Genomic DNA, 72089 nt, shown 5'->3' on the forward strand with positions numbered 1-72089 from the left:
GCTATGCCTCGTGTTTTGCAGTGCAGGCGTGTTGTTGAGTTGCACAGTCGCTGCTAATATTGCCAAAGTGTACATACGCAAGATGAACAAGCTCAGAGAGAGGAAGGGCTATGTCTCCTTTGCCGGGATTGGGAACTTTGAAGTGGCTTAGGAAAACAACTCTCTGCAACAGATGCTTTAGACCCTGAGCTATCATCGGGACCATCATGGCACGCAGCTCATCAACATTCATTTCAAATGTGGTTAATGCACATGATTAATAGATTTCCCTCAAAAAGGCGAAATTGTGACATCCCCTCTGCTCTGATGAACACACACACGATATGTGATAAAGGGAATACACTCAGACCTTTATTTATAACTAAAGGTCAGATGGCATACTCAGGGCCTCAGCAGCATGGTATACAATAGCATAATGTGTTGTTCATTTTTGTAAGACAATGTGCACTGGCTTCTTTGTATCAGGCAACCAACTAGATGGAGGTTCCCGGCTCCATTCCAATGTGTTAAGTGTACTTACGTATCATGACAACACAGCCAGTATTCCAGTTAACTCGTGAACAGGGCAGCCTCCCACCCAACACCCTTCTCCTCTCCTGTATTTAATGTGCAGATTGGGCCCTGGGGAACAGAGGGTGGGCATTGTCCCAAAACTGCAATCTGTGTATGCCCCTGAGAAATGTTTTCTTGATTTCCGTTTATGAATAAGGGAGACCTACGTGTGGCAAAATATTAATTTATTGTTTCCCCTTAACTGTAAAGTTTCATGATACAGGTTTCTATACAATTTATGTTATATAACTTCCTCCTGTATGGCCTGTGCCTGGGCGTACCTGTCTTGCAATATAATTCTTGTACTGCTTCCTTTTTATTTGGATAACAATATATGTCCCCACTGTACTCATTTTTTCATATGACATTGGGCTTACGAGTATTATGACAATATTTCCCGCTCTTCCATTATCTATTATGTGACATACTTTCCTCAATACCATCCTGCCAATCAGATTGAACTATTGTCCATCCAACTAGCATGAGGTTTAAATTGACTTCTTTAACTTTCAGCTGTTGCGGCTTCATTTTGTGTGGAGTGCATTAAAATTAGTTAGCCTTTCTGGCATTCAAAGCAAAGTATTTTACAATACTAATAATGTATCATCTTCTTCTAATAGGCAGGAAGCCATCCAACAGGATCTTTGCAACCTGTTACTGAGCAAGTTCCCACCATGGAGAGAAGAAGGGGAAATAAATTAGGCCAGATGTAGTTCATCACACGTACATTTAATTAAGGATGACTATAACGTCACAGGTATGGATACATTGCTAGATGGAAATAGCAAGAATATGCCACTTATACATAATAACTCACTATAAACTGTAATAGAAAATTAAATTCAAATTCTTGAGACAGGGATATCCTTTTCTCCTGAGCAACCATGTGATACCACATATACTCATTGAAATTATACATTAGAACTGAACAAATCATTCACAGTCATAAAGATAGATATGTCCGCCACATCCATATATAAACAATATCTGATGTTACAATCTATTATTGGGAAAATATTCAGTTTAACCCTGAACTCACAGCTGCATACCGAAAATAATCCTGCACTGTGCTGCTGAAACAGAATAGCGTGGCGTATGCCTGCAGTCCAGTGAACAATACAAAATGCACCTTGTATATACTGCTTTTGCCATAGACATGCACAGAGAACAATTGAATATATACAATTAGTATTTCCAATCTGAAACAACAACCATAGAAGGATGAAAGGCTGAGTTGGCCTTGCCAGGAATCAAACCTGTGACCTGCAGATTGTGCATAGATTGAAAAAGTTAGTGCTTAACTCACTGAACTATCGTTCCAGTGCTATATCATGTACAGCTTTGCTAAGGCAGTACAATTTGATTTTCATGAGATTTTGTATTCTTACTAGTATCCTATTAACAGAACCTCTAACAATCAAAAAAGAAAATGCAACATGTAATCGTCTGAATGCAAAGATCTGCATATGTCACAGACACGTGTGTACCTCATGGGGCTTCACCCTAAGTTAATACAGGTAATCCAGAGGTGGACCCCCTCCTCACTGTGCCCTGGAGAGGCTCATTTTCACCTTATATTGACCTCCTGCTCGGCTTTAATCACTTACTATAGAAAGGGATATGGCAGGTTTGTTAGTACATTGGTAAATATTAGTGGGGATGAATTTTGGGACACATTAATCAGGGCGCACTCAGTTGTGATTAATGCAGCAGCTTATTCTATTTGGAAACTGGTTTTGAATTTAGATCAAGCACAAGACACACTTTAGTTGAACTGTCCTGGTGACGTTACTATATCATGTCCCTGTGATGTTATAAGAGTATGGTAGGAATTTTATACATTTTATATTGTCATCATTTTTTCTCCTTAGGGTAAAAGGGATTTTGGATGTTAAAAGTTAGGATTATACATTGTTAGTGGTTTTATTGTATCATATTAATGTGTGATGATTAGAAAACTGATTTGCATTTTATGAATGTGTGATGTTTATTGATATTGTGTGATATTTGCTTTTTAAATGCTGAAAGTTTAAATGTAACTAATGCACAATAAATACATAAATACATTCGACTTACTAATGAAGACTAACACGGTTGAAAGACGTGTCTGGGGTTGCTGATGGTGCTCTTGTTTTGGCTAATATTTTGGTCGTGGCCTGCCCTTGTCAGTGCGACCAAACTCATATGCAATGGGAATTTCTCCTCTGTAATGGGAACAGTGAGCTGCAAAGGAGTTTCAGAACCACCTCAGTGGGATGCATCCCAGTGAACCTGCTACTTGAGCCATGTTCAGTCCCAGCGAAGGAGCTCCCAAACCTGTGTAAAAAATGCAAAGAAGAACCACTTAATTAATCTTTAATAATGCACTTAAGTCCAGGGACTAGTATCTGAGAACGGAACCTGGATTCGAACCTGTGTTACAAGAAAGCGTGTTGCCCTTGAGCCTAGTCCCGCTTATCAGAATTAAAGAGGCAGATAACAGAGTGAGCATAGTAGTTAGGAACCAGAGAAATTAAATACAATTTGACACTGAAAACCGTATAACCCTACCTAAGAAAACCACAATAAACATAACACTTGCCTAAGAAAAGATTGACTAAATCAAGACATACACCACCTCTATGCGTCCTATCTTTTATTCTCTCTGTATATTTTGTAGCAAAAATACATACAACAAGGTCAAAATGTCTACCTTGTCAAACTATAATTAACAGTAGAGTTTCTTTAATGGAACGTATATGAGAATGATGTTTACTATCAACTGAACCTGACGTTTTACACTGGACACCACTAACATACTAGCTGAGATTACTAGCATTCCCTAGGGAGATAAATACATGTTGGTCACAACTGTTAGGGTGACATTATACACTTTTACATCACATGACTTGGAACAGTGCATTACTTTCTTAAATACAAGTCAATCCATTATTGTGCGAGCAATAAAATGTTACTGGAAATGTATTAGTTTACTCTTATTGAAAGCCTTTTTCTGCCAACAATGACATGACTTCCCACTTTTGAAATACGGCCATGGGAGGCACATATTTCCCTAAGTTTTCAACATGTGTATGGATGGAGGTGAGAATTGGAACTCATGCAGGCATGAAATAATGTATCAAATCACCTTAAACAACACACATTTTTTGGACAGGACACATATCCTTTTGACTTATTTCGGTAATGGCATGAACAAGAATGTCAGTTTGTTTAAATATATATGCTATGGTTGCATTTTCTTTAGAACATGAACATTAGAACATAATTTGTTGTAAGAACACACACCACAGTAAATGTTACATTGAATGCCCACAGCCGACATTAAAAAGCTACTATTAGCAACAGCCCATGGGGTGGCTTATAAAGCAACACAATTGCAGTGAAAACTGAATATTCGAGGAGGAAACTAAAGTGGCGCACTACATGAATCCGTGATCATGCATATACATCAAGCCAATGCTATAGAAACTATACATTTACGAATAACTTATAGTTTAGAAAAATGCATAAAACATAACCATCTGTAAAGCTATAGTTCTCTCTCGCTCTCTCTCTCACACACACACACAGACACACACAACCGGTTTATACCTGACCACTGCTTCCTTATCTTTGGCACATCACTTTCTGAGCTCACATATCTAGCTCTAATCTCAAAATGAAATATGAAAAATAGACACAAATCTAAGACGCAAAAAAGAAGGGACTCCAGAAGGAAGAAAAGGCAAGGTACTTTAACCAGCTGCTTGCTCAAGGATGCACCCCTGGCCCAACAGCAGGGATCGGAGGCAGCCCCATTGCCTATTCCCAACTCATCATTCTGTTGGAGCCTGTGGACTACAAGTCTGTAGTGGTTGGGGGACACTAAATGTAAATGCTACTGGTATCCAAGAAAGTACCATGGGTCTGTTAATGCTGCTGGGTCTGTGTATGAAACAACGGAGTGGATCCAAAAATATTGACCATTGGATATTCCCACGTGTTACCTATAATGAAATGCCTAAATCACACTGCTGTTATGAGGCTGCTGGCTAGAGTCCCTACTCTACGAATTTTAAATACAACAGATTTTGACTTTGTTGAGCAGATGGACCAAAACGGGGGAAATGTGACACATTTTCACTATGGTTCTGGCTGAAACAGCGGCCTTGATACGCACCTAGCAACATACGCTGGCCTCACTTGTTTTTTATTGCATATTGAAGTTCCTAAAGCCATCTTACCAACCTGCTGTGCAGAATGTTCGAAGGAGCAAAACCTGGGTCAGAAGGAAGTTCAAATTGTCAACGGCTCTTCTCTTCCACCTTCATTGCATTTCCAAGGTTGGGAATGGTTAGAAAGTGTCCTGCCCCAACAACAGGAGGACGCAATATGCGGCCTAAAGTTGGCGAGCTGGAACACAAATAGAAACCATGACTTGTTGATTCTGACTCTGTCAATGTCATTGGATGCATCTAAGGAGAGAGACATAAAGTGTCTGTTCGCTATTCACGGAGGTCATCGTATTCAGTGGTCACCAGCCAATTTAGATAAAGTTGTATCTGCTATGAATGATCTTGTCTTGCTTTGTGGGGTCTTGTTTTCTGGGTACACAGCTACTGAAATACAGCTGGGGAAACTGACATCCAAATTAACAATAGTAGGAGGTGACCGGTTGCTAGTTAACGGACTGCAAAATACCAAACCCTTTGATACTGCAATGCAAAATTCTAAGCTTAATATGTGTAGGGAAGTCAGAAGGCTGAAAAACTCTCCGCTTCTGGATCACGTGAAGCAGAACGAGAATAATAAGAACAAGAACCACTATAGAGCTTGGCTCAAAAACTGGACATATTCTGCTAAGAATATTCAGTGGCAGAGGATGATCGGGGCACTTAGAGGGAAAAACAAGAGAACTATATGGCATCTACTAACTCTGTCTAAAGGCTTAAGGGCAACTCACATTATGAATCCAATAAGTGAAACGATTTGGCTCAGTTTTATTGAGGATACGAAGAAGAAAGGCGATATGATTTATTTGCAAGGTGCTGATAAAGGGAAAGTCTGCCATTCAATATCTCCTTTGATGTGATAATCACAGCTATTAACAATCTAAAAAGCTCTAAAACTCCTGGCCCTTATGGGCGTGCAAATGTAGTTTAAAAAAAGACCCTGTAGGATAGCTTGGTTTACTTGAAGTTTTGTTTGCTAAGTATATATTGCACACAGAAAACCTGACACATGGTGGCAGTCTCTGCTGATTCCTGTATATCAAAAAGGAGACAGACATCTTCCTTAAAATGCTGTCCTTGCTTGATGTGACCAGGAAAATATTGGCACACCTTGTGCTGAAAGGGCTACAGACCTGGGGGGAGGAACATAAGATACTTTACAGATTTCAAACCCGTTTCCGACCAGGTTCTTCAACGGTCCATAATATCAGATTGTTGGACTGTTTGATGTATGAATCTGTTCAAAAAGGAGCACCAGAGCTGTATGTCACATTTGTTAATTTTAGGTCAGCATTTGACCTTGTGGACCAGGACATTTTGTGGGATAAACTGGACATGTGAGGTTGTCCCGGTTGAATATTGCAAATATTACAAATGTTGCACAGAGAGACTAGTGCTAGAGTGCGATTGGATGATAACAAAATGGTAACATCACCTTTTTAAATCAACAGGGGAGTCAAGCAAGGTTGTGTGCTGGCTCCCCTGTTTTTTAATCTTTATTTGTCAGACCTGCCTGAGTGGATGATGGCCAGTTCGAATTGTCCTAAAATCAGGAAGGAGAGTGTCGCCAGCTTTTATGCTGATGAACTAGTCCTTCTCGATCATACTTATTCTGGCGCTCAATCCAAGCTGGCAGAATTGATAATTTATGACAAAAATCATGTTAATTCACTGATGGAAAATAAATATGACTGCATTCATCACCTAGTTAGGACCTATAGTCTGTGGAGCACTACCTGTATTTGGGTTTAGAGTTGAGCACAGTCTTGGACTATAAGAATATTATATACATAAAGAAAAGAAAAGCCAATTGCTCACCCATTTATTCTGTAAATTTGCACTCTAGACGGCAGGGTACTCTCTCTCTCTCTCTTTCTCTCTCTCTCTCTCTCTCTCTCTCTCTCTCTCTTTGTTTCTCTCTCTCTCTCTCTCTGCAATGCTTACTCTATGTAAACAATACTTCTGCCCAGCGTTTTTATACAGCCTTGAAGCATTGGTTATTCATGATTTGAGTTGGTTAAATTGAATAGAGTCAGCTTTTTGGAGGAGAATTTTGAAGCTTAGACCCTCCGTGTCTATGAAATATCTGTGTTTGGAGTTAGGGCTTATTTTTTTGGGTGGAGCGCAAACATGGATAACTTTATTTAAAACATGAGGTTGTTCCTAGTTGCCCCTTATTAAAGGTCTTGAAAGCTAACTGTGGCAGAGAGTGTCTGAGAAGAGACATTCGATTTGACGATCTTAACATGACAACCTTCGAGGCAATCAACTGGTTTCGGAACTGGATTACTTGAGGAGGGTTCAAAAACTTTAGAAGACTCCTTCATGAGGAAATATGATATGTGGGATTGGAATACAAACTACAACAACGTTTAGACTCTAAAGAGCGACCGACTGGTGTTGAACATAGTCCATATATACAAGAGAACAAAACTTTACATCATCCATACCCTGGACCCTGCAATTTGGTTGTTGCTTTTGCAATTACACATTAATCAGCTGCCACTGCTCACCGTTCTTGGTTCCCAGTTAAAGCTTCCTTCTGAGAAACGATTTTGTCTAGTTTGTATATTGCAGCGAATCACTGAGACAGCAAAAGATCTTTTCACGGAGTGCCTGAAATTTGGTTTCTAACACATGTGCACTTAGAAGGGTCTGGTGAACGAGTTTGCATTGCTCTCTGTAGGGTATGGTTGCAAATTGAAAAAGAAATAGCCTTATGAGTAATTAACCTATTTTAAATGGCTTGTTTTGGTCCTGGGGTCAGGTTGATGTATTCATTTTGCGAATGTGCATATTGTATTCCTGCACAATTAGGAGAAGATAGTATTATAATGCTCTAACTGTATTTTAATGCTCTAACTGTATTGGCTGTCTAAAAGAAACATTAAGCTTTGGGTGATAAGCACTGACTTGTGCATTGATATCTATTAGGGTTATTTAACTCTTTTAATTATGATGGCCTTTTAGTGTAAAAGCAAATGAACAAATACAGTTTAGAGATCTTATCTATTGTATGTGATATTGTTGTATTTGTGTTGTATTGTCTGTGAATATGTATTATAGTATTATGTAATATAATAATTTGTAAATAAAAGTCTTATGACTATATACAATAAATGAATAACAGAATATAGAACCTCTGACCCCTTCAAGAAGTCTGTAACCCTTTCACTACTTTAAGGGTGTAGACATAGGCCTAATTTCAATATGGAAGCATTTACGTGCCAGCAAGAACATGATTACACTGTCTTGACTTTTAGATTCTTATATGTGGGAAACAAGAAGTAGAAAGACAATGGGCCTCATTACGAGTCAGGCGGAATGGGTTAACGGGGTCCGCTAATGAATGCGGACCCATTATTCCCATTCCGTGTGATTATGAGGTCCCCTCACGGGACCCGGTAAGGATGCCTGGTAAAACCAGGCGTCGTTACTGGGTCCCGCGAGGGGACCAGGGAGCTAACAATGGGCCGGTCGTAATCGGCCCGTTGTTAGCTCCCTGCACCCATTCCCATTGAGCACTATGGTGGCTCGAATGGGAATGGGGAAGGTCCGGGCCCGGGTTCCCTGAGGGAGGAATTACCGGGCCCTCCTAACTCAGAATGGCCCGGTTATTCCCCATTCAGGGAACCCGGACCCGGTTTTGGAGGCAGCCATGCCGCCAATAGCGGCATGGCTACCGACAAAGCCGTGATGAGGGCCAATGTTTCAAGGAATATGCCCCTATAGTTGCAAAAGGATGCTTTGTACAGAATGGGATTCCATTTCGGTGCCTGGTGAAAGTAGCCCAGGGAGGAGCCATGAGTCTGAAATTGTTATACAGGAAACATTCCAATTTTGGAGTAAGCTAATCCTTGCAAAATATTCAGAAGTAAACACCCCGAAACCATGGCACAATTTGAGTTGGAGATTTCAACAGTTTCATACAATCAAGTGTATGCAGGGGAACCGAATCCTTTATAAAAGTGGCATATTGCATTGCTATGGGGTTTTCCCCAACCATTGGCAGGGTCACTTGGACTTTAGGAGAATGGCATGTGGTTACAAAAAGGAAAAACAGAATAGCTCCTTTTGGCCTAAAATCTTGTAGAGCCCGGTACATTTCCCCAGACTATGAGCGGACCTGGAGCTGGAACTCGGATCCAATGCTGGGTCTGCCTTAGCCTCACAGGGTGGTCAGCCCTAAGCCAGTTTTGTACCAAGCTGCTAAGTGCCTGCAGAGCTGGCTTTGGACCTGAAGCTTGGTTTGCGATTTCCCTGTGTTGGCCCACTGACCGAGCTCGAGGTCCATGGGCACAAACTGGCTCGGAACTGGCTCTTGCAGCCCGAATAACTCAGTTCAGACTCTGAAATCCTCAGTTGGGTCAGAACTGTGGACCCAGATAAGGGCTTCCAATCCAAAGCCAGGTCTGAGCCAGCTCCTCAAGGGCTGTAGACCGAGCATGGTCTCAGTGGAACTTTTGGCAAAGGGCCACTGGTCATATCTGCAGTCCATGAAAGGTGGGCTCTGTGGGTATATGAGTGAACATTGTTAAAACAACTTCGAAAAATCTCTCTTAGGTACAGTTTTGGTTAACTTACTGAAATAGAAAATATGGAAATTTGAAGTAATGTAATATAATTTAATGCAACGTGTTATTAAATAATGGCCTACTGCTATGTATTTGGCCCTGCTGCACAGAAAAATCTTAAGTTGAAGGGAAGTTATAGTTAGACACGAAAACATGAAAATGTCATGAACTCACTAGTTTTGATTCCTCAAGCAACAATAAATCAGTCACCACCTTGCAATGCTCATGATGGCATACATGACGTCACACATTCGATTTTTGTTCATCCAGCTTCTACTGACATAAGATGAGGAACACAGACAGCTAAGGAAAAATAGCAGTATCCCAGATTGGTTGTGTTGAGTTTTATTTTTGATTGTACGGGACACAAAAGGCCATAATGACTGTAATAACTTTTTACAAGGGGCTATTTTCCATTTAAGCGAGTTTGCTTTAGGAATACAAATTAGCATGTTTTGTTGTTGTTATTATGTTTAGTGCTGCAACCATAACAATATTTATCGTCCATGAAAATTAACCAAATTTGTCAATGTTCGATGAACCTTATATTCCCAAAACCATTGCTGAAAAATACATGTTTTTTGCATTGATATGTCCATGGAGCCAGCCTCAAAAATCATGCTTTGAGACCGATTTTTCGATTTTTGGCACATGCATAGCCGATATGTTAAAGTTCTTCGTGTTGAACATGTTTTGACAAACGGATCTGTCAAATATGAGCTATTCCGTTTTTAAGAAAATAACATGTATCTTTATATCCCCATATATGCACAGTAGCGTTGAAGGAGAAAAATGAGGAATAAGCATTTTTAACAGGAAACATACAAAATTATCGGTAGACTCAAAGATTATAGCAAATTGAAAATGATAGCATGACATCACAAAACAAACAATATGATAGGAATTGATGGAGGAACTAATTAAATTGAAAATATACCACAAAATTAATTACATACCACAAAATGCACAAAATGATTGGCCACACCCAACATACAGTAGGACTGGAGGAACAGCAAGAAATGTAAACATACAATGAAATGAAAAACAAACTGTGTCACACACAAAATAAACATCTACACAATCACACACCACATACACTCCACCCACATACCTTCTTCACCCTTACTGAAACAACAGGCCAAAACACAAACACATTCAGAATAATACACTCGCAATAGCAAGCACAGAAAAGAGTTCAGCACAAACGTCACACTTGAGAGACAATCCACCCATGCCGCGGGCACACCATAATGGAAACAATATGCTGAAATCAGCATGCTGAAAGCAATACACTCAAAACAATGCCCTCAGAACAACATGCTTGGAATACAAATACACGAGAGTCATATGCTACAGCAACAATACATTCTAAACAATATGTTCAAAACAATCCACACAAAATACTCTTCCAAAATGCTGTGCTCAAATAATACATTTGAAAAGTGACTGCATATAAGCTCACATCATGAGCACACCTTCACAAATACAATAATGAAAAAAATACACTGAAAACAATATACTCATCAAAACAATCCACTAAAAACAAAAGACTGAACAATACATATGCAAAAAAATAAACTGAGAATAATACTCTCAAACAACTCACTAAAAACAGCACACTTGGAATTATAAACTCGGAATAACATATGCAGAATCATTTAGAACATTAAACATACAAAGAAAGTCAACAAATGTTTTGAAGAATGCCAACATTATCGGACAGACATTCAATATGAATAAAGTGTTTCCCCAATCCAAGCAAAGTACATAACACTATTAATTACACTTCACAACACTCACTTTAAGTATCGGGCTGCATGACATATTACCTGGTGTGTCTCAAAGTGTTTTATGTGTGACTTTGATATATTGGCTTCTAAGAAAAAAACAGAGGTGGAGAACAAGTGTACGCCGCTCGCATTCAATAATCATGTATGTGTTTTATTTTTCAGAGCTCCACATCTGCCTCACCAAGATAATGTTGCAAGCCTATTGGAAGTTCCAGCATATATGTGTGTATTCAAGGTATTTAAGTTAAAAGAGCCATTGTCTCAAATCAGACACATTTCTAATTGTGCCTGTTATTCTCGTATTAAACTTGAATTAACGTCCATCTTCTTAACATCTAAGCAATTATCCCTATAGTTGTTGGTTGCTTGATTCATTCCTGCTGCTTCAGTAACAATTATTTTCTGATCTCCTTAGTTAGATTGGAGTAACTTCATTGTTCATGTTTTCCCAGTATCAACTCCTGTCAGAATTAACTTAGGTCCCTTATAGGTATTTATTTTATTATATATAATGTATATAATACTTTCACCACAGTTCTGTGCAGTGGTTAAAATGGAGAACATAGGACGAAAAGATAATGAAAGCAGATACACATGAACATCCAGCAAAAAGGAAAGGAAATCAATACCAGTTGTGGTGGTCGATAAAGGTCCCAATGGGAAAGAGGGGTTTGCTTTGCAAACACCATATTAGTGACTGGGGTGACGGCGATGTTGGCACAATGTGATTTAGCATGTATCTAGTGTAGTTCATGAGAAAGGGATAAGTGTCACTATTAGTGTTATTTTGTGTTTCATTGATACATTTTAGATTCACACACGCACACACCAAAATATGTCAAATCTGCTGATACAATATAACACCAATGTAAATGTGTGGCATGCCACATAGCTCCTAAATGTGAGAAGCACAGAATTTCATATGCACATGCAAGATAGGAGATTTGTGAAAGGAGAAACCACTGTGAGGGGAAGCAGTGGTCTTGAACACACATACACAGACATACATACACAGGGTACATGACAAATGCATTAATCTGTATGCTGCGAGTCCTTTCATAGCTATGGATTGTGCAGCCCCTGAAACCTGGGGTGTGCGAGATATGCTGTTTGTTACCAGGAGAGATGGTTCAGCAAGGTTGAAGGTTGAGGAAAGGCAACTGGCAGCTGCAATAACATCAGATGGTCAGTGCCATGCTTGGATTATTATTACTTGGTACTTGGTACTATTGTGGAGAGTAGATGCAATATTTGTAAGTACATGGGAGCCTGCTATTCATTGTCCAGGGAAGTCCAGCCATCTGGTAGAGACTGTTTGGAACCCAGTAATAAACCAAGTAATAAGACCATTGCAAGGCTTAAGGAAGCATTAAATGGTTTTTGGGTTTTGATCAAGTTCTCAGGATGTGCCCAGAGGCCATGTGTGCTGAACTGGTAGCCGTATAACTTAGTGTGAAATAAGAACACCAGAAAGTCTGGGCAGATAAGATATTTTTCACCAGTTCAAAGGGAACTTGTTTGTTCCTCCCTGTCCTCATATTGTTGAAGTGTCCTTGCTTAGAGTTAGAGGTCCCCAGCCATCTGTTACTTGCAATGAATCATTTTTGTTGTGTGAATGTGTAAGTATAGAACAGCATCATGACCTATCAGAGAAGGATCCCAAAAGGGGGTGGGCTGTAAATATGAGGTGATTAAAACATCTGTTGAAAGGGGATGGTAGTTTAATAAATGTGGGCGGACAGTGTGGAACTGAAGTGAAGTTCAATCAATAAGGCGTGAGCCTGAGGTGTGAGCCAGTCTGCAGCATCAGTCCACATCGTTGTGTGGAAGCGCCAGGAAGTGCCTATTTGCGCTGTGAAACACTGCGGAGCGGAGCTGTGAGCCTGAGGTGTGAGCCAGTCTGCAGCAGTCCGCTGCAGACGCGAAGCCAAAGCCGAATGGAGCCCGAGGTACGTCCCCCGAAAGCTTTGAAAAGTCCTAAAACTTTCCCGAAGGACTTTTATTCGAAAAAAACATCACATTCGGGAGGGAAACCAAGCCCGGGAAAAAGGAGGAGTAAGTCCGACTCGGCTCCCAGACCGAGGACCACCCCGATGGCGTCCCCCTCTATCCTAGAGTTGTTACAAACAGCTCAGTTATCCCCTAAACAGGCCACAAGCTTGGCTGCGACAAACATTCAAGCACCGGGGGAGGAGCCTCTGACGAACATCAAACCGGGAAACGCTAACGTACCTGACTCGCGAGGGCAAGCGGAGGAGCCCGGAGGGGCGGCGGCAGCCCAGTCGGTGTCGCTGTCGGGGAAGACCGGGGAAGAACGAGCGGAGAAGCAACTCCCGAACGCGCAAGTGCTCGAGCCGGCGCCCGAGTCTGGGTCCGTCCCTGTTTGGAGGCTATCGACCCGCGGCGGCGAAAAAGACATGGAACCCGAACCCGATCAACCTGATTGGGATCGCCTTGGAGTGCTCTCCCCACCCATACGAGACCCTGTTACAGACGAGACGCAGACAGAAGCCAGAAATCCCTCTGCTGGCCACATAGATGCAAGTGGGGGAACGGTGACAGGGTTTGAAGAAATGACAACGGACGAACCCAAAAAAAAAGAAATCCAAACTCAGCTAAATACTTCCAAGGGGGAGAGAAAAGCTGCCGTGGTGGAAGGAAAAAGGGCGGCCAATCTGCTAGCTGGAACAGTAAGAACCGACCCCATGCCTAATGCGATATCCATTCAAGCTATGATGCATGAGACTGATCGTGATAGTGAGAAAACCGTGCAAGGCCGGGGTAACAATAGGGCAAGGTTACCCAACCTTGCTAGAGAACTCAGAGACACTGTGATAATCGTCGATCCAGATAAAGACACAGATTCGGTTGAAGAGGACTCGGACAGTGAAAAACAAACAGAGGGTGAATCAGAAGATTCTAATAAAGAAACAGACGGTGAACAACTGAAAACCGGAGCTCATCCTAAAAGGAAAAAAAGAGGTACATCGAATACCCCAGCATCAACCAGACCGCAAGGAGGGAAAAAAAAAACTGGCAAATATAAGATTGCCAAAAAACACCATGCTGGGGGATCAAAAAGTAAGAAAACTTAACAAAAAAGGACTGCCAAATCCTCTGCTATCACGCCCATTAAAAGCTTTCTTTACACAGCAACATAAAAGAAAACAAAGCATTGATACGGAAGTATCAGACGCGGAGATGCTGGAAATAGCAATGCAATCCCAGCCCGCACAAAAACAGAGGAAAACTGACCCTTCCAAAGTGGCGAGAGACTGGTCAAACGGTTTTCAGCAGGAAAAAGCCACGATGCCCATACATGATCCACATATTGACAGTGGAAAAGCAAAGGGCCTAGAGACTCCGGAACCGGTCCCTTCGAGCACAATTGACAACCTGAGAGGGAGGAGCGGAACTCCCCAAACTCAAAACGCCCTTAATGGGGTTCCCCAAACTATAGAGGAGAGCCTCGTCTCGGATGATGACCAGGAAGAAGAGGGCTCAAAGGGGGCACTATCCAATGGGGGATTCAATCGTACGGACCGGGCCCAACAAGACAGAGAGGATCGTTTGGCCTGGACAAAGCCACATCTGTCCAGGAGGCTATCCCCGGTTTCACCCCTGTCATCAACGAAATTTGGATCACCAAGATACCCCACAAACACCGATAGAAATCCAAGATTCACAGGGGAAGGTCCGGACATAAACTCATCTGTAAATCTGAAAAAACCGGATAACATCCAAGCCTCACCGAAAAAGAGATGACTTAGTGAAATTGCAGTGGCTCTACAAAATGAATCGTCAAATAAGAAACCAGAAAGGATTGCCATCATGTCGGCCATGACCATTGTTCTAGCTCCCTTCTGTAAGCTGTATGAAACAATTAAAGAAAATGTACAAGACAATACAGCAATTCTTTCCAACATAATGGCAAAATTAGCCCAGATGGACTCCCGTCTACCAACAAACGCTGAAAATCCATTCAATCAGAAACCTCACTGGGAAAGGAAAATTGCAGCGCTGGAGAAAAAGATGGAGAACATGGAAAACCTGATCGGAATTAACCCAGTAAGACCGATAGAGGGACCACAGATTTTGCCATATCGGAAAACAATGTGGGAAACCAAAATTGAAGCGCTCGAAAAAAAGATCGAGAGCTTGGAACTCTTGAATAAAAGGTCCTTAACAAGCCCATTGGCCTCCGAAGATGTGGCAGATGAACCCGTGACACAGACAAATGAAAAAAAGAAAACTGTGCTGATATTGACTCAAGAAAAAACAGAAGGGAGGCCACTGGCCAAATTATAAAAAACGCAGCCACTGAAAAGTGATTTGATCGTAAGGAAATTAAATCCAAAAAAGGATGTCAGCACGTCGGTCAAAGAAGACCTGAGGGTGCAGGGCCTTGGCGAGACCCTAGCGAGCAAGAATCGACAAGATTCAAGATCTAACGCAGAGGAGACCGGCCCCACGAGATCTCCAAGAACAATAGAGGAATTTCTAGGTTGTACCGACCTAATGAACATCTCTACTCACTCAGAAAAGGAGCTACTGGAACAAAAGGAATCCACCACAGTGGTGGGGGTGAAAAAACCCTCAGATCGATCAGAATGTCACACAGCCAAGCCCAAAAAGGGATAGGGAGAGACCAAGCCAGAGGGAAAAGAGCGTACCAAGCCTGCCAGCTACACAAGGAGCGGGCAACCAAGCAACTCCGGAAAATGAGAAGCTTCATACCTATGTGTCAAGAATAAGAAGAAGCCCTCCTCAGTCGAGAGATCACCATGAAAGAGCAGATACTCAAAGAAGCCCGCAGAAGTACCGACCAGAAAAAAATGAATTGGAAAGTAGAAAAGAATCCAAAGAAGAGATATGAGTTTTTAAGCTGGAACAAAAGAAAGTGGAGAAAAATTTCCGCATTCTAAATAGACCAACAATACTTCAAATAACAAAGAGAATGAGAACCTTGAAAAAGATCAGAACAGAGGACCTCCTGCTTGTTGAACCCTATCATAGGGAAAAGAAGGTGAAAGCATATCTACATTTAAAAGCAGTTGCCATCAAATATATCAACGAGTCAGTCTACGAAGAATTCGATCAACTGGGCTATTCCCTGATGGAACATAAAAGTAATACGGACAGTCAAGCCCCTCAAGAGGTAAAGATGGAAAAGCCTAAACGCCAATACCACTACAGATCTAAAACAGAGGATTTATACCAGCAAATCCGAGGGTATAAGACTCAGGAAAGGCAGGAGATGTATAGACGTCCATACCATCAAGGCAGGAACATAAAAGGGCCCATTGACCGGACGGAGAGAGATCACACAAATCAAAGGCATTACCAACGCACTAAAGATCAGTCCGAATGTACGGGGAATTCTACAAGCCACAACAAAGAAGAACAGAGATACATCGGATCCCACACCAGGTCAGATCGTGAACGTTTAGAGGACGCGACAAATAGAGAGGTCCTGCATCAGGAAAAAATGGCAGACGAAAGACATCCGAAAGGCCCATGGAAGTGGCTAATGACAAACTGGTTGAAAAGGCATGGTAAATAGCAACGACCAGGGTTAGCTTGCCTCAGCGAATCCAGCGAAAATTTCCGCGATAATAGCAGCGAGCAACCCGTAAAGGAATCCTATATTTTGGGCTCATGGAACACAAGAGGCCATATGCACCTCACGATACCCGGAGATGTCGATCTGGGTTCTTACGACATCCTGTGCCTACAGGAAACCTGGCTCGTCTACCAACCAGTTCTCGATGGGTTCTCAGTGATGATCTCCCCCGCTGTCAAAGGCCTTTTAGGTAGACCGTCATCTTCTAACTGCCATAAAACAGGTACGGGACTGAGCGAACCAAAAAAGTGGAAACAGTCCTACGAAATGCCAGTCATCTTGACCTCGCAAATCCAGGGAAAAGCCGAGAGGGAAAATGGCTTTAAGAAGACAGTGGCCATAATAAACTGTTACTGGAATCCCCAGAGAATGTCAACCAAAACCTTCTGCGATAACATCTCTGAAACGATAGACCAGCTCTACGCAGAATTTGACAGAATCGAGCTCATCATATGCGGAGATCTGAACGCTAAATGTACCGAGGCTTTGGGTGACAAACAATGCGCTGAAGCGCAGCGGGGATGTCTCCATTCAACCATTGAAAGAGGTGAAACCTGGAATGAAGCAATGAGCCAAAGAAATGTGCAAAATGTTGCCTCTTTGTTCCCCAATCAAATGAACAGTCAGACATGGGAAAGAACGGATCCAAAGCAACTTTGGAGTACATCTTCATTTCCAATGGCCTCATTCACGGGCTAACAGGCTTCAAGGTCCAAAAGACCATCCATAGTGACCACAATCTACTCCGCTGTACCTGGCGTACTACAATCATGAGATCGAAAACGTATGACTGGACGATCGAGACAAACCTGCAACAGACCCGCCTTCGTCTAACGAAACAAGACATCGGGAAAATCAATCAGAGCTGGGAGAAGAGAGTCAGCGATCATGCCCGGAATAACAGGAAAGAAAGACCAAACTACTTACCCTTACTTCTTTCCTTCCAGGTGAAAGGCTCAAAGAAATCGAAAAACTGCCTAGACAACAAACATACGTATGACAAAGCCTTAGTGGAAAAAAGAAAAGTCGGCCGTCGACTGCTAAGAATAGCAAAGAAATCTAACGCTGAGTCCGATTGGAAGAACTGGCGCATGGAAATCAAAAGCTATAACAACTGGCGTAAACAACACAGAAACATACAATACCAAAACGACGCTGAAGCAATGATGCAGAAATTACAAACCAAAAAATCGAGTGAATTCTGGAGGTTGATAAAAGAGATGAACGACACCCAGTCCGCCTCTATGTCTAACGCAGTAGCAGAAGCAAATTGGATCCAATACTTTACTGCGGAATTTGAAGGTCCGACCACCGACACACTAATGACACAGCAAAACCCGGAGACATCGTGGGTCGACTTGTCAAATATTGAAGACATAGAAGCATCGATACGGAAGTTGAAAACATCTAGAGCCCCGGGTGCAGATGGACTAACGAATATGGACTTAAAAATGTTTCCAGAAAAATGGGCGGAAATGATCAGCAAAATCTTCTCGGAATGTGGCAGAACGAACATGGTGCCGGAATCATGGCAAAAAGCGGTGATAGTCCCGATTTATAAAAAGGGTCCGAGACAAGAACCGGCGAGTTATTGGGCCTCATTACACGGATGGCGGAAGGGATTTACCCCTACCGGTAAAATACTGGTACCGGTAAATCCTTACCGCCTTACTACGAGGTCCCTTTGCGGGTTGGGGGATTTAACGCCTGCTTTTTGCAGGCGTTAAAATCCAACCTTGCTAAGGGACCTCGGAGCTAATTACGGCACCGCAAAATTGCGGTGCCGTAATTAGCGCCTTCCCCATTCCCATAGAGCCCGATGGGGCAGAAATGGGAATGGGGAAGGGCAATGGTGGAAGGGGGATTTACCGCCCCTCCAACCTTGGAATGGGGCAGTAAATCCCCTTTCCGCCAAGGCGGTGCCGGTATTTTACCGCCTACCGTGTAATGAGGCCCATAGACCTATTGCCCTCCTGGACATTCTAGGCAAGCTTTATGCTACCCGCCTCCTTGTTCATTTTCGAACATGGGAAAAAGACAGTCAGGCTAAAGATCGACTCCAAACAGGCTTTCAAAAAAATGGTTGCACCTCCATCAATCTCATGCTACTCAGCATCTTGAAAGCAAAAGTCAAAGAGGGAGCGCCCAAGGTATACCTAGCTTTCGTGGACCTCTCCAAGGCGTTTGATAAGATTGACAGACAAACTCTTTGGGCTAAGCTTCAAGGTTGGAACTGTCCTGCAAGTATACTGACCCCATAAAAGCCCTCCATTCGAACACTAAAATAAGAGTCAAACTAAACCAACAGGGCGCGCTCAAAGAGGAGATAAATGTGAACCGAGGAGTTAAGCAGGGGTGCCCTCTGGTGCCGGCTCTGTTTACAGCATTCTTAGGTGATTACCAACTCTCCGAAGAAAAAATTAGATCTTTTCCCCCTAAAATCGGGAAAACTGAGATCCCTCGGCTGCTTTACGCGGACGATATTATCGTGATCGATCAGACGAAAGTGGGCCTTCAAAGAAAACTTTCCAATCTGGAGTCCTATATTGTGGAAAACAACCTTGAACTCAACATTCTATAACGCAAAAGTGGTCCCAGCGTTGACGTATGGAACGGAGGCAGCGTTATACCTCCGGCGGAAGACTTGGAACAAACTTGAAGGCGACCTGTGGAAAGCGGTCTTAGGTCTACCCAAATCCACTGCTATGCCAGCGATAAGGAGAGACTTGGGCCTCATATCATTAGTGTCAACGGTCGATCAAAGTGCTATGCGCTTGTACAGATGGATCATCATGTCAGACACGGTACCGATATGCAACATCATTCGAGAAGAAACTGAATTAGGTAAATGTGAGGCCCTGAACAAATGAGTGAATGCCAGAAAGAATGACCTGGCTAAAATCGAATGTACGGAGGAAGACCTGAAAGAAAATCCGACCGAATTAAAAGAAAAATTGTAAACATGGACTGGATTTTGACAACAGAGAAAGCGGTGGGGAATAAACTTTTAAAACATCTACCCCCGACTTTCAACAAGGGAGAAAAACCCTTGCAAAGTGCCCTAACAAGAAGCTGAGAAACTTGATTATGAGAGCCAGACTTAATCTCCTGCCTACAAGAGAGATTATAACAATCAGAGGAGATGGTGTCGAGAAGTGCTGTCGATTATGTAAAGATGATCTAGTCATCGAGACTTTGAAGCAACTGGTGATAGAGTGCCCCAGCACGACAGAAAGTAGAAAGTTATACCTTCCCTCATTGGCTGAAAACCTGTGGATTTTTCAAACAGATGAACTATGGAACAGACTAATCTCTGGTGAGAACACTAGATGGAGCCAAGCCCTGGCCAAACTGATCGAACTCGTGTTTGATCAGATAACCAGTCTACAGCCTGAGGGTGGCCCGGTCTTGGGTTCTGATCCAGCGGAAATATGACCTAAATCCTCCATGTCAGCTGTTTCTCTCCTGCGACAGAGGCCTGGCCAGCCCCCCCAGGGGAGGTTTTTGCATGACCCTCCTTTTCCTGTCGCTACTATCGGAACCTAGAAGGTTTTGACAAAACCTAGTGATAACTGAGTAAAGTTCAAATAATAAATAAATAAATAAATAAATACATGTGACCAATGAGAGTGTGGGAATTAAAGAAGGTTACATTTCTTTGCATTAGTTCGACCAATCATGTGTGGGGGGATGATTTTTAGGAACATATGTGGGAGTGTTTTAACTGTTGCAAAATATATAGAATGTGCAACCGTGTGTTGTTCGAGGAGACTCGGGCTAGTTTGACTCCACCGCGTCATCTCGGTCCTCCCAGCCGTTCCTATAATAAACTTACTTTACTGACAAACATGCACTCACTGCTTAAGAGGTGGGCCTACCTTGGGTTAAGGTGATGAGAGTTCCATCCACAAACTTGGAGTCCCTATGTGGGCTCCAGGCTTTCCGATATTTTGGGGGTTTTATATCCACACAGCTCAGCATTGATGTTTCTCTCTGAGGATCAGTCTTCCATGCATGATAAAAGAAGAGGTCTACAGGTGCCATATTGGTTAAAGGCATTTTTGCTCCCCTGAGGTGTGGTGCCGTGATTCAGCTGTGCAGGACGAATTGAAGGAGCACCACTTCGGAGTGCTTCGGGCACCCTTTTTATGTGAGTGCACTTTTGGTAGGTAAAGCAAGAGGGTAATGGCAGAAAGAGGGTTTTTCTGATTTGAGGGGTTTGGTAAGGGTATAGTAGGCAGGTATGTCTGGAGTTAGATGAGGTTAGATGGGATGAAAGTATGAATTGTTTTATGTTGTAAGTCCTTTAATTATAATTATTGTATATTATTATTATTATTATTCGTATTTTTACTATTACTATTATTATTATTATAATTTTACCAAGTTAGTTATGTTAGAGGTGTGAGGTGGCATCCCCACCAGCAAGACCTTTGTGAGGTTTGCCCTGATACTCTCTGGTTTGCTTATCTGGTTAGCTGGAGCCCTCACCTAGGGGTGAGGTGGCATCTTCATGGTAAGTACACCCATAGATACATTTCTGGAGTATACCCTTGGCACCCTTCGTTCTGTATTGACTGCATGGACGGAGCCCTCACTTTTCTTGGTTAGTCAAAATAGTGGGGATATTTTTATATAGTCATAAAAAGACAACATTGCAGTCAGAAATGTTGCAAAAGAGATGAAGAGATGTTGAAGAAGAAAAGAGGAGGCAGGCCAGTATTGCGGTTTTTTATAAAATGCTGTCTGTTGTGCAAGAGTGGGAAGTATAATTAAAGTGAATAGCTAAGTGGGGTGATTGTGGTGAAAGCAAATGCGGTCAGTGATTGTGGTGAAGATTAAGGAATTGGGAAAGGGAAAAGAGGGGTTCCTTGGTTTGAAATTGTGTGCCATGGGTTCCGCTTTCATGTTTTAGGTTCTTGATTTTTTAAGTGAAATTGTTAGAATTAGACTGGTTTTGGAGTATGGAGACTCCACTGAATTACTTGTGTCAGGTACTTCCTGGCTATAAGGTAATTATTTTAAAAGACCATCAAGAATGGTTGCAGGAAACTAAGGTTAAAATGTTCAGTTCCTAAATATGTTATCTTATATATGGAGGATGTATGAGAAGGGTGGGAAGGCGCATAGTGTTAAAGTTTCAGAGGAAGGCCTGAGGAAGGAGGGTGCATGAATTCCTTCCTCCCTGCCCCCATATGGGTGCTATCCTTCATCGCCCGCAGAAGGACACACCAACCCTGGTTGTGAGACGAACACTAGTAGTTAATCCATCAGCTGTGATTTACGAATGATGGGATACTGAGGAAAGTGAACAGTAACTTCTTCAATAGTCAGGACCATGGAAAGACTGAGAACCGAGAGCGCAAAGGGAATAACTCCCCCGATTGCTAGGTTGGCAGAGAGATCAAGGGTGGAGAGCGAGAGACAGTGAGACCGGCAACTGAAATACAAGATGAGGGGCTGAGAATGAGCAAAGAAGGCGAGACTGCGCCTTCTTCCGATAGGATAGAGGATAGTCTGCGCATGGCAGTGGAAAGGCAAGAGCTGACAAAATTGGAAGAAGCATTGAGGCTAGCGGAAGAAGAGGTAGTGCTGATATGACAGCAGAGAAGTAGAAAAGAGGGAATAAGTGACCAGGCAGTTAAAGGATGAAAAGAAAAGGAAGGTGGAGGCATGACAAGTCCTTGTTACACTCGATAAATCGGTTATCAAGGAGGTCAATGTAGACCTTGAATCAGAAATTGTAATCATGGGTACAAGATTTGAGCCAGGACAGCAAGAACCAGCACCCTACGTAGTGCTGAGTATGTTTCTGTGCAAATAGAAATGCAAGGGGGTGTGGTCGCAGGCACAGGAGATGAGGATGAATGTGAATCGGATGTTGAGCTGGGAGAAAAGGGTGTAGCAGCCTCACCTCACACTCTAGCAGCAGTGACAGAGATCACACCATGGGGTTGTAGAACATGCTGTGGTACTCATGTGGGTGTAATGAGGAGCAAGGGAAAGACATGGAGACCCCCAGTAAAGGTGGGTGTAAATCATTATCCATTGTTCCAGAAGGGTCAGGGAAAGGCTTACTATGTACTGTGGTCACATATGGACTGGAATTACTTCATGAATACACTTCCTTCACTCACTGCAGGGCCAGGGAAGTGGGTGTATGCATTAGATGAGCACACTGCCAGTGCCATGTTGGTCAAAAGGGACATGGAAAGCGTATTCACGGCTCTAAAAGGAGAACAGTCAGACAACCTTTGGAGGCGATCAGGGTATGCAGGAGTTCAGTTAAATATGAACACCCATAGGAGCAACCTTTAATAATTTGAGGGCACAGGTATGGGGGCCCTGTGGGTCAAGTATCCCGATACGCCAGATATCAATTTTATATTGACCAAGACAATGAAGTTAGATGACAATCTATGGCACATATCCAGTTAATTCAAGAGATGTGGAGGGAAGAGATGGGGGAAGCGTGGGATCTGTGAACCACATGCATTTCACTGCATTGTGCCTCCATTTAAAATTAAATTTAGGTCAGATTTAGGTGTGTTGTATTCATCTGTGAACCACCTGTATTTCCCTGTGCTGCACCTCCATTTAAAATCAGATTTAGGTGTGCCATTCACTGTTTTGTGATTCCACCTTAAAAATCAGATTTAGGTGTGTTGTTTTCATCTGTGAGCCACCTGCATTTCACTATGTTGAGTCTCCATTTAAAATCAGATTCAGGTGTGTTGTAGTCATCTGCGAACCAACTGCATTTCACTGTGATGTGCCTCCATTCAAAATCAGATTTAAGTGTTCCATTCACTGTTTTGTGCTTCCATCTTAAAAATTGGATTAAGATGTGTTGTATTCGTCTGTGAACCACCTGCATTTCACTGAGTTGTGCCTCCATTTAAAATCGGAATTAGGTGTGCTGTATTCATCTGCGAACTGCCTGCATTTCATTGTGTTGTGCCTCCATTCAAAATTGGATTTAAGTGTGCCATTCACTGTTTTGTGCTTCCACCTTAAAAATTGGATTTAGCTGTTTTGTATTCATCTGTGAACCACCTGCATTTCACTATGTTGGGCCTCCATTCAAAATCAGATTTAGGTTTGTTGATTTTCACTGTGTTGTGCTTCCATTTAAAATTGGATTTAGGTGTGTTGTATTCATCTGCGATCCACCTGCATTTCACTGTGTTGTGCATTCATTTAAAATCAGATTTAGGTGTGTTGTATTCATCTGTGAACTGGCTGAATTTCACTGTGTTGTGCCTCCATTTAAAAAATATTTAGGTGTGTTGTTCACTGTTTTGTGCTTCCATCTTAAAAATCGGATTTAGGTGTGTTATATTAATGTGTGAACCACCTGTATTTCACTGTGTTGTGCCTCCATTTAAATTCAGATTTAGGTGTATTCATCTGTGAACCGGCTGAATTTCACTGTGTTGTGCCTCCATTTAAAAAGAGATGTAGGTGTACTTTTTACTGTTTTGAGCTTCCATCTTAAAAATCAGATTTAGGTGTATTGCGTTCACCTGTGAAACGCCTGCATTCCACTATATTGTGCCTCCATTCAAAATCGGATGTAGGTGTGCCATTCACTGTTTTGTGCTCCCATCATAACAATTGGATCTAGGTGGATTGTATTCATCAGTGAAACGACTGCATTTCACTGTGTTGTGCCTCCATTCAAAATCGTATTTAGGTGTGCTGTTCACTGTTTTGTGCTTCCATCTTAAAAATCGGATTTAGGTGTGTTGTATTAATGTGTGAACCACCGGTATTCCACTGTGCTGTGTCTCCATTTAAAATCTGGTGTAGGTATGTTATATTAATGTGTGAACCACCTGTATTTCACTCTGTTGTGCCTCCATTGAAATTCAGATTTAGATGTGTTGTATTCATCTGTGAACCGGCTGAATTTCAATGTGTTGTGCCTCCATTTAAAAAGAGATGTAGGTGTACTTTTTACTGTTTTGAGCTTCCATCTTAAAAATCGGATTTAGGTGTATTGCGTTCACCTGTGAAACGCCTGCATTTCACTATATTGTGCCTCCATTCAAAATCGGATGTAGGTGTGCAACTCACTGTTTTGTGCTCCCATCATAAAAAATGGATCTAGGTGTGTTGTATTCATCAATGAATCACCCATATTTCAATGTGCTGTGCCTCCATTTAAAATCAGATTTAGGTGTGCCTTTCAATGTTTTGTGCTTCCATCTTAAAAATTGGATTTAGGTGGATTGTTTTCATCTGTGAACCACCTGCATTTCACTGTGTTGTGCCTCCATTTAAAATCGGATTTAGATGTGTTCTATTTATCTGCAAACTGCCTGCATTTCACTGTGTTGTGCCTCCATTCAAAATCAGATTTGTGTGTGTTTTTCACTGTTTTGTGCTTCCTTCTTAGAAATCAGATCTAGGTGTATTGTATTCATCTGTGAACCGCCTGCATTTCACAGTGTTGTGCCTCCATTCAAAATCGGATTTAGGTGTGTCATTCACTGTTTTGTGCTTCCATCTTAAAAATCAGATTTAGGTGTATTGTATTCATCTGTGAACCACCTGCATTTCACTGTGTTGTGCCTCCATTTAAAATCGGATTTAGATGTGTTCTATTTATCTGCAAACTGCCTGCATTTCACTGTGTTGTGCCTCCATTCAAAATCAGATTTGTGTGTGTTTTTCACTGTTTTGTGCTTCCTTCTTAGAAATCAGATCTAGGTGTATTGTATTCATCTGTGAACCGCCTGCATTTCACAGTGTTGTGCCTCCATTTAAAATTGGATTTAGGTGTGTTGTATTAATCCACAAAACGCCTGCATTTCACTGTGCTGTGCCTCCATTCAAAATCAGATTTAAGTGTACCATTCACTATTTTGTGCTTCCATCTTAAAAATAGGATTTAGGGGTGTTGTATTAATGTGTGAACCATCTGTATTTCACTGTGTTGTGCCTCCATTTAAAACCGGAATTAGGTGTGTTGTATTCATCTACGGACCACCTGCATTTCACTTTGTTGTGCCTCCATTCAAAATCAGATCTAGGTGTGCGATTCACTGTTTTGTGCTTGCATTTTAAAAATCGAATTTAAGTGTGTTGTAGTCATCTGTGAGTTGCCTGCATTTCACTGTGTTGTGCCTCCATTTAAAATCTGAATTAGGTGTGTTGTATTCATCCGCAAAGCCCCTGCATTTCACTGTGTTGTGCCTGGATTTAAAATCGGATTTAGGTGTGCTTTTCACTGTTTTGTGCTTCCATCTAGAAAGTCGGATTTAGGAGTGTTGTATTAATCTGTGAACTGCCTCCATTTAACTGTGTTGTGCCTCTGTTGTTTAAAATCGGATTTTGGTGTTTATTTAACAGTTTTGTGCCTCCATTTGACTTCCTACTGAGCAGCCACTCCGCTTTCTTTCCTCGTCCAAACATCTGCTGACCTATGGCTCTCTCCATTTCTCCCATATTCTCTAACTGGTACACTATCACCTATCCCCCCTCTCTCACAAAGTCCAGCAGAAAAAGCACAACAAAGACATCTTGAGTGCAAACCCTGAACTTCCTATTGCAGACACCTATGTCAGCACTTCCTCTAGAGTAGTTTTCACTAATATCCTCTTCTCTGTGCCCTCATCGGATCTATGGATCCCCACCCCATCTCTAATCTCTTTCCTTCCACATGCTTCTCAGCCAATGAACACTCCGCTGACATCTGTCTCCTTCTTGAAGACATTGGGCCTCATTACGATGTTGGCGGTAGCCGTGCCGGCAGACCAGGTACATCCCTATTGCCGGGTGCCGGTAATAATTACTCCCCATTCCCATGTGAGCCCCATAGGGCTCAATGGCAATGAGGAGGTCAGATGCACCAGCACCATTCGTGAATGGTGCCAGAGCATCAGACATGCTCTGCTCGCGGGTGCCGGTACACCCGCCAGGTCAGACCTGGTAGGCGGATAGGCACCCACGATCAGAACTCGTAGTTTGCCGGTCCGGTAGTAACACCACTGGTAGCTTACCGTTGCCGTTACTACTGACAGGCAAACCTGTAATGAGGCCCATTGACCTCAACATTCTCGCTCTTACGGAGACATGGTTCAATGCCAGCTCAGTCACTGCTTTTGACTCCCTACTTCTTTTACCATGTGCCAGGCAGTAACCCATGTCTAGAGAGACTGAGAAAGGTATTTATGAGACCATTATGTTGCTATTGAAGTAGGGCATAATACAAACTTCTGTCTCCCCATGAAACACGGCCATCTATACTGTGAAGAAAGTGAAGAAGTCCATTGGGAGGATGGTCCAGGATTTGTGCCCTCTGGATAAAATTGTTAAGGTGAAGTTTCTAGTGGTGCCTATTCCTGCTACCATTCTCTGTAATATTCCTTCTGGTTTGACCCACATCATGCTGATAGATTTCGTTAATGCATTTTTCTCTGTCCCCTTACACCCACATTCTCAGTACCTTATAGCGTTTACGCATCAGGGTAAGAGATTTGAGCACACAAGGTTGCTTCAGTGGTAATGTGAATCTCTGAGTGTTTTCAACAGGGTGGTACAGGTGGATTTGGTGAATTTAGATATGTCCAGTACAGCAATCCAGTATGTGGACGATTTACTAGTCTGTTGCTCTTCAGAAGAGCAGTATTGAGGAGATTCACTAACACTCATCACCCTGCTTGCGGATAAGGGGTATAAAGTGGACAAAGAAAAATTGCAATGCTGCCAGAGAGAGGTGGTATATTTGGGGCAAGTAATATCGCCCTCAGGAAGAAAGATAATGCCTGAGCGAGCCACCACAGATCAAAATACATCCAAACCAGTTACGGTGAAACAAATACAGCAGTTTCTGTGATTCTGAAACTACTGTAGATCATAGATATTTGACTACTCTACTTACACAAGCCCCTTACTGCAAGCACTCAAGGGAGCACAGAAGGCAAAGGGTCAGATAGAATGGAACTCACGGCTGCTACCAGCAATGCTCCAGTCTTGTCAACCACAAATTAAATAAAGCCATTTGATCTATTCTGTCATTCAGATGGACAGGCAATGACAGCAGTCCTGGCCCAGAAAACATCACTAGGCCATAAACCCTTGGATTATTACAGCAGGCACCTAGACTCAGTTATGCAAGGTCAGTTCCCGTGTGAACAAGCCTTTGTGGCCGCGTGTTTTGCAATGCAAAATCTTCAACCATTACTCTGGATTGTCTTGTGATATTGTATGTGTACCATGCGGTCTTTGCGATCTTTGAAAAAACTAAAATCGACTCTTATGAGTGAGAGAGTTTCCAGGGTATGAGGTTATTTTATTAAATGCTTCCATACATCCAGTAAGATGTAACCTAGTCAATCTTGTGACATTTGTAGCCGAGCAAGTGAAACCTGATGACATTGTCCAAGACTGTATGATGACTTATAAAGGAGAAGAGGTAGAGAGGACGAATGTTAAGGAGGCTACCTTGTCAGGAGGTGAGGTACTCTTTTTGATGGGTCCTCCACAATTAATGAGGACACTGATGAGAGGTATACAGGGGCAGCTGTTGTGGGCTTGTGGATGGGGAATACAATGTCAAATTAAAGAAACGGTTGCATTCATGTTACTTTGTGGAAGTGGCAGAACTAGTGGCACTCATAGAGGTGCTGGAAATAAGAAGGGGAAGGCATTCACTATTTATTCTGACTCTGCATATGTAACCTCCACTGTACATTCAGGCTTGTCAAGGTGGCAGAGAAGAGGGTTTAAGAGATCTGATGGGACCCCTATCCAGCATGCTGCGCTGTTATCAAGATTAATTGAAGTGCTTACACTGTCCACGGAGTTAGGAATATATAAGTGCAAAGCGCATACTAACTGTACTGACCCAATGGCTCTTGGAAATTATGCCGCAGACAGAGCAGTGAAAGAAGCCACACATTTGGCATTTATAAAGTCCCAGAAAATGGAAACCATATCCCAGCAGGTACAGTTGCCAGCTCCCTACATTGCGGTCCCTCACTTTCAGATTGTGGAAATACAAGAGAGAGCACATAGAGATGAAAAGGAGCTCTGAGCAAAGAGTTAATGCGCCCTATCATCCACAGATTCTTCTGAAGACAAGAGCTTATGGGGAAGGTAGTAATGCCTGTAGAGTTTTTTCTTGTGGCTCTAGAGCAACTACATTACTCATCACACACTTATTGCTGACAAATCACAACAGAGATCAAGGTACAATGGTTTATACCAAACCTCGAGGAATAGGTAAGCATATTTGGAAGGAACTGTATAGTTTGTAGATAATTTTATCCTGGAAACACCATAGGAATGGTAAGCAGAGTGTTGCCCATCCTTCTGGGCCATTTCTGCAGCTCCATATTGATTGTATAGATATGATTCAAAGATGTATCAGTTTTTGATACCTCATAGTTGTGGTTTGCCCGTTTTCCCAATGGCTTGAAATTGGTCCCTGTGAACGCTCTGATGCTAAGTCTGCAGCAAAAAATGTGGTGAGGGAGGTATTTCTACCATGGGGAATTTGTGAGGTCCCAAAGTTTGACATATGGACCCAATTCTTTGATGCTTGTTCTCAGAAATCACTTTGCTCTTGGTGATCAAGCACAGGTTATGTATAGTGTACCACCCTGAGGCTAAAGGAATCATAGAGCATCTAAATAGAGTTTGTAATGTTATTTTGTCTAAAATTATATGATATGGCATTTATAACACACCTAGACACAAGTGTTTTAAGGCGGGACAAGGCAAGGGAGGGGAAACAGAGTGAGAACTAAGACAACGATCTTACTAGGCCCAGTTACATTGAGATTGCACAAGTGCAGGGGAGAAGTGCCAGGGGGGATGGGTAAGTGCCGTATATGGGATCTCAACAAATAGTTCAGCCAAAAGGTGGCAAGTGCAAGTGTTAGAGGTACAGACAACAGGTGGCAATAAGTGCAGGTGAGAGGACTGTCGGGCTGCAGAAACAGAGCACATGTGCAGGGGATGCCAGGAGGCAGTGCAGGCATGCAACTGGGTTGGCAGGGACCTGGGCTCCAGTTCAGAGGATAAACAGGTGGCTTGTGCAGTATCAGACAAGAGATGAGTAGGGGAGAGGAAGAGAGAAGGCAGAAGCAAAGGTCTGGAGGTGCTTCCGAAACCAAAGATGGTTCTGCTCAAGTTTCAGAGAGGCAAAGAGGCTGCTCCAGATAGAAGTACCAGCTGAATTAAGAGATCTTCTCCCAACACGTTGCTTGGAGAAGCAACTGACCCACAAGAAGTTGGAGTTAGAGGAGTAAAAAGCTTGAGTTGGAAGATATTTCCAAAGAGAAAGTTTGAGGTATTGCAGTCCCAGGTTCCGGAATGCCTTGTAGATAATGCATGGGTCTTGAACTTGATCCTTGCTGTCACTGGGATCCAATAGATTGATTTCAGGCCTGGAGAGATATGATCCCTGGACTTGAGGCCAAGGACAAGTCTTGCAGCCCTGTTCTGGATGAGTTGTTGAAGATGGAGATTAGAGTCAGGCAGATTTAGAAAAGAGGCTGTTGCAGTAGTCCAGCCGAGAGAGACACAGAGCTCTGGAGACAGTGAGCTTCTGGTGGAAGGTGAGGAAAGGAAGAATACATGGTAGTTTGACTTCTTAGAGACATCAGAGACGTAAGAAGAGAAGGAGAGTGTGGAGTTGAAGATGACCCTGAGGTTCTTAGCCCCAGAGGTGGTAGCAGGAAGAGTGCCCAGCGTGGACGTCAGAGAGTGACAGGAAAGGAAGGTGCAGGTGTGCAGATGAGGAGGATCTCAGTCTTACTGGCATAAAATCAGAGATGATTACCAGCACACCACTCCTGGATTGCATACAGACATCCTGGTTGAGAGAGGAGAAGAGGCGGCTGAGGGGAGCCTGAAAGCAAGCTGAGTGTCCTCCACATAGTTGAAAGTTGGGCAGGGAGCAGCAATTCAGTGGGCGAGAGGTGTTACGTATTGCTTGAAAAGCCAGGGAGAAAGGTTAGACCCCTGGGGAACACCACAGGTAGAGAGTGAGGTAGAGGAGAGGAAGGACCCACGTTGGACCTGGGAGATTCGGGAGATTCGGTCAGAGAGGAAAGAGGTCAGCCAGGCCAGGGCCTGATCAGTGATAACCAGATTATCACAAAGCTGGTTGAGCAGGATGGCATGGTTGACCATGTCAAAAGCAGAAGAGAGATCGACTAAGATGAGGACAGAGTGGTGATTGGCATCAAGGTTAGAGAGCAGGCCTTCAGAGATGTTCAGGAGAGCAGTTTCTGTGCTTCTGGCTGCTCTGATGCCAGACTGATGGTCGTGAAGTCAACCAACAAATTTGGTGTGAAGATTTAGCTGGGAGATGGCAAGCTTTTCAAAGAGTTTGCCCAGCAAAGGAGTAATGGAGATCTGGTGATAGTAAGTTGGAAATGAGTGGTCAGCTGATGGTTTCCTAAGAAGAGGGTTCACAAGAGAGTGCTTCAGGAGGGAAGGGAAGGTTCCAGTGGCAAAGGAGTGACTGCAGAAGTCAGCCAATGCTGTAGCAAGGGTATCAATGTGGTCATTGATGGTTTTGGATGAACAGGGAAGAACCTGTTTTGATAATACTTTCATAGATCAGACGTGTCTAGAAACCTTGTCAGGGGGAACAGAGGAAAGGCAGAGAAAGGAGAAGGAGAGGTGGCCACAGGGTGGCCAACGGTAGAGGAGAAAGTAGAGGGAGGGAGGATTAGGAGAGGACAAGAGGGTGGACAGGATGTCCTGGGTTTTAGAGATGAAATGTGAAGTCAAGGCCGTGCAGAGGGCCTGGGAGGGGACATGACCGGTAGAGGCTGCCAGAGGATTGGCCAGCCGCTTGCAGATTTTAAAGAGTTTGGCCAAGTTATTAAATGCCACAGAGATGCGGACTTGGATGTGAGCTCTATTCTTATTAAGGACAGAGAGTCAGTATTGACTTTGGAGCAGGCAGCAGGCCAGTTTGTCAGAAGAATCGATTTTACACAAGAATCGGGTTTACACAAGAATTGGTTCTTTTGTTTGCCACCTGTTTAATTTGAGAAATCAGCAAGGGGAGGATAACCACCTCAGTCCACATAAGAATGTGACTGGGCATAGGTTACACACTCCAATCTCATCTGCATGCACAGCATCAAATCCACACAAGTCAGCGGAGATTCTTGGTGAGGAGTTTAGGGAGTACCTTCAGACTTTAACCAAGAGTGTCACAATTGTATCTTCACAGGTTGTGTTCTCTCCCCAAAGGCCTATAGGAGAAAACAACAAGAAATTCAAAGACCTACATCAGCCACAGTTGTTCCCTGGGGACCTGATTTACATCTGCTCTTTCATCAGACACTGGTGCATGTGGTGTTTCCATGGGCCACACTGCATGATTTGTGCTGCTCTGACTGCTGTGAAGGTGGAGGGCAACAAGAGATGGATACAGGTCAGTGATATACAAACAGATACTAGCATCCCTCCACCTGCACAGCAGCAAGAGCATGATCAAATTTAATTGTATTTCATATTTTTATCGCTTTTCTTGTTATTTGGTTCAGGTGTGGCGGACATTATGAATGCAACTGGTTTTAGCCTATCCAGTATTAAAGGATTGGATACAGCGTTATTGAGGCCACAGAGAAGTGCTGATTCTGACCTTGTGGGAAATGATGACAATGTCAATTCAGATCCAATAATAAATGCACATGGCAGATAACGTTTGGTACACGCTTATGAGGAGGGTGGGGAGTGAGATATTGGTGGTATCTTGCTGTATATGTTCTCTTATCCCCCAGGTTGCTGGTATCCCTAGATTATCTATCCCAGATGAGGTAGAGTTAGCAGATGCACTGTGTCTGGTGCATTTGAACTTGTGCAGTGTCCGAAGCCATTTCCAAGGTCAATTAGTCACAGGATCTATTCTACTTGTTGATGAGGAATGTTCGCCCATAGATCGTAACGAGCAGAAGAATATACGTTGTACACAAAGAGTCCAGTTGAATTTAAAAGTAACGATCATTGCAAAACATTGATGGGAGCAAGGGGTGCAGAGCTGGTCGGATGAGGGGATTCTCAGAAGAATGGGTGGCACAAATCAATCGAGAGTGTGGGAATGTCTGGAACAAGTAAAACATATCTGACATGGATCAAGAAGCCAGAGAAACCTGTTAACATCCAGTTACTCACAGATGTTTCTCTGTGTTTTAAGGAAAATGGAACAAATGGCAACTGCAGTAGCACGCTTCACATCGTTGTTCTGGCTGGAGCTCCATCTACACTTCTTGATGTGTTCTGGTCTTGTCGACAATTTTCTTACACAATTACAGCCTTGGAAATTATGTGAAGTCTCAGTATCCTGCATGTGCCCATCCTTGTCATCCCCAAGGAGCATTTGGTACTTCCCTGCCTGATCCCCAAATCCACATCTGTGCCTCCTCTGTCCCCTGTGCCCATTGCATCGTAAATAGACAGATCACTGGCTTTGCCTGATCGTAAAGAAGCAGAATCATTTAAATGGAGCAGACGCTCCAATTACATATCCACAACATCTATAAAAGCTCTGATGGATATTCCTGAGCAGTACCGGCTGTTCAGTCAAGCAGACATATTCTTTGCTTCTCTCTTGGCCCCTGGTGTTCAAGCCATCATGAATGCAAAGTGACTCCAGATCACCCACTATGAAATGTTGTTGTTTGCGAATTCCTTTGGGTCAGCTTTTAGTGCAATCAAAGATAAAATGTGTGCCTTGAGGCTCATAGCCCTTCAAAATAGGTATATCCTTGACCTCCTGATAGCTATGGACGGAGGGGTGTGTCAGAAAATAGGGAGAATGGACTTTTGACCACTGTCACATTGCACAAGCTTAGGGTGGTCATGGAGATTGAAGCAGGAATCACACATGACCCTTAGTTGGACTTTTTTCCTGGGTACTGTCTTGGATGAACTTAGAAGTCAAGATCTTAATGCCAATTTTTTTCTTTTTCCCCATTATCTTTTGTTCTTGCCAGATGCTCTTACAATGCTGTTCCAAGGTACCGAAAGCAGCTGCCATGATGACTGTGACCCTGTCTAAGGCTAGAACTGCTAACATTTCATATGACATGGGTACTCAGACTGAGGTTGTCTTGTGTCCACCACTAAATTGGGTGGAGCAGTGGGCAGATTGTGGAAATAGTGGGACTAGCATGAAATATGGTTGTAGGCGCCTACTTCCCCAAGAAGATGGGTTTGAAGAATAAGAAATTGGTTTATTAGTTAAAGTATCATCTAAATGGGGAAGGTTGGGCAGTCAATAAAGGTCCCAATGGGATAGAGGTGTTCGCTTTGTGTGCCATATTGGTGACGGTGATGTAGGCATGATGTTACGATTTAGCATGTATCTAGTGTAGTTAATTATGAGATAAGTGTTACCATTAGTGTTATTTTGTGTTTAGTTGATACATTTTAGATTCACACACCAGTGCAGCAAGATAATGTCAAATTTGCTGATACAATATCAAACCAATGTAGATGTGCATTGTGCCACGTAGCATCAAAAGTTGGGAACCAAGAATCTTCATATGTCCTTGTGAGAGAGGAGATTTACACATGGAGAAACACTGTGAGGGGATGCCAGACATATATACATACATGTTATATATGGCAAATGCACATAAATGTATGCCACAATTCCTCTCATAGCTAGGGATATAAACTCTTTGTGACCGGGAAACTGGTTGAGCAAGGTTGAAGGTTGAGGAAGCAGGCACCTGCAATAAAATCAGATGGTCAGCTACGGCAATGCTTAGGTTTTTACGACTTGGTACTATCGTGGCGAGGAGATGTAATCTTTTTAAATACATGGGAGCCTGTTAGCCACTGGTAGAGTCAGTTTGGGACTGAGTAATAAACTTGATGCAAGGGCTGCTTAAGGGCAGAGTTGGCAAATGGTTTATGGGTTTTGATCAGGTTTTCAGGATATGCGCAAAGGCCATGCATGATGAATTGACAGTCATATAGATTTGGGTGAAATAAGGCCCAAGTAAGTCTGGGTGGATAAGATATTTATTGCCAGTTCAAAGAGAATTTGTTTGTTCCTCCCCCTTCTCATATGGATGCAGTGTCCTTACAAAGACCATGAGAATCATGTTCATGGTTAGAGGTCAACGGCCAGTTGGAACTTGTAATGAATCATGTTTGTTGTGTGAATGCGTAAATATTGGGCAACATCATGACCTACCATGGAATGACCCCAAAAAGGAGTGTGCTGTAAATATGAACTGATGCAAAGATATGTTGAAAGAAGATGGTAGTTAAATACATTAAATTTGTCCAGTGAGAGTGTGGGAATTAAAGGAGATTACATTTCTTTGAATAGGTTTTCGGGGAGTTCGGGCAGAGTTGGTTCAGTCTGTTTCAGTCTGCTGAAGTCCCACGTCCCACAAAAATGGCGGCTGATAGCGGGACTTTGACTCGTACCAAAACATTGCTTCAGCGATGCTTGCTGACACCATCATTAGCATCGAGGAGACCGCTGATCACAGCCTTGACTGCAAAGTTGCCCCATGAGGTAAGCGAGGAAACAATGTATGAACACCATCAAACGGTGGCAGCCGCATTTGAAAGTGCTGAGGAGTATAAACTAGGATTCTGTATTCCCCCTCGCTATCTCAACTTGCTAACAGGGCGACAACAAAACTAATACAATCAATGGAAACTGATGAAAGTGCGAGTTTTTGAATTGATTTAAACAACACTGCAGCAGATGAAGCAGCCATAGTAAATGGCAAAACGATTGATGCAAACATGCCAATATTCTCCTCACCTTTTGATGTCACAGATCTCGAATTAATGACTAAACCAATAAATATATTATTGTCAGAGCAAAGCCTTACCTTAGCGCATACACCCGGCGAGGAGACCGAGTGGGCAATGCCAGTTGTCCCCTGCCTCACAAGCGGTGAGGCGACTGATGAGCTGTTTGGTCGGGGACTAGTGCTGCCCTCTGGTAGCCAGCAGTTCGACAAGCAAGCCTTGGATACAACACGTACGCATGCCCAGGAAGCAGTACAGAGGCTACATTAACACCAGTAGCCAAAACAAATAAGATGCACACTGGATAGATTAAAGACGAATTTAAAATGCAAGCAGTGGAAAGTAAGGTCCAATCTATCACAACACCATCCACCATAAGAAGCTTAATGGAAGTTTTTAAAAACAAAGGAGTTGTTGTGGATCAGACACAGTAAAAATACAGACGATAATGTTTGCAGATATTGCAAATCTGTGATAGAAACAACAAAACATTTGATCACAGAATGCACATCAACCACATCACAGAGAACTTTATTTTTAGGAAAATTTGCACCTTTGAATAACATGGAAGACTGGTGGTTCTCACTGTTATTAGGACAGAATGTGATGCTAACATGTGCAGTAGTGAATTATATGGACATGATTGTAGGCAGATGACACACAAAAAATAGGATGAGTCTGAAATGTGTAAGTTTGTAATACAAGTTTCATGTAAACTAAAAATTCCAAAAAATAAAATAAAAAATAAAATAAAATAGGTTTGAGCAATCTTGTGTGGGGTGATGATTTGTAATAACATATGTGGGAATGTTTTAACTGTTGCACAATGTATACAATGCGTAAACTTGTGTGACTCGAGACTCAGATTAGTTTGATTCCACAGATATTTAAAAAAAATAAACTTGCTTTAAAGCAAACGTACACTTGCTTCTTAAGAGGTGGGCCTACTTTGGGTTGATGTGATTGAAGGTTCATCCACACACAGAAAAAAATAAATCAGTCTCTGAAGATCATGTAAACCTTTGTCTGGAGATTGCTTAGTGAGGCTTGGATTGTGACATGATCTCTTAGGCATTAAATACACCTCTTCATTATAATCTATGCACCATGCAGCTGCCTTTGAAGTTGGTGTGGTTTACGTGGAGCCCCCATGCATCTTACACAGGCCCTGAAGTCACCCACCATGAGCAGGGGTGACAAAACGAATGTAATCTATTTTGCATAAAATGAAAGAGCATTTTGGAACATAAGAACTGGTGTACATTTTTTTCTGTGGACATGATAGTCACTGGCCTGCCTGTTACTTTAATTTCCATTTAGTGATTTTCGTGTGCAATGTGTTCAGAATATATATGCAGCAGAAAGCATATACCATAACACAAAAATGATGCAGGATGCCATGGAGACAATGGAGGCCTGCTCTAGAAATGTGTGATACCTAAATCAAAGTTTTCGATCGAGGTAGGGCCAAGTCGGCCGACATGGTATTTCATCCTTTCATGATGTAATAACAAATTCAATTTGAGTGTGTTATAAATAGCTGCCAGGGGGTCATATCTTAGTCACAAGAAACCTTCAGGGCGTTATGATGAGACTCCCCATAAAAACGAAATTGCTGTTTACTAAAAAACAAATACTGACCAATTGACCACCACATTTCCACCACTAAATGTAAAGCATTGGTACTTGTTAAGCTGCAATATAAATTCACCTACACAATGTACCTGCCTTGTTAGTTTCTTTGTATTCTTGTACCCAGAACATAGTCCATTTTATGTGCAGACTATAGCTACTAGAATGCAATGAAATAGCAAATCTGGACTGGATGGGCTTCTTCAAGTGTAACATTGGACTACATGAGCTGTTGTTAGCATTTGCAGCTCAGGGTACCGAGCAAACTTACAACAATGGTGTTCCTTTATTCAGAAATCTCCGAACTACTCTTTCTAGGTTTCCTAAATAAACACAGCAGGGCTTTGATGCCCTTTCACCCCTTTATTGCCAATTTTAAAAGCCTCACACAGGCACGGATCACAGTGCAAACTGGGTGTGGTGTGCTTGTTGCAGGTTTTCGATACACTGTCATGACGTTCTCACGCGTTAGCATAACGGCACGTTTAACATGAAAGGTGAGTCTGTGACCCCATCATAATGCACTGATGTAGCCTTGGTGGACTCCATTGTAAATGTCCTCCTTGTTTATCTCGATACAAAGTAAGAGCAGCGTGTGGCGTTGATATTATGTCCGTATTTGTGTTAGCTTTCTAACTGTTTTATTCTTTGATGGGAAACATTGTATTTTTAACTAGTCACTGTGCTCTTATGGCAACTAGGCTACATTTGCAACAACTATTTCCACTTGCCTTCTGGGTTGTCTGCAATCGCCAGAAGCTCCCTTCCTGCCACGTAGAGTTAGTGTGTATTCCCTGTTGGGGTTGCGGATGGGACCCGCTTTCAGTGTGCCTTTTAACTCACTTTTGTGCTGCTGGCATACAATGCGCTTTCCTGAGCACGTTCCATCTTTCTCTCTAAACTAACAACATATTCTTTAGCCGCAGACCCTAATAATGGCAGACGCTGATACATGTATGGTACACCCCAGTCCTGTGATAGGGAATTCTCAGGGTTTACATATATGGGTGTCAGCCGTTGTTTCTGAATATTGAGATCTTGCAGAAAGAGATCTCTTCCCATTTCGTACCGAGCCTCTGGCCGTGCCCACTTTGTTTCCATACTGCCCTGCCAACAAGATGAGTTCAACCTCAAGGACTCCTGGGTTCTTCCTTTACTTAAGAAGCCCACCCTTGACCCTAATGTCCCCACCAACTACAGACCCATTACGACCGTACCCTTCCTACTAAAAATCCTCGACAGAGCTGCCTATCTTCAGATACAGAACCACCTTGAGAAAAATAACTTACTAGGACTCAGACAATCAGGATTCCGCCCCAAACACGGCACTGAGACCGCCCTGATTGACCTTAAGATACAGATGGACAACATTAAAGACAATGGTAAACTAGCCATCCTTCTCCTTCTTGACTTATCGGCCGCCTTCGACCTGGTCAACCACGACATCCTCTGCAAACATCTATCCTCAGCAGCCAAATTTTCAGATAACGCCAACGCATGGATCCATTCCTTCCTTAACAACAGATCCATGAGAGTCTACGCACCCACAGCCTCTGCCATCCCAGCCCCAGTCACTTGCGGTGTCCCCCAGGGCTCTTGCGTCTCCCCCACTCTATATAATGTGTTCACGAAACCCCTCTTTGACATATTGGACCGCTTGGGTGTCATCTACACCAACTACGCAGATGACACCCAAATACTGATCCCTTTAACAGGCGACTACTCCACCGACCTCACTGCTCTCAACAACATTTATTCCATTATCCAAGAATGGATGGCCAAGCATGGCCTATGCCTCAATGACGACAAGACCAAACTTCTTCTCCTAGGTTCCCAACCCAGACTTAATAAACTCGACAAACTCTATCAAGCATTCACTATAGACGGCAATAACATCATCGTCTCTAACAGTGTCAAAACCCTAGGAATCTACCTCGACTCCTCCCTCACACTGACAAGACAGATCAATTCCATATCATCAGCCACTGCTTACACCTGTAAACTCATCAATGCCAGCAGACCTTACCTCTCACCATCCAACTGCATCACCTTAGCCAGAGCGCTAGTCCTTTCCAAAGTTGACTACTGCAATGCGTTATACTTGGGAACCAGTCAGAAAAACATCAACAAACTACAAGTCATACAAAACAACGCCTTGCGAGCAGCCCTGAACATACCCAAACATGAACACATTTCGGACGCCAGACGCACCTGCCATTGGCTATCCATACCACAAAGAATTGAATATAAAACCATCTCACTCACACACAAATGCCTAGCTAACCAAGCACCCAGATACCTATCCGACAATCTCAATCACCACACCCCAGCGCGCCCTACCAGATCAGCTCAAACACATTGCTTAAATATCCCAAGATTTAAGCTCCAAAAAGCAGGTGGCTCCAGCTTCCCCGTGCTTGCCTCCAAACTTTGGAATTCACTTCCACTCGAGCTGAGATCAGAACCTTCCTTTCACAGATTTAGACACAACACCAAAACTTGGCTTCTATCCAAAGAAACGTAAACTGCCTAGCCCTACCTTACTAGCATGCACCAAGACTGTAAATTTGTAAATATGTAATCGGTTTGTACATTTCTGTTGTATTATTCTTGTTGTATTCATCGCAAGCGCCTGGATGCCCTAGGTCCAGGCGGCGCTATACAAATAATAAACTAAACTAAACTAAACTAAACTAGAAGGACTGGAGGATTGGGATGCGGATGTCTCAGTGTGTACTCACTCATCTGGTAAATTTGAGCCCGTGGATGACTTGGAGTTGAGTCCTAATAAGGAGGGGCTTCCCACTAATCTTAAAGAGATTAGTGAAATCTCATATCTGCCAATGAGAGTAATAGAGACATAGCGCTTGCCCCAAAATCTTCATACTTTAGACTCTTTTCCTCTTAAAGCAAGTCCAATTTTACCTCCAGGGATCAATTCTGTAGTGCTGTCACTAGTTCAACAGCAGTCAGCGCCTATCAACTCTTTTTTTGTGTATGCCCATGATAAAGGCAACCCCCTCTCTACTGCTTCCTCATTCTCCATTGATTTGCCTAAGGGCCCACAGCGGACAACTCCCCAGTTCATGGAATTTAATGCCCCTTGTATTTCTTTTATCCATGCAGCACTTCTTAATGCAAGGTCAGCAGGTCAGCAGGTCAGCAGTGAAAAATCGATTTTTCATCCATGACCTTATTGTAGAGCACCATCTTGATCTACTCTGTATCACTGACAACTGGGTGTTGAACTCTTCTTTATGGTCACGATGTAAGCTCTGATGGTTTTTCTGCTCATTGTTTCAACAGAGAGGGGACACTTGGAGGAAGGGTGCCAATTATTTTACACAGTCGGTTTTCTGTGGTAAAAGTGGCCACTTTATTAATCAATGACGCAGAAGTTCTACATGTGAAATGCTTGTTAAATCACAATTCTTCTTTGGACTTGGTGGTGATGTATCACCCTCCAAGTTATGCAGCAAAGTTACTAGAGCTCTTGTCTGACCACATGTCCTGCTTATTTCGCTTGTGCCCAGAGCTAGTGGTGTTGGGAGATCTCAACATTCACCTGGAAGAGGCCTCCCTCCAGGCTTCCTCTTTTTGATGGACTGCAAGTCTGTATTGGGATTGTCACAGCTCATGGAGTTCCCAACACATACTGATGGACACACTATTGATTGTATCTTTGGCATTCATGATGAGACTATGAAAGAAGATGTTGGGATGCAGGTACAGTGTCCCAGCCAGGAAAACAGATTCAGGCTCAGAAAAACCCATTAGCATGTACCATTGTGGGAGCAGACTGAGGTTTGCACAGCAGAAGGTGCATGGTTTGTTTTCAGTTAGGTTTGAAATATATTAGATTCTCACATATAGCGACACTGAAAGAGCAACACATGCATTACTGTTGCATCTGCAGAGGTTGTATATAGATCAGTATTATAGGCCCTGTGTTTAGTTGACACCTCAATTGTGCTAATGCCATTACAGAAGGTGAAAGACCATATGCAAATCAGGCTCACCCCCCCAAAAGGCGCAGTCCGGCCTGAACTGGCAGGTCACATCCCTTCTGAACAAGACCGAATGCATCGCCAGACATTTTTCAGCCTCATTCGGTATCATCATTGATGAGTAGCTTGGGTCTCTATGCCCAGCAGGCTCTGGACCCACGTGTGGGCATACCCGTCTCTCTTGGGGCGACTTATGCAAAACAAAAGAGTTGATGTCTGGAAGAAGCCCCACCATGTCTGGAGTTGCTTGTGTTTCCATGCAGAGGGGGCCTCGACTAACAGTTCAGGCTGGGCTGCTCCCATTGGCAGCAGTACCTGATGGATTTGCAAATGGCTGGACCCCATTTGCAATGGCAGAGATGGGCTAAAGGACGGTGGTGGGGAAGGTTGCCCAGAGCAGTGCCAGTGGTTCAGATTAATTCAAAACCGTCCACCCATCACGTTTTTGGTTATGGTTTGCCTCCCTATATGAGAGAGGGTATGCCCAGACATAGGTCCCTTGCTCGATGCACCATAGGGAATCAAGCTACACCTCACTGAGGAGGCCGAACAAGAAATAAACATGTCTGGTGTTGCTTCTGTTATCACGCAGGGGGGACCTGTCCTAGCTTCAGGCTGGGCTGCTCCCATTTGTGGCAGTACCTGGCTGATTTGCATATGGCTGGACCCCTTTTGCACTGGTGCAGAGGGGCTAAAGAATGGTGGTGTGAAAAGTTGCCCAGAGCTGTGCCAGTGGTTCAGATTAATTCAAAACCTTCCACCTATCACATTTTTGGGTATAGTTGGTTTCCCTATGTGAGAGAGGGTATGTCCAGACGTAGGTCACTTGCTTGTTGCCCCATAGGGAACCCAGCTGCACTTCACTGAGGAGTCCTAACTAAGCCAAAATATTTCTGTGGTTGCTTGTGTTTCCATGCACATTGGACCTGGCCTAGAGGTTCAGACTGGCCTGCTCGCATTGGTGGCAGTACCTGACTGATTTGCATATGCCTGGACCCCTTTTGCAATGACACAGAAAGGCTAAAGAACAGTGGTGTGGAAGGTTGCACAGGGCAGTGCCAGTGCAACAAATTAATGCAAAACTTTCCACCCATTACTAGTTTGATTATTTCTTGCCACTCTACAGGGCATAAATATCAGTGAGAAACAAAGAAGGCCAAGCAAGCAGTTTAAAAAAAGAACACAATGGTCTCACCAGTATAGACAGTGTGACAGTGCATTAATTTAATGAAAATGTCCAAGATTTCTGATCATACGATATGTTGTATTTGCTAGATTATGGCTGAAAATTCGGTTGTAATGATTCAGTCTGAGCAGGTATAAAGTTTCTTCAATTAACAGTGTCATAGTGACAGATACTTGAACCTGGAGTCTCAAACTATAATCCGAGACAAGAAACACATTTGAAAATAAAGAAAGTGGCTATACCAGCAACATAGACATCATAGGCTCATCAACCAACTAGCAAACTCTCAATTAATTTCAAAATAATCATGCATCTGTATATGAACTGCATTTCCAATATTTTTGCTAACAAAAAATTAGATGTTAATAAGCTTAAATGAACATTTGCTGAAAACAAAACTGCTCACTAAAGGAATTTTACAATCTTTTTTTTAAAATATACACAAAACCGGGAAGAATCCCGAATCTCCCGACTCCTATCGACCAATATCTCTCTTGAACAACGACAGCAAGATATTCACTAAAGTATTGGCTAAAAGACTGGGGGCGGTCCTTCCGGCTCTAATCAATCGAGATCAAACGGGATTCATACCGGGAAGAAGCACACATGACAATATTAGAAGAATAAATGTAATTGAAAGCACCCGTAAAATGAAGGTTGGGATGGCCGTGATTTCACTGGATGCCCATAAGGCTTTCAACCGGGTAGACTGGGGTTACATCCGAGCAGTTCTCGAACACTTCGGCTTTGGCACAAATTTTGTCACATGGGTGATGGCCGGCTATCAAAGACCCACAACATAACTGCGGGTCAATGGAATCAGATCAGACCACATACACATAGCTAGGGGTACCAGGCAGGGCTACCCGCTTTCTCCCCTGATTTTTGCCCTGTCGATGGAACCTTTTGCAGCCAGAATCAGGCAGAATGGGAGTATAAGAGGGATATCAGTAGGAGACCACGAGTATAAAATCGCATTATATGCAGATGATGTGTTAATCACTGCATCATCAGTAGAAAAGTCCCTAGGAACGCGGTGGGTAGAAATCGAAGAATTTGGGACCCTGTCAGGATTTCGGGTGAACTGGTCCAAGTCAGCTGCTTTAGGCATCAACCTCACCACACAGGAAAAAGAATCACTAGCCCCCCTGTTATCAATCCCATGGGCCAAAGGGACCATTGAATATCTTGGGGTCCAAATCACAAGGGACCCTTCACGGCTGTATAGACAAGGCTTCAGGCGATCAACTGTTCCTTCAAACTGAGGGTCAAGCCTAAACAATAGCTGGGTGTCATCAGCATAGTAAAAAAGACATGGGAGTGGATGAGGCTGGCTAAAGGCTGAATATAGATATTAACGAGTAACAGAGAAAGCGCAGAGCCCTAGGGGCACCCACAAAAAACAGGGACCGGGGCAGATGTGAATGGGAATAGAGAAACAGATTGAGAACGGGATACCGGAAAAACCCTGAACCGATCAAGAATGGGGCCAGAGATGCCAGCATGCCCTAGTCTAGCCAGGAGTGTGGCATGATCGGTGGTATCAAACATGGTAGACAGATCTAGCAGGATAAGACCTGCTAATGCAGTCTGATCGCAAATGAATCTGAGATCATGAACCACAGACACCAACACAGATTCTGTACCCATGAGAGGACAGAAACCAAGTTGGAAAGGATCAAGAATTTTAGAAGCTTCTAGGAAGGACCTTAGCTGCGACACGGATAAAGCTTCCAAAAGCTTCATGAAGAAAGAGAACCAAGAAATAGGCTGATCATTAGAGAAGAGTGAGGTATCAAGAGTGTGTTTCTTAAGGAGCGGTGTCACCAGGGCATGCTTTAAGAAATTAAAGATCCAGCCAAATAGTGGAGGGGCATATGTACTTTCATGAGAGTTTGAATGAAGGGAAGTTATGAATACTGGGAGTACTTTGCAAAAAGAAAAATATAATCATGAATTACCAGGTGTTTTGTCTGAATATGTGGAGGAGGGCCTGTATGATGTCATTAATCTAAAATGGTGGCTGCTACAATGTATGAATCATGATTTGATCTATAACTCCTTTGAGTGATCCTATCAAATATGTTCTAAAGACCCTTTTTGTTCATCATAAAAACAGAATAAAGTTGAAGCGTGAAAATTGAATCTATCTTTCAGTAAAATCAATGTTTTTAAAATGTCAATACCTCCAGATATCAAGCATCATTTAAAAGTAGTACTTCCACCATCATACAAAAAAAGAAAATGCATGTTAAAATCAAGGAAATAATAAACCCTGAGCTTATGAAGTGGTTTAAAAGTTTACAAAACAGTCCATAATAACATTAAAAAATTTGAATGTGATGGCCAAAATAGAAGCACTTGAGTCTAAAGAATCTCAAGAAAAACCGACACTCAGAGTTGCTCTTAAGTACATTCATATGGTGGACAGAATGCTTTTATTTATCAGATTTGCCTGGGATTACACCTTGCATCACTCAAAGAGAGTGTTAAGTATTTTGCACCCCCCGATTTGATAAACTATGCACTTATGATATCATGGTACTTAGCAGAAATAAAAAAGCGTGAAAGAAAACACCTGCGACCTGTGGGGTGAGTTTCAGAAAGGCAATTCGGTAGTAAGCAAGACAAGAGTACCTTTTTGTGCTTTAGGTTCAGATAAAGCACTGGCGCAACAAAACAGGGCAATAATAGGACTTGGTGGTGTAGTTAATATTACTATAAAAACACGTTCTAGCATGATTCTTTTTTGCATCTCATGAGCTGTCAAGACTGGCTACAGAAGCAAATAAAATGTGTAGGATTCACAGATAATGAACCATTAAAATATTACCACCTAACAGCATCCAAAGCAACACACCAAAAGGAGGATGTTCAACAGATCTACAACTCTATCATGACATTTAATCACATGAATCATCGATTTTTAAATAATGTTGGTGTACCCTGTACTGTATATTGGACTTTGGTTTTAAACCTGACCACTTTTTAGCACCATCCATCGTAGTTATTTACTCTATCCTTTTAAAGACTTGGTGTTCTCACACTGGCGCTCTGTGTAACTATCACCCTCAATTTTCTAAGTTCATTATATAGTATTTCATGTGCACCAATGTCACGCCATAAATTCCCCCAAGAGTTTAGGGTGGTTTCATTTTTATGTGTGATTTGTGCAAGAAAAGCCACTCGTCTCGTATGCCAGTCCACTTACTTTACTGCCATATACTGGCCCACCAGAAAGCAATAGACTTATACCATCCTTCCAATGCAGGCTACTATGCTTACTAAAACTAGATCCTGAGAAGACTCGAAGTCCTGATGTCTAATCCTGGGTTCCACACTTCACTAAACTGTGTGATCCTGGCCAAAGCATTTTATCTCTCTGGTCATCTGTTGCCTCCCTTTCCCAATAATGTATCTAACTAAGAAGCAAGCAATAGCATGGGCTAATAAAAATGGTATATTCAAATGTATCAACAACCTAATAGAACGCACTTCCGTTCTGCTCGTACTATATAAGGCAAAGTAGGACTACCTTCTGTTAATTATATGTGAATGGGGATGTGAAGGGCTGAGATTGTGGGGGTCTGTGATGCTTACAGTGTCACCCCTTTGGGGGTGCCACTGCAGGTTTTTTGTTGGTAAAACTGAAGAAATGTTCAGACGGATCCCTTCCCTTATGGGACAAAGCCCCTTCTTCACACTGTAGTGATGTAATGTCTTACCTCCACCTTCTATGTGGCGGTAAACATTGCCATTATGAAGCTGAGCTTCGAGTGTTTTGTTGCAGGAAGTACACTCTAATAAGATGGCAAAGGCATTGTTTGGACATCATTGAGTGTGAAATCAGCATTGCTGTTAGGGAGAATTCTCTGTTTAGGCTGAATTTCCTAACCTATTGAGTCCCCCAGCAGCTTTGCTGGATTTTCTGGGTTTATTTTTTCTCTCCTGCCAAGAGTGAGACTCTGTTACCCTCACTCTTGGACATGTTTGAAGTGTGTTTCTTTGGTTTGCCTTGTGTTGAATGGGCTATGGGGTCTTGTACTCCATAGGGCCTCATGTGTTTTTGTGAAATGGGTTACACAGCACCCTCAGTGCCGTAACCCAGGGGTGTCCTAGGGACCCCCCAACATAGAGTCCATACCCTGGGACTGACTACTATCTCCCAGGGTCTGTAAAGTCACCATTGACTTTACTAGTCTCAAATCCTGAACAGAACCAGTACAAACCATCATATTGTGGACGTACTGGCCGGGGCAATTCCATTGCCCCGGGGTCTGTTAGTCGAGGGGGCACGTCTCCGTCCCCCCTCATCGAGTTTTGGCTGGTGGCAGTGGAAACTACTTTTTATATTCGACCGCGAATATTTTCCTATGGGATTTCCCATTGTTTTAGGCTAATACCTTTATTTATTTATTTACGGTAGCCTTGAACATACCGCCGGGTTATTTCTTTATTATTATAACTCCGGTTGGTATTTTTTGCCAAAACTTGATTCTAAAATGGCGTTGGTGTTCACCTCTGTAACTCCGACCCAAAGTGGAGCCCTTTGTTCCACTTTTGGCGGGCTTCTCCACAGAAGCCCTCCAAAGTGGTGCCACTCTGTCTGGGGTACTTAGGAGGGGTGGAGGGGGATTTAGGCACCCTGGACTGACTTACCTTGGTAACTCAAGTCGCACTCCGTCCTGATTGGCCCAAGTGGTGAGCCGGCCGGCTCACCACTTAGCATGTTTGAGTGACAGCTAGGCTGGGTGAATGGGGGTTTGCTGCATAAAAGCAGGGCTTTGGGGACTGGAACTTCAGAAGTCGCCACAGGACCTAAGAAGCCGAAGAGGGAGAAGCCGAGCCGACCTGCCAAGACGACACCACCGGTGAAGCCCTGCAGAACCGTCTCACCACTTTTCCCGACGACAGAGGAGATCTCCCGCCGGAGAGTCTTCTTCCCTTAACTGGTGGGGACAACCAGTTGCTGCCTTCTTTTCGCCGTCCCGAAGCATCTCGTGGCCGCCTTGCCTGTGCCAAGCACCCCGGCAACCGGGATACCACTTTTTACCTCACCCGTGAAAGAGGGGTAAAAATCCTTTGTGACCGGAGAACTCCACGGCTGGCCTCATCCCTGGTAGTGCAACGACCTGCAGCCTTCCTCCCCGTCGAGATCACCTCTTCCTCGGGACGACGCTGCAACTTGCACCCACTACCAGGAACGACTACCACCGCTGGAGGAATCTTTCCACGTTTAAAGGTACTGTGATCCGCCCGGCCTCCCTTGCCACCGATTGTACGGGGTAGATTTAGCCCTCGGCTCTCGAACCTGGGTAGGCCTGGGTCACCCTAACTAAACTTTTCCGAACGGTAGTAAAACCTTTTCTCTCACCTGCAAAGACTGAGGACATTGTGTGATCTTGGGCACATTTTTCGCCTGGCTCCCTCTAAAGCGGGCCCCGAACTAATTCTCCTGGTTCCACCATTGACTGCCTTTGCTAACCTTATGTGAAAAGTGTTTTACCTTACTGCTCTCTTTATTTCTGCCTTTTCCCTCCCTTTTGGTAATACTTGTTGGAGTGTCATCTAACGTTAAGCGCTCACCTCTGTTTGGAAATAAGTGGTGTTAACTTAGAATTGTCCAACAAATGATTAGGGATGTACATATGAGTAATAGTAACTGTGTTTGACTTTCTTATCTTTTCTAGTGTGCTAGTGTAATTTATGAGTGTACCTTTAATAAATAAGTCTATACTTTTACCCCTAGCTCTGGTTAGTGTTTGCTTGTGCTACTGTGCCTCTGTACCTATTCTGTATCCTCTGTATACTGCCTAACTCTTCTTGAGGGAAGTCTGGCTGCTCAGCCACAGCTACCACAGTGAATCTGTGCGGTGCAGACTGCTACCAAGTGGGTTTACTGCCAACACCTGTAGTCTTAAATCTTTTGCAGTGGTCCCAGAGGGAACTGCACAGGTTTCTGCCTAACACTGGTGTACAGCGGTGGGATCTGTATTGAGTATACACTTTAGAGTACTTTTGAGATACCTTAGTGCAACTAACCACAAAGCTTAAGCACAAGAAAGAAAAAGTCATTTTTTAACCTGTCTACTATGGAAAGTTATAGTCAAGAGTCCCTTGCTACAAAAACTGCTGATTGTTTAAGACTTCTCTGTAAGCATAAGAATCTCATGACTAAAGGAAAGAAAATAGAGCTAATAGAAAGGTTGTTAGAAAACCAAAGTCTGGAGGATGGTCCAGAGGGACCTATCACTCCAGCAAATGTAGAAAGCAGCAATGATCTTGATATGGCACAAAGTATTGATGATCTTGGGTCAGAACCAGAAGAGGAGGATGAAACTGTTGTAGATAGTCCCTCTAGGCCTCTGTCTGCTCTACCATCTGTACCTACTGGACCTTTGCCAGGTCCCACATGTAGCCCTCAATACTTTGAACTAGAGAGAATGAAACTTGAATTAGAGTACAAGAAACTTAATGCTCAAACTGACAAAGAACTAAGGCTAAGGGAAATGGAGCTCAAGTATGAGCTAGAAATGAAGAAATTGTCTGTTGAGAATGCTTCTCTCTCTGGCTCCTCAAGAAGTTCCAGTCCTAAAAGACCCCGGATGCCTAAGGAATTGATTGGTATGTATGAGCCTAAGTTGGATGTGTTGGATTGGTTGTCTATGTTTGAGTATAATCATGGGCTCCAGAACATCACAGGCAATGAGTTACTCACCTGGTTGTTCTCTAGGCTTCCCCCTGTTGCAACTGATGTGGTAATGGAGTTGGGGGAGGAGGATAGGAAAGAGTATGAATGTGTGAAACTAGCTTTGATAGCTAGGTTTGGGAAAACCCCTTCCCAGTATCTTAAGAGGTTTAGGAGCCTCAAAAAGCATGATGGTACCCCTTGGGCTACCTGGGTGTGTGAAGGGCTGAAAAACTTAGAGGGATGGATTAAGGGTTACAAGGTGAACACTTATGAAGGAATGAGAAATCTTGTAATGATGGAGTCAATTTATGATGCCTGCTCTCCTGAGCTCAGACAGCACTTGGCTGATTCACAGGAGTTAGATCCTAGGAAGCTAGCTAAGGCTGCTGACTTGTGGGTTGCCAACCGGGCTACTCACAAAGATTCTGGGGTAACTCAGAAGAAGAATGAGGGAAGACAGCCTAAGAAAGACTCCAAAGAGAATTCTAATAATCCTAATTCCAAAGAGGGCCCCAAACAAAACCATAAGGATAAGCCACCTGGGAAACCACAGCAGAGTAGTATACCTTCTGGTGCTAAACCAGAAGGAGGTCAGAACAAGCCTCCATTCCAAAGGACCTTTGGGGCCTGTTATGTTTGTAAGGCTACTGACCATGTGAAAGGAGATCCCAGATGTAAGGGTAAACCTTCCGGGGTCCAACTTGTCTCCTTAGCCTTCGCTCCAGAGGAGGAAGTCACTATGGCAAGTGGAAACTTTCTACTACTGGCTGATGAACCCACTGGAGTCTCAGCCAGTGTTTCTTTAGTCTCTCTGGGGTTGTGGGAACAACAAAATTTAGATGTGTATAATTCTATCCCAGATAATACTAAAGAGTATTATAAGGACAGTGTCCACGTGAATGGTCAGGAGACCCCTGCCATCAGGGACACTGGGGCCAGCATAACTGTGGTGGATGAATCATTTTTCAAGGCAGAGGATGTTGCTAAGGCACCCAAATGCCTCACCAAGTTAGCTGGAGGGCCTGTGCAGATATGTCCCCAGTTACCAGTTCTCATCCAGTGTAATGATATGGCTGTGAAGATACCTGTCAGTATACAATGTGAAGTGCCAGGAAGAGTTCTGCTAGGAAATGACCTGAAAGCTCTGGGAGTTGTGTCACATACCCCCAGACCTCCTAGTAAAAGGTTACGGGAGCTCACCAAATCTGCAAGAGAGAAAACCCTGCGAGGTTTATCTCAGGAGATGATGACAGAAATCACTCCTCTCCCACTGGAACAACTTACTGCAGTAACTACCAGGCCAGGAGCGAAGGGGCCACCCAAGACTCCTAGGAAAAAGCCTACAGCAAGCACTCCAGTGCTTCCAACAAGGACTTCCCCGAGGTTGTCCAAAGTTACACCTGTAACTCCACCTCCAGCTGAGGCTGAGAGGGAGGTACAACCCTGTGTGGTTGAACTAGACTCTGAAGAAGAGCTAGTAGGAGGCCCAGAACTTATTGGAGACCTGGACCCGGCTGACCATCCTGAGCTGCAGTCTTTACTGGCAGAAGGTGGACCCAGCAGGACAGCTTTTCGTAAGGGACAAAGAGAATGTCCAACTCTGGAGGGCCTTCGCCAACAGGCAGCTTCACAGGCTAATGGGCAAGAGCCTGGGAAGTATAGGTTACACTGGGAAGATGGCCTCTTCTACAGTGAACCAACTGAATCTGAACCTGGAGCCTACCAACGCCTGGTAGTGCCCCAAGAGAACAGACAACAGTTCTTGCAACTAGCCCACGAGATTCCTTTGGCTGGTCACTTGAGTTTCAAGAAGACCAAGGAAAGGCTCTCTCTGTACTTTTATTGGCCAAAAATGGGGGCTGAAGTAGATAGGTATTGCAGGAGCTGCCATACCTGCCAGACTTCTGGTAAGGTTGGTTCCAAGAATGTGGCACCTTTAGTGCCTCTCCCAGTTGTGGGAGTCCCATTTGAGAGGGTAGGGATTGACATTGTTGGTCCCCTTGATCCCCCAACCTCCTCAGGCAACAGGTTTATCCTTGTTGTAGTAGACCATGCTACTAGGTACCCTGAGGCAATTCCTATGAGGACTGTTACAGCTCAGGCTGTGGCTAAGGCCCTCCTTGGTATCTTTACCAGGGTTGGGTTTCCTAAGGAGGTGATCTCTGACAGGGGGACCAATTTTATGTCCAACTACATGAAAGCCATGTGGAAAACCTGCGGAGTTACCTACAAGTTCTCAACCGCCTACCACCCTCAGACCAACGGGTTGGTAGAAAGATTTAACAGAACCATGAAGAGCATGATAGGTGCCTTAGAAGAACCCCTTAAGAAAAAGTGGGACCTTCTACTGCCATGCCTTCTATTTGCTTATAGGGAAGTCCCTCAGGAGGGAGTGGGTTATTCTCCCTTTGAACTTCTCTATGGCCATCCCGTCAGAGCCCCTTGGCCCTGTTTAAGGAGGGGTTGGAGAGTGCTCCTTCCCCCAAGCCAGTCAGAGTGACTGACTATGTGATAGGTCTCCGAAGGAGAATGTCACACATGATGGCAGAAGCAAGTGACAACTTGAAAGCTGGCCAAGCTCTGATCAAACATTGGCATGATCAGAAGGCTAACATGGTTGAGTTTACTCAAGACCAGCTAGTTCTAGTTATGCTTCCAACAAGGCAGAGGGCCTTGCAAGACAAATGGATGGGACCCTTCAAGGTTGTGGGAAAACTTGGAGAGGTCAACTATCTGGTGGATCTGGGCAAACCCAGGGAAGCTCCCAGAGTCTTCCACACCAACCGCCTCAAAGCCTATGTCTCTAGACCAGAAGTAGGAGCATTGCTCCTAGCGTCATCAGAAGAGGAGGAGGAGAGTGAAGCTCTACCTGACCTCCTGAAAGGCTTACCGTTGGACGAAAAGGTTGAAGGAGTTAATCGCTCTTCAGATCTGACCCTGAGCAACAGGAAGAGTGCAAAGCTATGTTAAACCAGTTTGCCTCCCTGTTCTCACTTTCACCAGGCTTGACCCCTTGGGGACAGCATGAGATACTCACTGGTGACTGCCTGCCAGTCAAAAGCAGGGGATATAGAATGTCAGAACATGTCAGAACCCACATCAAAGGGGAGGTCAAGAAGATGCTTGATCTCGGGGTAATAGAGCCCTCTACTAGTCCATGGTCTAGCCCAGTAGTGTTAGTACCAAAGGCAGGATCCAAAGAGTTGAGATTCTGTGTGGACTATAGAGCTCTTAATGCAGTCACCAAGACTGATGCCCACCCTTTGCCAAGGACAGATGAGTTGGTGGATAAACTTGGTGCAGCCAAGTACCTCAGCACACTGGACCTTACGCCAGGCTACTGGCAAATAGCCCTGACAGACCATGCCAAGGAGAAAACTGCATTTTCTACCCCAGTTGGCCTATACCAATTCAAGGTTATGCCTTTTGGACTGAAAAATGCACCTGCAACATTCCAAAGGATGGTGAACCAAGTTCTGGCGGGGATGGAGGACTTCTGCATGGCATACTTGGATGACATTGCAGTCTTCAGCCACTCCTGGGCCGAACATGTGACCCACTTAGGACATGTTTTGCAGGCTCTTGAGCAGGCCAATCTGACCATAAAGGCAAGCAAGTGCCAAATTGGTCAGAGTAAAGTGGTCTACCTTGGACATGAGGTAGGAGGTGGAGAAATAAGGCCTTTGCTCAGCAACATTGAAGCTGTGCAAAATTGGACAACACCTACTACTCAGACCCAGGTGAGAGCCTTCTTAGGCCTCACTGGGTACTACAGGAATTTCATTGAGAACTATGGGACCATAGCTTCTCCTCTGAATGTGATCTCCTCTCCAAAATTCCCTAAGAAGGTCAAATGGACGGAGGAATGCAATCAGGCCTTTGAAAACCTGAAGAAAGCTCTCTGCCAAGCCCCAGTACTCAGAGCTCCTGACTACCACCAACCTTTCATTGTACAAACTGATGCTTCCAATGTAGGTATAGGTGCAGTTCTTAGCCAACTGGATGAGAAGGGTAGGGAACACCCCATTTGCTTCATCAGTAGAAAACTGAAGGAACCTGAAACAAGGTGGGCAACAATCGAAAGAGAATGCTTTGCTATTGTGTGGGCACTGAAGAAGTTTAGGCCATACTTGTATGGTTCTACTTTTGTCATTCAGACTGACCACCAACCCTTGAGATGGTTAATGCAAATGAAAGGGGAAAATCCAAAACTATTGAGATGGTCAATCTGCCTCCAAGGGTTTGATTTCACCATTGAGCACAGGTCAGGGTGTCACCATCAAAATGCTGATGGACTCTCTAGGATGTATGTCATCGACTAGAGGTATGAGGTTCATCCAGGAGTGGATTAAATCCTCCTGTCCCTTAGTCTGGGGGGGGGGGGGCGAGTGTTAGGGAGAATTCTCTGTTTAGGCTGAATTTCCTAACCTATTGAGTCCCCCAGCAGCTTTGCTGGATTTTCTGGGTTTATTTTTTCTCTCCTGCCAAGAGTGAGACTCTGTTACCCTCACTCTTGGACATGTTTGAAGTGTGTTTCTTTGGTTTGCCTTGTGTTGAATGGGCTATGGGGTCTTGTACTCCATAGGGCCTCATGTGTTTTTGTGAAATGCGTTACACAGCACCCTCAGTGCCGTAACCCAGGGGTGTCCTAGGGACCCCCCAACATAGACTCCATACCCTGGGACTGACTACTATCTCCCAGGGTCTGTAAAGTCACCATTGACTTTACTAGTCTCAAATCCTGAACAGAACCAGTACAAACCATCATATTGTGGACGTACTGGCCGGGGCAATTCCATTGCCCCGGGGTCTGTTAGTCGAGGGGGCACGTCTCCGTCCCCCCTCATCGAGTTTTGGCTGGTGGCAGTGGAAACTACTTTTTATATTCGACCGCGAATATTTTCCTATGGGATTTCCCATTGTTTTAGGCTAATACCTTTATTTATTTATTTACTTACGGTAGCCTTGAACATACCGCCGGGTTATTTCTTTATTATTATAACTCCGGTTGGTATTTTTTGCCAAAACTTGATTCTAAAATGGCGTTGGTGTTCACCTCTGTAACTCCGACCCAAAGTGGAGCCCTTTGTTCCACTTTTGGCGGGCTTCTCCACAGAAGCCCTCCAAAGTGGTGCCACTCTGTCTGGGGTACTTAGGAGGGGTGGAGGGGGATTTAGGCACCCTGGACTGACTTACCTTGGTAACTCAAGTCGCACTCCGTCCTGATTGGCCCAAGTGGTGAGCCGGCCGGCTCACCACTTAGCATGTTTGAGTGACAGCTAGGCTGGGTGAATTGGGTTTTGCTGCATAAAAGCAGGGCTTTGGGGACTGGAACTTCAGAAGTCGCCACAGGACCTAAGAAGCCGAAGAGGGAGAAGCCGAGCCGACCTGCCAAGACGACACCACCGGTGAAGCCCTGCAGAACCGTCTCACCACTTTTCCCGACGACAGAGGAGATCTCCCGCCGGAGAGTCTTCTTCCCTTAACTGGTGGGGACAACCAGTTGCTGCCTTCTTTTCGCCGTCCCGAAGCATCTCGTGGCCGCCTTGCCTGTGCCAAGCACCCCGGCAACCGGGATACCACTTTTTACCTCAACCGCGAAAGAGGGGTAAAAATCCTTTGTGACCGGAGAACTCCACGGCTGGCCTCATCCCTCGTAGTGCAACGACCTGCAGCCTTCCTCCCCGTCGAGATCACCTCTTCCTCGGGACGACGCCGCGACTTGCACCCACTACCAGGAACGACTACCACCGCTGGAGGAATCTTTCCACGTTTAAAGGTACTGTGATCCGCCCGGCCTCCCTTGCCACCGATTGTACGGGGTAGATTTAGCCCTCGGCTCTCGAACCTGGGTAGGCCTGGGTCACCCTAACTAAACTTTTCCGAACCGTAGTAAAACCTTTTCTCTCACCTGCAAAGACTGAGGACATTGTGTGATCTTGGGCACATTTTTCGCCTGGCTCCCTCTAAAGCGGGCCCCGAACTAATTCTCCTGGTTCCACCATTGACTGCCTTTGCTAACCTTATGTGAAAAGTGTTTTTCCTTACTGCTCTCTTTATTTCTGCCTTTTCCCTCCCTTTTGGTAATACTTGTTGGAGTGTCATCTAACGTTAAGCGCTCACCTCTGTTTGGAAATAAGTGGTGTTAACTTAGAATTGTCCAACAAATGATTAGGGATGTACATATGAGTAATAGTAACTGTGTTTGACTTTCTTATCTTTTCTAGTGTGCTAGTGTAATTTATGAGTGTACCTTTAATAAATAAGTCTATACTTTTACCCCTAGCTCTGGTTAGTGTTTGCTTGTGCTACTGTGCCTCTGTACCTATTCTGTATCCTCTGTATACTGCCTAACTCTTCTTGAGGGAAGTCTGGCTGCTCAGCCACAGCTACCACAGTGAATCTGTGCGGTGCAGACTGCTACCAAGTGGGTTTACTGCCAACACCTGTAGTCTTAAATCTTTTGCAGTGGTCCCAGAGGGAACTGCACAGGTTTCTGCCTAACAATTGCTATTTAAGTTTCTATGTGCAAATATTAGTTAGAAAAACACATTTGCACATTTTGCTGTTCAACCTCATGAAGTTCTTTATTTGCTCTGCTGTTTCTGCAGTACCTGTTTGCTGTGCCAGCAATACCCGTGTTTTGTCCGAGGCATGTCTGTTCACATAATGCCAATGGAGCATTTAGTCCCCTGCGGCATAGCATTTTACAATTGAAGAGAAAGAGCAAACCACTTTTGCATACTGTCTGCTGCTTTGTGAAAGAGGAATGCAACAAACCTGTTTCCATAGGTCAAAGACTGACCTGTGAGGTGCCCACTAGCAAGTTAACAACAAACATCCCCCATTTTCTCACCCCATTCGAGTTGGCAGATGATGCCCTGCTCCCGACTAACCTGGCAAATGTCTCCCATCCTAAAACTAAACAGTCAGGTGTGTCAGATCCGAATGTCCCAGCTCTCACTCAACTAACGCTGTCCGTCTTGGCAGTTTCATGCCACCGTCGTGGTTAAGCGGATCGACTAATACAGAGAGTGTCTGTCCCTAGTAGCAGTGATATGCTCTGCCCCTTCGCACTCACCCCTAACTGCATCCCGGGACGCTCTGTATGCTAGGAATGGGGGTACACTACAGAGTCACATATTATGAGGCAGCAGTAGGGTCAGACCTTTTCCCGCTAAATTCTCCTCTGGGCAGTGGTACTGCAGGTCCTGTCCAGGGGCCTTCGCGGTAGAGCAGTACAGAGGTTAGTGCAGGAAATACGTAACTCCAAAAGCAGGAGGGAGTGGGGGAGGAGACTATCTGACAGCCACGCAGTCGACAATAGAGAAAATGGACAAGTGTCCAGTAGAAGGAAATGAATACGGCAGCCACCTTGGAGCAATAGAGTTTAGCACATAGTTAGAAGAGCTACAATTAAATATACTTTTTTTTTAACTTGGCCAAAATAAAAATACATATTTCTTTATTTCCACATACGTTTCTTAACGTGTGTGTTCATACGCGTCATTAAATTAAAGTAAGTTACACATTACTTATTAAATAGTTATTTGCAACATTATGCTTCAAAAGGCGATGAGCACTTTTTAGCACATCATGACAATCAAGTCTTCATTTGAGTAGCAGTTCCAATAATGCTGTGACCAGAAACTGTGCTATTCTAAAATGTCTACCACTTAGATCTGTCTCCAGGAGCGGGGTGAGACATACAAATGCAGGGAAAGAGTGCAAAAAGGTGTGTGGTTTGAGGGAAGATAGGTGGGAATGGGAGGAAAATCATATAGATTTGACTTGGAAATGGGAGATAAATGGGTGGCACACATAGCCAAACTTACACCAATCCATCCTCATATGCCATCTGCATTGAAAAGCATTAGATAACCACATTTAAACCCTCTATTTCAAGCTCTTATGTTAAAGCACCTATTTTAATTACAATAGTGTTGGCTTAAAGGTAGCGCTTTCAGCACCATCTAATAGCCAAAACTAATGATAAGACCATATGCGAAAACAACAAAAGAGTGTATTTAAACTATACTGTTTTTGCTCAGCAACCCTATAATCACAATGTCTTGAATGATCCTTGGTTGTCGCGTCTTATTTGAGTAAGGCAGTAAAAAATGCCAAAAAAACGCTTAACCCAGAAAAAGTCAGACTAGTCCATTAAAGACAAGCGCCACACTGTCTTTAACTATCACTATTTATTTTCCATAGTATGATGCCCTTCATGAAGACACGTGTTTCGGCCGTTGTCCTTTTTCAGATCAGGGCATAGTCAATTAGTCATTTTGTTATTAATGATTTTCCTTTCCAAATGTACCTTGTTAAGCAAAGATTTATCATCAATATTGAAACACCTTCCACAAAAATATCGCAAATACATTAATGATTACATAATCATGTACATTGACAAAATTAGCGTGAATTGTATGGAATGTGGGAGGTTTAGAAGGTTGGTTCATAGGGAAAAGAGGTAACAAGAATATGAACAAAAGAGAAAATAAAAAATCAAAAGAACAGAAAAAAGAGAAATATTGTAGAACATTATTAGTATTTGCTTTGTCTTGCGCAAATGCATTCAAAAAGTATACATAATCACGTCTGAAATTATTTCCATAGCATCCATGATGTATAATATATATATTTGACTATACGTATCTGTGGTTGTGCTCAGTTCCTGTGATTCACAATGACATATGTTCAATTTAGCATGTAGTACCATTCACTATATTTGAGTCAATTAACTAACTTTGCATATTTAGTTTTGTTTGAAAAGAAAGTTCTAGCTTGTGATAAGTCACGATAAAGTGTATATGAATAACTTAACGTAGGTGAGCTAGATGATGGTTTACCAATGTTTCTTTGTGGTTCGATTAACTCTAATATGATGAGGGGTTAAATCTCTGCAATGAGATATTGTGTGTCAATCATTCACGTCTCTCTGATGTTAGGAAAAGATTATACTAGGTACTGTGTGTATTTAATCCCATTGATTCTTGTATTGTCTGATATTTCTTCGTATAATTATGATTCTCTTTTTTGGTTTGCGCCTTTGTAAGATATAAAATAGACATTCACTAGCAGGTGCCTGCATGACTTGTACATTAGCGTATTTTGTATTATATTAATATAATCCTAATGCTGATTTGCCTGCACGCTCGCCACATGTACTTTTACAAAGCGCTGTGCTAGTTCCAAGGACATTGCTTATACCTAAGAATTCTCGGATACTTCTACAATCATCACAATAGTTCTAGCGATAATCTCAGTCTATTCACTTTTATGATTTCTACGATCGTGCTTACCCGTTCTCTCAAGATTCTCTGTCTTCTGTGTCGGCTCTCTTCTGGTTAGGTGAGACGCTGATGCCATTGTATTATTTGTTTTGATGTGCTGCCATGACAACCACCGGGCTGTTCGCCATCTTCTATTGCTATTGCTCCGTCTGAGCGCCATGTTATGGGATACAGAGCACATACTTGTGTGATTTGACATTTATACAGCCAATACTATTGATGTGGTTAACAGTGTTACAACTATATTGAACTGTGTATTTTACATGGATGGTATTGTTAGTATAGTAATATGTTCTTATTTACTTTTCACATAGTTGTAAATGGAAATGTAAGGAATGGGAGGTTTAAATATCTGCATAATCATTGCTATTGTATCTATTTTGTAGTGTATTGCGCACAATTGCGATTAAATCTGCAACCTTACCTCCAGTTTCGTAAGTGTGACTAGTACTTTTCATAGCTACTAAGTAATGGCAACAATACCAATGCAAACCTCATTCTGATCGTATTGTGCATGGTAATAATAACATATTGTATCATTTAGAATTGCATTCAATTATTCATTCATCACATATATACCCCTTAAACTTTTCTAGTGTTACTAAAGCCTGGGATATTGATTTCTAAAAAATAAGCCATCTCATTGTCCGTGTTGAGACCTGTTACAGTGATATTGAATTTAAAAATCAGTCTTGCTTCCCTCTGTCTTAGGCTTTTTTCTCTCTCGCCGCCTCTCCTGCGAATGTTATTTTCTGTAGTCCTATGAATCTGATATCTGTTTTCTTGTCCATTTGAAGTTCTTTTTGCCAATGTTGGGCTATTGGAAATTGTGGGTCTTGGCTGCCGATTTTGGATAAGTGCTCTCTGATCCTAATTCTCATTTCTCTAATAGTACTTCCTATACATAGTTTGTTGCACTTGCGTATAGTACTATAGACAACATATTTAGTCTGACAATTGATTGCATCTTTTATTCTGTATTCTTTACCGTGCATGTCCAAGAAGATGCTTGTTTTATCATAGGCATGTTTGCACTTGGTACATGTTCCGCACTTCCTAAATCCATTATTGTCCGAATGTAGCCAAGTTTTGGCTACTGTTGGTGTTTCCCTCGGTAGAAGCGAAGGGCTCAATTTGTTTGTGATTGTGCTCGCTCATCTATAAATAATCCATGGTTTATCTTTAACATATTTTCGTATGTGTTCATCTATGTTCAGTAAATGCCAATGTTTGTTTAAGACTTTTTTGATTACATAGAAGTCACTGCTATATTTTGTTATGAATTCAATTTTGTCTTGAGAGCTGTCTGATTGTTCATTCTGTTCCCTCCCTTTAAGTGTCTCTTCTTGTGAACGTTTGCATGCTTTTTGGTATGCTTTGTTGATACATTTCTTCGTGTATCCTGTTTGGTAAAATCTTGCATATAAGAGCTTACATCCTTGATTACATTTGTCTTGATTCTGGCAGTTCCAACATGTCCTTATGAATTCACCTGTAGGTATGTTACGCATCGTTGGTTCAAAATGACAGCTTGATGCAAGCAAGGTTGAGTTTACCTCTGTTTCTTTCCTGTAAGTTCAAGTTTCATATTTCGCCCAAATTGCATGTATAGTCAAGTCTAAAAAGTTAATTTGATATTTATCACAGGTAACTGTAAACTGTATCCCAAATTCATCATTGTTTATTCTCTCTGTAAATTGGTCAAATACCTTCTTAGATCCTTTCCATAACACATCATCTATGTACCTGATTCATTATACCATTTCTGTTGAATATTCCTCATTAGTATATATGATCTTGTCTTCAAATACATCCATACAAAGGTTGATAAGACCATGTTAAAACCAAGGTTGAAAACAAATATACTAACTGAGAAGGGACACAAATAAAATCAACTATGTGGTCATTAACATGAGTGGGTTCAGAGACAACCTTTTGCCAAATGAAAGCTTGCATGCCAGTTAAAAAGAAGAAACAACTGGGTCTTCAGCAGAATCAGCCCAAATATTAAAATCACCAACTATTCAAACATTAGTATGCGTAAGTACCAGATCAGAGATCATGCCAAAAAAGTATTTTTCAAACATAGAGACACTCAATGAGGGAGGACAATAAACAATAAGTAAATTAAACACAACTGATGGAGAAACAGATAACCAAACAAACAAGGCTTCAATCTTGATATCAAAAGTTAGCGTAGAAGTGGACAAGCTAAGTTAGTTTTGAATATGGGTGTGACACCCCCACTTGGATAAGCACATTCATGATCCAGATGTAGAATGGAATAATCGGCAGATATAATATGTACAATCTCTGAACCAGAGGTTGATGAGAACCAAGTCTCAGGTCTTAGTGACACATACCAATCAGGGTCATGTGCCTTCAGAAATGTCATCATCTCGAATTGAGGTGCCACTAGAGAGCAGACATTTAATAAGTAGTCAGATACGGAAGGCAGAACACTCCTTAAGGAAGAGATATCAAAAGAGGACACCCAACCAAAAGGAAATATAGTATTAGATGGGGCAAGCAAAACAAGCGTGTCAAGAGACAGAACCAAACCAAGGCGGGCAGGGGAGGCATCCAGGGTGTAGACTTACCATGGACAGGCACAGATGGGCTCAACGTAGGTGCAACTTCGGCAAAGTGACGTCTGTTATACTTGCACATAGTATTGCCAGAAACCAATTCGAGTGCAGGGTTGGTAAAAAGAGCAAAGAAAGACTCTCCATTTAGCAGAGAGAGTGAATGCAGGTCAAAAATCAAAGACAGGCCAGCATGTCTGCCGGTGCAAGTCGCTGGCCGCCCCACTAAGTCCAGGCACACTCAGTGCCATGCAACGGCTACAAGGAAATAACGTAAATTAAGGAAAAAGTAGATATACAAAAAGTAAGCACAAAAAAGAAAGTTGTATGAGCATGAGTGAAAACATGCGTCCAGGCTCCTGCTTGTGTCGACTGTGAGTAACAGAAGGCATGGTAAAAGGCAAACAAATCAAACACCAAAAATAAAATAAAAATAATAAAAACCCAACACACAGAGCTTGAAAGCCTTAATGTAGGATTTGGGAAACCAAGATAAATCATGGGCATAAGACCCCAGGGAATGACCAATCCGAGTTTGGGCTGGGCAAAGAGAGCAAATAAAGTCTGTCTGTTTTAGCAGAGAGCGCGAATACAGGTAGTAATGAAAGACAGACCAGGATGCGGGAGCCACCTTGTTGCTGGAGCCATTTAATTCCACAGTTTAAAAGGTGTTCACTTGCATGTTGGTGAAGTCCCCTAACTAAGCTGTTTTTGGAAACTATATCTTATGAGTGAAACTACCCTTCAACTCTGAGGTGAGAAACATTTTGATAATTGTAGCGTTCAGAGATTCAACCAATGTATTCCCAGTCAGATGCATCGCCATTGTCATAGAATGGACCTCATATTTACCTACTGGTATCTTTTAGTCTACCCCTCCCAATTTGAACATGTCTAATGTTCTCCAAACAGAGATCAAAGGTACCTGGCCCTTCTTAGATGGAGACGTGGCTGGAGTTGTTTGGCTCCATCCAAAAGATCTATGGTGTTGTTTGATCACTCTCCTCTTTCTTGCTACCTACTTTAACACTCTGTATGAAAACCCGTCTCTGCACCCTTTATGGATTCTGCAGCAGGGTATACTTCTGTGCCCCTCTGCAACATGGTGGTGTAAACTTCTGCCTTCAGTGTGCATAGTGTCCTTTATTCTGCCCCTTCCACATCCCAACACCTCCCTCTTTGCTCCTCCAATCACCTATTCACCCTTAAGGAGTCCACACACACCACCAACAAAAAACCACATTCCCCGTCCACCACCCTCCATTTCCATGTGATGAGGTAGCAGCACTGTTCTTTCTCTTACATCAACATCCGCAAATTGCCCTAGAGGAAAACTGCGTTGCTTCACATGTTATGTTTTGTGTCGACTTACATCAGCTGGGTTGTGCTCTTTTTTCTCTAAAAATGTTGTTCTGGGAGCTGGTGGCATAATCCCGCTACGAAAGACTAGTCAACCCCAAAACTGTTTCAGATAGTCTTAAAGTCCCATTGACAGTCTTCATCTACACGAGACAGCCTCGCCATTAGAATGGGGAAGTATATATTTCATGTCTGGCTGGAAGTGATGGGATTAGATCCCTTCACACATTGCCTGCCTGAGGACCTGAGTGCTCCATTCTTTGTCCATGAAGTCAGGTTTCTTCTTTGCGATTTGCAAAATAAATAGTGTTGCTGGGACAGTCCTACAGATGTGTCAGTTAGTATAAAAGCACAATCTTAATAACAAAAAGTTCTACATTGCCATGAGTATAGAGACTTCAGGATCCGTCCTGCTGTTCAAGATGACCCAAAGACTGACACCGTTTTTTTTCTTCTGGCAATGCAAAATGCAATGTCAACAGCATGATAAGGTATTGCTTCATTTTAGCCACTTTATACATTCAATACAAAGTGGAGTGTGGTTAAAAAATAAAGCAATATATGGACCTATACTAACACAGACTGACGTTCATAGAATTTAGGGAACTCACACATAACATTGTGCGTATAAGAACCACGTTCCTGTTGCAACTTGCCACAGCTACATGAGTAAGAACATAATACAAATTTGAAGCATGGTTGATCCCTAATAAACAATAACACAATATTGAGTTCTGGCAGCTCCTATATGGGTCTAGTTACGTTATGGAAATGTAGCAATTCGCTATAGATGGCATTTCATCTTCACCTTTTAACTTAATTCAGGGAATGGGCTTGGTGTGGCTCTTGTGATGTTTGTTTTTTTTTTCAAAGCTATGTCTAACTGATCAAAGACTCAACAACCACAGTCTTATGTTTTTCTTAGAGCTTCTGGTCTGCCCAGAATCTTAAACAGAAATGAATAGCAAAATGTGTGTATATTTGTATTTGTGTTTTATTTCAAGAACAGGGGGGTCAGTTTTGATCAGAAATTACTTATACTAACGTATTTACACATGACAAGCACATTCCAGAAGGGATTCTGTACAATAGCACAACGTTGAGATGAGAACAAGTGGTGAGACAGATTATGAGCATATGATGAAAGTGGGACATAGACGAGGGGCACTCCTCTGCACTTGCGTGTTCTCAATTTCACTGGGCCTAATAAGATCGTTGTTTTGTCCTCCCTTGTTCCCCTACCTTGCCACGTTGCGCTCTGAAACACTCTGTGTATGGGCGCAATATGAATAAAATATCATATCATATATCATATCACAACAAAACCAAAAACAAAATAACGTACAAAGTAATATTAACCTTAGAGGAAAAAAGCTGCAAACTAAAGAGGAGTACTGAACAAATGTACGAAAGCACATTATTATGAAGCGCTGGAGGGACTGCTGTGATCAGGTCGAATGGATGGGGTGGGTTGGAGGTAACTCCCTTTGTTTCCAAAACTGAAGATTAAGTTTAAGAGATTCACAGTCGGGATGGCTTTAATTGTGGTGGGCAACATATTCCAATGGAGTGGGGCAAGTAGGGAGAAAGGGTGGAAGCACAGAAGGGCATGAGGCATTGAGGTTGCTTTCAGAGACACACATCAGCCAGGTACTAAGGAGCAAGACCATGCATAGTTTTGTGCATGAGGAGAATGAAATTGAAAAGCGAGTGATTGTGCATAGAGCCCACCAACCTAATGTTGGAAGTTAGGTTAGACATTGGGGATGATGTAGGTAGGTTGTAGAGAGTGTGGGCAGTAAACTTGAGGAATTAGTCTACATGGAGGAATTACTGAGAGGGGGGTCAGGCAGTAGTGACAATCAGTAGTTTTATTTGATGAGCACAACGGTGGAGTTTGGAGTTTGTGTAGTGTGATGAGTAAGAAATTGACATATTTTCCAAATATTGAGATGGTTAATACAAGCCACAGAAGTGGTGGTAGTGATGAATTGTTGCAGTCAGAGGTTGTTATCAAAGAGGAATCCAAGTTTGCCAGCATTGGGCGGTAGAGAGAAATGTTCAGTCAGAAGAATATCAGAGTGGAAACTGTAGGGATGGCTTTGAAAAGTAGGGAAAAGGCGGCTTACATTTTTGAAGCGATCATCAGAGTCAGAGAGTCATCTAGTGACAAATTGCAGTGTGACAGTTCGTAATACTTTCCAAGATGGCTGGGATGAAGGAGGGGAAGTAAAAAAAATGTGTCATCAGAAAAGATGTGATATTAAAAGCCACATCTTCCTTGTACAGTGTATAGGAAGTGAAGCACAGAGGTTCAGTTACTGATTATTGGGGAAACTGATAAGGAGAGGGGTGAGGTCAGAGGTTTGCAAATTTCAGGAGATTTTAAAGGTATGCAGCAATCCAAGATACAGCATATTTGCAAAAAAACAAAGTATTGCATTGTGAGAGAGGAATGCCATCAGTGTCGAAAGTGGCAGAGTGGTATGCATTAGAGAGAAAGTTGGAGACATCCATGAGTGCAGTCTGGGCAGAGTTTATTCTAAAGATGCCAGATTGAAATCGATCTCCAAGACCATTATTGACAAGGTACTTAGTGATTTGGTTGAAGACATTTGAATAAACGGGTAGGGGAGAAAAGGGAGATAGATCACCTGGATGGCTTGGTCAGCAGTTGGTTTCTTTAAAATGTGTGGGACGGTTACAGATTTGAAGGAGTCATGGAGGAGCCCAGAGGAGAGGGAGAAGTTAAAGCACTCAGAGAGATGAAGGCAGGGTTTTGGGACTAAGGGCCTCATTACACGGATGGCGGTAGGTATTTACTGTTACCGGTAATGGAATACCGGTAACGTTAAATGCCCATGCGGATTACGACCCGGCTCACCGCCATTAGCGGCACCGCTAATTACGGTGCCACTAATAGCGGTCAGTCCGCGTGCGCGCGACCCTCCAACCCGTAAATAACGACATGCCGCTAATACCACACCATCACAAGGCCAGTGCACACGGCAATAGCGCCATAGTAAATACTCCAAAACCCCTTACCGGCATGGCGGCAATACCGCTATCGCGAACCACCCGTTAAAAGAACTAAGCAGTGTCAACACCTGCCACAGGTGGCCAAAATCAACACAGGTGGAGGCAATGGAGACTGTGGCTGCTCAAAAGAAGCACACCACACCCCTTCCTACACCCCTGCCCACACCAAGATGGTTCCAATACTGGCAGCAGTACATGGCCTGGAGGATCTGATTGCAGCACTGCTGCTACAACAACAGGCTGCACAGAGGAGAGGCAGGAGGAGGAGGAGGGCCAGACAGGCACAGCAAGCACCACCACGCCACCTAATCATACCACAGAGGCACCCACCAATTCCCCGGATCAGAGCCAGTCCATTTAACCTAACACCTGAGCAGATACACACCCTGTACCGTCTGGACCGGGACACCATCACCAGCATCGTGGACATGATACACAACGACATTGTGAGCCTCATAGATATCCGAACTGCCATCCCCCCTCTACTCAAGGTGGTGACAGTGTTCCACTTCCTGGCCACAGGAACCTACCAGCATACAGTGGGGCAGATGCATGGCATCTCCCAACCAGTATTCTCACGCATACTGAACCAGGTACTCGATGCCCTCCTGAAGCATGTACCCGAACACATATCCATGCCACGGACTGCCCAGGAGATTGCAAACACCAAAGTTGGCTTCTATTCACTGGCAGGCATCCCAAGTTGCATTGGGGCCATCGACTGTACACATGTGGAATTGGTCGTCCCACATCACAATGAAGTAGTCTACCGAAACAGGAAGCAATTCCACTCCATCAATGTCCAAATGGTATGTGACGCAAACAAGATAATCACACATTGCTGTGCCCGATTTCCAGGATCTACCCATGATTCCATGGTCCTGCGGAACTCAACTAACCCCCGCTACATGGAGCGACAAATGGGACAACGTTCGTGGCTACTTGGTGAGTTCCATGCAATGCACATGGCAGTGTGATTGGGGGGGATAGATCGATACTCCAACTGGGTGTGCATTGTGGGGGGATAGATACTCCAACTGGGTGTGCATTGGGGGGATAGATCGATACTCCAACTGGGTGTGCATTGGGGGGGATAGATAGATACTCCAACTGGGTGTGCATTGGGGGGGGATAGATACTCCAACTGGGTGTAGCCTGTAGTCCGTCGCCCAAATGCACGTACAGATGTACGCCAATGGGCATCTGTGAGGGCAGCAACGTACTTGGGATGAACGGACATGCAAGTATATGCCACACGACAGAGCTGACAACCCAAATCTGGTGACATCAAACATCAATCCTCATCCACATTGCACGACACTCCACGCCACGAAATACACAAATGTCATCCATGCCGCCAACATAGTCATACAGCATTCCTACAGCACAACATCAACAATGCATTGTGCCCTTGGATGCATGCAAAGGTATACCCCCTAGCTATGGCAATGCACCACAAACCCATGGCACCACTGAAGCGTTGCCTCTCAGCATGGCAACAGCAATGTCGCAAGGACAGTACACCACCAGTGTGGTACCAAATGTGCCTGCCCACAGGGACACCAATGACCTGGCCTCCACAGGACATGGCAGTCACTGTTGGAGGCATCCATGGGGCATGTCTACTTGCATGCTTGTGCTCACCTTTGCACAAAGCAGTCACACAGACCATATTCATTGATGCAGTTGAATGTGTACATGAATCAAAATGATAGGCCAAAGTATGTGACATGAACAGGCCACACATGTGTCAAAAAGTAACAGGAACCCATTCCTCCCCCATGTAGGTGATGCCGGCTATCCCCTGAAGAGGTGGCTCCTCACACGTGTACGGAACCCACAGAACAGGCACGAAGAAGAATACAATCATGCACATACCTGTACCCGCCTCGTCACGAGCAGACTTTCGGACTGCTGAAGTCACAGTTTAGGTGCATTAGCAGGTCTGGTGGCGCCCTCCTGTATGGCCATGAGAAGGTTGCAAAGATCACCACGGCATGTGTCATGCTGCACAATATGTGTATGAGACGGAATGTGCCACTGCCCCCTGACGTTGAAATGGAGGCACCTGATGAGGATGATGACGGGGATGAGGATGGAGGTGAAGGGGATGCAGGTCATGCAAGAGGGGATGGCCAGGAGGGACGTGCTGTGAGGCAGCATTTAATTAACCAAATATTCTGAGTGACATGTAGTCATACTGTAACCTGTATATGGCTGGTGATGCACTGGTGTCTGTTTGTTAGCTCACAATGGACCTTGCCGTCAATAAATTGATCACACACAATGAAGGAGTCAAGGCCTGTGTTTTGCTCAAACAACAGTGTATTAATGAACAGAAAAAGGAAAATGTGCAAGGCCCCAACCATCCTGCCACCCTCCCCCCCACAACTGTCCCATCAAACCCTTCCCCCACCCCCCACAACTGTCCCATCACACCCTTCCCCCCACCCCCCACAACTGTCCCATCACACCCTTCCCCCCACCCCCCACAACTGTCCCATCACACCCCCCCCAACTGTCCCTCATGAGTCTCCAACAATGTATGTGTCCAGGCATGCACAGAGGCCAATGGACATTCACGCCCTATTGTTCATTGCCAGGGCCAGCATTTGGGGGCTGGCTGGAGGTGCGCCTGGTAGTGCGTGTAGAGTGTCTGATTGGGCTTGTCTGCCGCAAACTGGTGGTCGAAGAGGTGGCAGACTGTCCTGGTGGAAATTGGCGCTCCATAGCATCTGCAATGCGTGTTAGCACCTCCCGGACACGTATCAGCTCCCCACACAGCCTGTCTGTGCACGACTCCATTCCCTCCCTGGAGTGCCTGGATGTCTCCCCGAGGTCAGCCCTGAGATGGGCAACCTCCTCCACATGTTGACCTACGAGGTCTGTGAGAGCCTGCTGGCGCCAGAGGACGCTGGCCAGGTCAGGGGAAGTGGCGGCCTGTGGTGGTGTGTCTGCTGCGCATCCTGATGCTGGCTGGTGTGCAGATGCCACCTCTGTGGGGCTACTGAAGGCCTCCATAGACTCGTGAACGGTGACGCGCGAGCAAGGTGTTTGTAGGGGTGATTGCTCGGGGGTTACAGCAGGGCTTGGGGTGTGCATCGGCAGATCGATTTCCGTGGGCTCATCCACGTCGGACAATGGGGCAAAAGCTGCTGCCTCCTCTGCCGAACTGGCTGCAGCTGAGGGTGGACCCTCGGTGGCGGTGATTTGGGGGGGGAGTGGACCTCCAGAGGCGGGGCAGTAGGGTTTTGCGTGGCACTGGCAGTGGAGCGCAGGAGTTGTTTTGGGCGCTGCAATAGGGCCCTTGGCCTTTTTCCACCTGATGTTGTAGGTGCGTCCTCGCTGGGCTGTGGCCTTTTCTTCTTTTGCACAGGGGGTGCCTGGGGTGCTCCCTCGCTGTCTGTATGCGACCCTGTCGGGGACAAGAAGGGGGATGTCATTGGTTATGGTCGCATGTACTCAATGCAGGCTACATCATGAATTCATTTGGGGCCATTTGAACTTCATTGTGGATGAAGCAGGTGAGGTGTCATTTCAGTGCCTCATCCATGCAGTGTTGTGTGTGGCACTTGGCTCTGTTGATGTATCCATGTGTGTGTGTTGGGGTCTGGAGCTGACATGCGCAGGGTGGGATGCATGTGTGGATGCCGGGCCATCCATGCAGTGATCCAGGGCTACCATTTGTGGGGACTTGTACATTCACATTGCATGCTTGCATCAGTGCACTTACCTCCATCAGAAGTGTCCGGCACGCCGTGCTCCATCCTCCCGACTCCCTCATAACATTCTACCCCGATGAGGTTTGCACATGTTTCCTCCCACTCATTCAGCTTGATCGGTGACCCTGATCCTCCAGCGGTGGCAGTCTTGTGGTTCTCGGACAGGATCATCCTGACCCGGAGTCTCAGGTCGTCCCATCGTTTTCTGCACTCGCGTACAGTGCGCGTGCTGGTGCCTACAGCACTCACTTTTGTTGCCACTTCAGCCCAGATTGATTTCTTCTTTAGGAGGGTCTCCCGCCGCATGTCATTTGCGAAGACCACTTCTGCATTGTCCGCTAAGGTTTGAGTCAGCATCACTAACTCCTCGGTGGAGAACTTCTCCTTTCGCTGGCGGTCTGTTGTTTTTTTTAATGCCTTGGGCATGGTGACAGTGTAGCAATGGGTCTCAGGCAGCAAGGTTACACGAACAGGTCCAGGGGGCAGAGGATGGCAATGGATTGTGTTTTTAAAGATGGCCGCCGTGCTCTTTCCCGTTCCTGTGCGATGATGCTATTTCCGGTTCTGGTATTTAACGGTCACCGCTATTAGCGGTGGCTGCTATTTGCACGATGCGTCAAGGCGGAGTCGCTATCTGCACTGTCGTGGAAGGCGGTAAGTGACTTCTGGGGGAGATTAGCGGCAAGGCTGGAGGGGCATTACCTGCATGGCGCAAAGCTTGTGTCCGCGTACTCGTAATGATACACTATTAGCGCACTCCTACGAGGGCGGACACGTTAAGGGCGCCATGCCGGTAATTTGCGGATTTTACCGCACAACATGTAATGAGGCCATAAATGTTGATAGTATGATTATGATATTTGATAGGATGATTATGGGACCAACGTTTGACAGTGGCCTAGGAAGGGGGAAAGATGGAGGAACTTAGGAGTATGGGAGAGGGAATGATAGAAAGGCTGTGTGAGTGTCATGAATTGTAGATTTTTAGAGAAAAACTAGAAAGCAAAGTCATAAGCAGAGAGAAAGAGGGCAATGGTTATTGGCTTGTTTTTTTTTTTAGCAAAGCTTGTAGGTTATAATAATGTTTGTGGGAATAAATGTGAACAAAGGAGATTCGGTTTGTGAAGTAGCAGGTTGCGGCGGAGTCCAGTGCAGACGAGAGAGCAGCAAGGTCATTTTTGAAGGCTAGAAGTGAAGTGGGGCCTAGGAATTGTGGAAGCATTATAGGTCACAGTGCATGTTTGTTTTGAGGGTATGTATTCAAGAGGTGGTCCATGGCTGAAGGCAGAGCTGGAAGGTGAGACTCTGCATTCAAGATACTGTTCATCTGAGGGAGTTATACTTGCATAGAGTAAGTGAGAAAAGGCACGGTCAATGGAAGCCGCATGAATAGTGGAAAACTACAGGAAAGATGTGCTCAGATCATCAGAGTAAGGAGCAAATTATTCCTGCCTGATTTTCCTCTTGGTCAGAGAAGGGGGGAGAGGAGGAGCACACAGTGGAGGGACAAAGACTTTAAAGTGAACAGTGTAGTGATCAAAGAGAGAGGGTCAATGGAGACGTCAGAGGAGGAGAGAGAAGTTGAGTGAAAGACAATAAAAAAGAGACAACTCCAGAAAGGGTACGCTTAGGGGACTAGAGGGAATGGTCAGATTGGAGGGTGTTAAGTTCAAGTTGCTGACTGCAAAGGGCTTGGGAACCATAAAGTCACCCAGCATTGCAATGGGTTTGTCAGTGAGAACTATCACAAGAAGAGGGTTCATATCAAGGAAAAGGAAGTTGAGAGAGTTAGGTTGTCAATGGAGAGACAGTACAACCAGAGCAGTAGGATGAGGGAGATGAATAGTCCATATTTAAAAGAGTAGGATGTGAGGTCTGAACCTGGCTGGGGATGTCCCTTGGTTTTTTAAGGTAATACCAGCTCTGCCTTGAAAGAGTAAGCACTGCGTTGCAATATCCCTATACATGGAAGCAGGTGAAGTATGAGCTTGTCCAAGTCCTGGCTTGATCAGGTTCTTTGCCCCTAAGCTTCAGTCGTAACTGGCCCAAACACAGAGTTGCTGTTTTATGGATTTTGGCTCTTAGCTGCATACGGCTAGGCTGGATGCCCAAGGGAGGCTCATAACAAGTGAGGCAGCATCTCACATGACCCTCTGGGAGCCAGTTAGGGTTCACATGATGGCATGCAGTCTCCCTGGCAGAATAGAGGCAGATTCCTTGCTGTTTTTGGGATAGTAGAGCTTTGTTTTTATGGAAGGCCACCTAGATGCTGATCTGTATGCTCTGGAATAGCAGAATGTTCCAAACAATTACTTTAAAATGGAATTCCAGTCACATGAAATGGCCACATGATTCTCTACGAGCCAATAAGAGTGCTCACAATGGTGTCCAGTCTTCCAGCAGGAAGGCAAAGCTATTATTATTGTAGGCCCAGGGAGCTTCTTTCTTAGTCAAGACCCTCAGATGTTGTTTTTGGTTCTCTGGAATAGCAGGATGTGGACAATATTTGTCATTGTCCAACCTTGGAGAGCATAAAGGTGCTGCTTTTCAAGTATAAATATCCTGTGGGGTGCATTTATCACCCTACCCAGTGACTCTCAGCCTGGTTTTCACTCGGGAGGATAGCTCAGGGGCAACATGCTTGCCTCGGAAGCAAGACGACACAGAGCAACACAGGTTCAATGCCCGGGTCTGCGCTTAGAAACCTCTGGGTATTAAGTACGTTATAAATATCATATCATAAAGGTCAACCTGGGGTGTCATTGATAGGTTTCCCATTTAATGGCTCATGGGACAAGTTCTTTGTGAATGACAAGCAGTAAGATGCGTGCGTATGCATCACCTGATTTCACAAGGACTTTAGCTTTCATTGGCCTTAGCTGTGAACTTTTTTTATGTGTTTTCTTTCCCTCTAACTGGACATAGACTGCTGACCAATACAGGCAGATGGCCATCCCATGACCAATACTTGAGAACCATCTTTTTGCCAGGTTTAAACATCCCTTGAAATGCTTCCCCATCTGAACCCTAGCCCTAGCCAAGATAATGGTCATACCAGTGATATTC

This window comes from Ambystoma mexicanum, chromosome 3p (assembly GCF_040938575.1).
Source record: "Ambystoma mexicanum isolate Mex_15411 chromosome 3p, UKY_AmexF1_1, whole genome shotgun sequence".
NCBI classification, from domain to species: Eukaryota; Metazoa; Chordata; class Amphibia; order Caudata; family Ambystomatidae; genus Ambystoma; species Ambystoma mexicanum.